This window comes from Lepisma saccharinum, chromosome 13 (genome assembly GCF_977018435.1).
Source record: "Lepisma saccharinum chromosome 13, izLepSacc3.1, whole genome shotgun sequence".
Lineage (NCBI taxonomy): Eukaryota > Metazoa > Arthropoda > Insecta > Zygentoma > Lepismatidae > Lepisma > Lepisma saccharinum.
In genome coordinates, this window is record NC_139241.1 from 27,952,716 (window position 1) to 28,024,804 (window position 72,089).

The following is a 72,089-nucleotide window of genomic DNA, read 5'->3' on the forward strand; positions in this document are numbered from 1 at the left end:
TTTTTCACATCAGACAGACACTTGAAAAAAAGTGGGAATATAATCAAAATGTCCATCAGCTATTCATTGATTTCAAAAAAGCATATGATTCGGTCAAAAGAGATAAATTATATAATATATTAGTAGAGTTCGGAATACCTAAGAAGCTTGTTAGTATGATAAAAATATGCACCAGTGAAACAGAAAGTAAAATTCGTGTGGGTAATAATATGTCTGACAAATTTATAATTCACGATGGGTTAAAGCAAGGAGATGCATTATCTCCATTGCTCTTTAATTTTGCCTTAGAATATGCTGTAAGGAAGGTAAAAGAAACTAAAGAGGGACTAAAATTAAATGGTGTGACTCAGTTGTTAGCATATGCAGATGATGTAGACTTACTGGGGGATGATATAAATACGATTAAGAATAATGCTAAAATATTTTTCAAAACTGCTAAAGAGATAGGTTTGGAAGTTAACAAAGAGAAAACTAAATATATGCTTACAGGCCGAAACCAAGGGTTAGGTAATAATCAAAATCTAATTATTGATAACAACTCGTTTGAACCAGTTTCCAAATTCAAATACTTAGGAGTAATATTAACAAATGAAAATTATATTAAAGAGGAAATAAAAAGTAGGCTTAATTCAGGAAATGCATGTTACTTCTCTCTTCATAAACTTTTGTCTTCTCGTTTAATATCTAAGAAACTAAAAGTTAAAATATACAAAACCGTAATTTTGCCTGTAGTATTATATGGATGTGAAACTTGGTCCCTTACATTGAAAGAGGAACATAAATTGAGAGTATTTGAAAATAAGATCCTTAGGAAAATCTTTGGACCTAAAAGGGATGAGGAGACAGGTGAGTGGAGAAGGTTACATAATTTAGAACTACATAATTTGTATTCATGTCCAGATATTATTAGAATAATTAAATCAAGAAGACTTATTTGGGCAGGCCATGTGGCACGAATGGGAGAGGAAAGAGGAGTTTACAGGATTCTTGTTGGGAAACCAGATGGTAAGAGACCTGTAGGAAGGCCAAGACGAAGATGGAGGGCCAACATTGAGATGGACCTAAAGGAAATCGGTAGGGATGGAAAAGAGTATATAGATCTTGCTCAAGATAGGGACAGATGGAAGGCCTGTGTTGCTGCAGCCATGAACCTTCGGGTTTAAGAAGGCTAGAGAGTTAGTTAGTTAGTTAACCACTTTTAAGCTTCCTTTTGAAAGTTGCTCAAAGACAGTAATTTCGGGAGAGTTCTAGCCGCATCAGCTCCCCCATGTGTACACCTGTGCCTCGAGATGTAGTAGGAAAAATAGATCCATGCCACTTTTTTTGCGGCAATTTCGAAAATTGTGCACCTCTTAACTTGCACCCTGCATTCTCCCAAAACAACGTTGATGGTTTGTGCAAGTATCATGCACAAAGACACTGAAGTAGGTGTTCTCACACTTCGTTTATTTCTGTCTTGAGTTCGTGTTATCAGTAGGGAGCGGGTTTATAATAGCCACAAAGCATGCTAAATAGACAGGTAAATTGGCGCCAAAAATTACAAAATTTGACAACTTCAAAAAGCACAAAAAATAGGTAGTAAATATCAACTTGTTATTACCTTTCTTTTTCAGTTTCACACCTATTTTTTTTTTGATTGTTGACGATCATGAATGGCAATTAATGAAGGAAAACTCACAAATCGCCATCACAATTATGATATGTAATATGCAGAATATTATTGGCGACTCAAATGTTCTGTTTCTTGTTGTTGTTGTTTTTTAACATTCTTAACAATAAATTCATGTTTTTGCTTTATATTGCATATTTATTATCACGTTCACCACGGCGGACCTCCTCGGTGTGGTTTACCACGTTGCCTTGTAACCAAAGAGTGCCAGGTTCAAGTCCCGATGGAGACGCATTGCACAATGGGTCGGAGTCAAATTTAAATTATAAATCCAGTTCCAATTAATCTATTTGAGCATAAAATGGACTTTAAACTATTTTTGATTACGACGACAATGGGATCAGTTATTGTAATAGTGAAAGAAAATAATATCTCCTTCAGGATTCAAACCTCGGACTCAGTTTTACAGAAATTGTAATCTCTAGACCAGTGGTTCCCAAAGTGTGCCCTGGGGAGCCCTGGTAGGCGTACGGGGCCGCCGCAAGATATTTTCACTGAAATTCAGTCATTGATATGATTGTTCCAAATACATGTTCTTATTTAGAACATTTTACATAAAAAATGTTTCGGAATTTGAAAAATATGTTTATTTTTTAACTTAAGGAAAGCAACCTATGCACACTAACAGAGCGTTACAAGTGTTAGATAGGGCTTCCCCGGTGGCTTAGTGTTAGAGTCACCACCTTGTAATAAAGGGGTCACGGGTTCGTTACCCGGTGCAGGCACATAGTGGTTCGGATCCCACTTTAAACTGTAGGTCCAGTTCCGATTACCCTTATTGTGCATGAAATGGACTTAAAACATCAATTCAATCAATCAATCAATCAAAGCAAGTATTAGATAGGCCTACATTCTGATTTGGACGCCGTGAAAAAATCTTGAAACACTAATGGCACGGCGAAACGAAAAAGTTTGGAAATTCCTGCTCTACACCATAAAGATTAGCTTTGTTCCTTCGTTCGTCAGTGCTATATATATTTTTAAAACAATGCAAATATAGGTAAAGATTATTTCTCCGTTGTGTGAGGTATCAGTAGACCGTTAACATCTGCTAGCAATGCCAACAATGCATTAGTGTACATTGTTATTAGGTAGGCTTCCACTCACCCCGACATCCATTCTAAACAATGGCACTACTTATTTAATTTATTCCAGTGTTCGTGGCGGAGTGGTAAGCGTAAAGGGCTACGGAATCAGAGATCCCATGTTCAAACCTCCACCAGCCATTGGTGACTCATCCTGTTTGTCTATGCTCCCATCACCTTTCCATCCGTCCATCATTCATCCATTCACATCGACTTGTAAAAATTAACCTACGAGGTAGGAAAAAAGGTAAAATAGCCAAAATGAAAACCTATTGAATTCTAGCCGCCTCAGTGGCTGAGCACGTTAGCTACCGAATTACGATTTTGTCCCAAATTGATCTAAGTTCGAGTCCGTGAGTTTTTGTATTAAGTCCTCTTCATGCACAGATAGGCCAATCGGGACTGGACGTACAGTTTAAAGTTGGATCCAAACCACTATGTGCGTCCACTAGATATCGAACCCAGGCCAGGACCTCTTAATTATATGGTGACGACATTACCGCTACGCGATGTCCTCGGCTGGAGAGGCAGGCGCTTTTTTTGTTACTGTCCATGCGTTACTTTCTTGTATCACCGTTGCATATCTTTGACATTAGCTAGAAGTGTCAGTAAAGTAATGTAAAATCATGAAACGAAAATCAAAGTACATCCAGTGTTCAAATTGAAATTTTTAATTTAACTCCTGACCAGGTAAAGAATTTTCCTCTTAAATATTCTCGATCATATTTTGCTATTGCTAAGAATTTGACGTAATCATTTCTTTCAACTTCAAGTAAATATTACATTAATATCAGCATATAAATTGTCAGTTTCTGTACTGAATTTTACATTAAAATTAATACTGCTGTTGGTTTGCAAATTACAATATGTATTTGATGAGAAAATATTTCCTGATTAATTTGCCTTCCTCTAAGAAAAATAATTCTGATATGAAATAAAAGTCCACTGAGACGACATCTGTGATTACTGAACTCTTGTACATTAATTGGAAAATTTGTGTTATTTACTTTGAACCATCAGTCCGTATGTTTTAGGTACAAATCTCAAAATTTGAAAAGGGAAGCTGATATGACTTTTCTCCTCAGCATTTTTTTCAATTTGAACACTCGATATACAGACATATACATATTTCATTATTTAAGTTAAACTACGAACACACACACACACACACATAATTGTTTTACAAAACTGATTGGTACTCACTTTGTAATTCGCCCACAGTTCCATGTATTTTAGATGATAGGACGTTCCTCGTTTTTATTAATTTTTTCACATGGTTTCTTCCAGTTGCGAATCCCTATTTTCCTGAAACTTGATTCTGCATATCCTGAATCTGTGCCAAATTTACGGCATGGAAAACAAAAGCATGTGTCAAGTTCCACACTATATTCTAGCCACGGTGCAGATGAAAACCAGTGTTTTTGAAATGCCCGCTTTCGCTTTCCGAACGTAGTATTTGGATAGTTTTGCAAAAGTGGTTGCATAGGATTATCTACTCCAAGATCAGTAATTGTTTTCACATTAGTACATTCACTTGTTTTGTCTAACTTTGGAACGTCAGAACTTGGACCAACACCCTCTTCATTGCCGTCATCTTCCACATGTTTTGAGATAGTTTTAAAATATCCGGTTTTGATAAATTTATCCATTCAAGATGGAAATGCACAACAACGCTAGAACTCTTCCCACACACAAACAAATACACAGTGACCGTAGAAACCCGATAGCAGACCTTCCTCGCAAGCAAGAACACAAAGCTAATCTGTAGCTCTGAAGCTGAAGCATACAGCAATTTTAAATCTCAGAACAATGTCAGTACTGGAGAACTCTCTCCATAGCCTATGTCGCTCGACCACCTACTGTTGACCGCTCGGCCACGGCGGAGTCTTTGATTCCATCTGTATTGGAAGGGTCATTTGCAACAAAAGGGTCGGATCTCTGGTTTCCAGAAACTTAGGGCAAGGGTAATAACCTCTAAGCAGGCAGATTTTATGACCTTGGTTATAATCTGGTAAGCAAGGAAAGGGTGGAATTTTGCTGTCCTACATTTGCTTCCGAAGATTTTCTTCGGAACAGTGTTTCCAACTCTGCTACAAATTTACCAGAAAATAATATGTAGTATTAATTTAGGATAATTTTTAATCGATCAAAATTTTGTTTGCGGGGGCCAGAGTTACAACTGCCGGGGCCAAAGCCCCCCCAGGCCCACCCCTAACGACGTCCCTGCTTGCAAACGAAAAGCGTGAAAGAGAAGCAACCTTACAGAAAAAGCTTGGTACAGTGGACACGTTTTTAGGCGAAAGGAACAAGTGATTTCCGAAAGCAGTTCAAAAATTGAAGTGGAAGCGGCTACATCGAGTGAACTCTGTGAAACGCAAAATGTCGAAATTATTGTGGGTTTAGTGGAGGAAGAAAGTGCATCTGAGGTAGTGTCCCCTCAGTTCGTAGGAGTTCCTGATTGTGACAGTGAGAGTGCAAATTTCGTTACTGACGATCCTGCCGAGTGGTGTCTGAATGAGTCTACAATTGACATTCTTCTAAGACGTGGAATTAATCAGAATGATGAAAACGATTTTTCTAAATCGCAAAGACTCATAGCAGGTAAGACAAGATTTTTAAATAATAGTGGTTTTTTTTTCGTAAACTTGTAAATGGCGAATCAATTTTGCGGAATTATTTGGTATATTCGTGCAGCACTGGTGCCGTTTATTGTGCATCGTGCAGGTTGTTCGAGGGCAAGACAAACATCGCAACTCACGGCATTTCAGACTGGAAAAACATTTCAAATATTCTATATGGACACATTAACCTTGAAGAACTTATACACGAGTTTACAACAACCAAAGTGAGGCGGAAGCGGTTTCATTTATGACTGGTGAGTGGTGAATTTAATTTGTCAATACATTACATAATTTTAGGTATAGCACATACAGAAAATGAATTGTTTGTTATTGATTTTTATCCTTTGTTTTTTATTTCAGTATGTTCACTAATTTTTATATTAGCCTGTAAAATACTGCAAATAAGTTACTATTTTTCTTTTGAGAAGGGCGCACATTAAGTTTGTGCCTAGGGGCGGCGAGAAAGCTTAATCCGCCACTGAAAATCACAACAGAAATGTGTGTATGATAAACGTAAATATATTGTAAGCATGTTTATCTGGGACCTCTCAATATCTTCTTTTTTTAAAACATTTCTTGCCACTTCTACTGTTGCATCCGAATGCTGCGCACAGAGGCATAGCTTCTTGTTTATTATCTACTCGCAGTGTCACTGAAATGGACAGACAGTATGCACTATAAATGAACATTCCACACTCAAATCCCTACTTCCACCATTGTGTCAGCTGTAACTGTGGCACATCCAAAGATGGCGGTTTTACCTCACCCCCTTCCCCTCACGGCTTCATTCCCCTCGCCCAGAAAACATGCTTGGGCTCTCTATATTTCTTCTATACTCTAAGGAAGGATGAGGCTAAGCAGATAGGATGGGAGAAGAGAATGCTAGTGAGAAAATGGTATGAGGCCAAGGAAATAGAAAAGAAAGGGTAAGAAGACACAATGAACTGGAATGGGGAACTGAAGATAAACAAAGAATGAAAGAAGGTGTTAGAAAGACTGAAAATGACAAAAGCGAAGGAGGAGAAAAGAAGGAAGAAGAATCAAGAAAGAAAGAAAGAGGAAAAGGAGCATGGGATAAGGAGTCCAACCACTTTCCAGATGAAAGGAAATGTTTGTCTAAATTGCCTGTCAGGTGAAACAACAGTTGACAGGAGAAGGTCACCTGCTGGAACACCTGGAAATGAATGTTCCAGATATACAACTTTCTAATGTTCTTGTGTCTGGAGGGGAGTGATTTTCTTCCAGTTTGTACCTTATTTCATTTGTATTTGGTACAGAGTCTGAAGAAGACCTTGCTAGAACGTTGAAACGTAACGTATAGTTTATATTTTAAAATAAAATAAATTCTGCCTTGGTCAGCATATTGGATTTTTGGTACAGGTAAGTGTCATGCGGTTAGGTCATTAGCCAAGATGGCGCTGAATATGCAGTAGCAAGATACAGTTGCAGCATGGGCGATCGCTTATCAGAATAACCTTGAGAGCTGTCTACATAGCAATGGACTTAAACTAAACCACAATTTCATGTAAACAGTCATTATCTCTACTTTCCTACAGTCGACGGCAAGAATGTTAAGTTAAAACATGTCTCGCCATTCTGGTATGCAATCGCTTACTCTGCAACTGTCAGCTCATGTTCAGCACCATCTTGGTTACTTAATCTCGGCCGCTTGACTTTTGTCTGAAATGATGAAATGAAGTTTGAATTTTAATATCAAGGTACTATTAACCATTCTCTCTGCATTATACAGTAACACACTACATTTACTTCAAATGTGTAGCCATATTTCTGTATCACCATCTATGCACCAGTAGTGCAACCACAGGGGGGCATTGCCCCCCCAACCTTGGATTTAGGGGCATTGCCCCCCCAACCTTGGATTTACATGAGTTCTAGGGGGGCAAACATTGACGGCCAAGGGTACCTGCAGGGGGCAATTACCGCCACAAATTTCAAATTTTATGTATAATAAAAATTCATTTTGGAAAATTTTCTTGCTCTCTTCGCTCGCAATACCTCGTTTTCTTACTCATATCAAGTTCAGAGCCGTAGCTAGGGGGCGGCGGGAGTAGGCCCTGGGCGCCAAACGATCTAAATGAGAAAAGTTGGGAAAGAGAGAATCCCATGGCGCCCCGTTAAATTATTTGCGCCCTATTAAATCAATATTGATTTCAGTCAGCAAAAAAGATGGATCTAAAAATTTTCTTGCTCGCTTCGCTAGCAATATGCGGTTCTTTTCTGTACTATAATGTAATTTACCAGACAGAAAAGAAAGACTTCCCTTCATTGATTTTGTCTTAAATGCATAAACAATTGTCTTGAGGAAGGGGAGCGTGCACTTTTCAGAGACAATTTATATATTTTTTGCTGTTATTTTATTATGAGGTGGATGAATTGAATGCATAATGTATTTAAATAATATATGTTGTGTATATATGTATTAAAGAAACTTTGAATACATACATAATTTAGCGTTGGCACGTTGCATATGTATTTTTTAAATTTAATTTAATGTGTGAAACATATAACGGTCATGAATATTATACACGTTACAGTAAAAAAAATGAAATTCGGAATGAATTTATCATGCATTTTCTGTCTTTCAAAAATAGTTTGTGTGCTTGTTTCCCATTATTATGGTGAAATTGAATGTGTTGAACAAATAATTCAAATCGTTTGTTCGACCAGAAATTCTTTAGCACCGACTTCTACTCCTCTTTTGAGTAATTTACAGGGATAATAACATCATTGACACCATTACCGCTACTACTAAAGGTACTACTACTACTACTAATAAAGTTATAATAATACTAATACTAATAATAATACAAATATTTGTATTATTACTTATTATTATTTCGTTTATCCTGGCACTTGACCTTCCAGATAAAAATTTGTGGTTGCGCCTCTGCTATGCACACTACACACGTATTTGTAAATATATACGCACACACTAACACACACACACACATGAGGTGTGATTAAAAAACGGTACCCTTCTTACAAGTAAAAAAAACATTGTTGAGGTATAACACTTGCCCATTCACAATGTTTAATGTTGTCAGTGTGTGACAAGCTTGAAAAGACCAGGACGTCTTTTACTCGCGAATTTCGGTTCACCCATTTACAATTTATCTTTGCCTTATTGTTCGATTTTTACAAGCTATATTGATTCTACAGGTGTCTTGTACAGACATTCTGCAGGTTTCAGTACCGGGGCTGTTCGGTAGTCCTGGACAGCCTGGTTTACAATCCTATATCACAATAACTAAGTCTGTAACGATAGGTTAAATTTTTAGTAGGGTGGGTAGAAGTGTTAGTGAGGCAACTCTGGATCGTATATAAAATCATGTAGATGCATGAAGCAGGGATTGTATTCAGAAGACATAGAAATAAATAAACATTTTTGTATGAGTTAAAGTGCAGTGTAGTATTGTTTAAAAATAGATTTTATGTTACACAAAGTTATGTAGAAATGAAGGAAATATGTAACATTTGATTATGCACTTATTTATGATTATTGGGAGAGTGAGAGAGCAACTACAACGGGTTAGTTCGTTTAAGATATTGTAATTGCAATGGTAATGAGGATGGGAGTAAAATAGCTGTTTTTCATAAATAATTGAGGGGCTACAAAAATGTATGAACTTACGTTAATGAAACCAGGCCAGAACGATCGAGGAATGCAAACAGTTTGTGCATGAATGTTTTGTTATGCTGGGAGTTCACATCCCTGCCACTAGGCGACACTCAAATCACCCAAATCAATCACAGTGCTTTGTGCAATGTTTTGGTCCCCAAGATCAGCGGATCTTACACCATGTGACTTCTTTTTGTGGGGTTTCATCAAAGACAGGACATTCGTCTCACCGATGCCATGTGATATCGCAGCCCTAAGTAGAGTATCACCGCAGCGATAGACACTATCGACAGGCAGGCCCATGTTGATGCGAGTTTGGCAAGAACTAGACTATCGTGTCGATGTGTGCCGTGTCACCCGTGGTGCACACATTGAACATTTGTGGGTGTAAAAAAAGAAAACCTGAGTTCCTGGTTCGTTCTGTACTGGTTTCATTAACGAAAGTTCAATACTTTACTTGCAATAAATTTCCGTAACTCCTCAATTATTTATGAGACACCCAGTATGAGGGATAAGCTTAGTTTAAACTATTAAGGAAATGTGTAGAGTTTGGGTGTTATGTACTGGTACTTTGTTTTTTATTGGTTGAGAGGAAATTTTTAAAAAGAGTAAGACTTCAATAAGAAGAAACTATTCTGGAAGCTCCACGAAGGGTAGGTCATGGATGATTGATTGATTGATTGATTTATTAGCATCCATTCAACTTTACAAAAGTTTGGAATTGTCACATTGTACATGTACATTTAGAATACATCTATAAAATTATAGGCATAATATAATATAAAATACAATAGATAGTATGAGATACAAGATATCGTATAAATAAAACAAAATAAATGCATGCTCAATGTTATTTTCTTGAGACAAATTGGCTAAAAATTTGTTATCTATATTCAATGTTTGCTTCATCTGCTATGACATTATGTACACACACACACACACACATATATATACACACACACAAACATATATTGAGCATTACATAGTCACCTATACTTACATCTAGATAAATGGAATCAAACAGCAATGGAAAAAAAAAACTAATGATAGGGCAGTTCTACTTTGTTACATAATTTTTGTTATTCCTGCCACTTACGGTGTCAATGTACTCTTGCACTGTGTAAAAACAATGTACCTTTAGGAATCTTTTTAGATGTAACTTGTATACTGGCAATGACTTTATGTTTTTGAATGCATTTGGTAGCATGTTCAATAAGCGTATAGCATTATATGTTACCCCTTTTTGGTAGAATGTGGTATTGTGTAATTCCATATGTAAGTCATTCTTTCCCCTGGTGTTGTAGGTGTGGTAGTCCTTATTTGCTGCATGTGTATTTTGACAAATTTTCATGCCTGTTAGGATTTCGTATAGGTATATGCATGGAACTGGCAATATCTGTAATTCTTGAAATAATGGTTTGCATGGTGCATCTGTTGGAGCATTTGCCAGATTTCTAACAGCTCTTTTTTGTAGTCTGAATAATGTAATGCTTTTGTTCATGTTCCCCAGAAAATGATGCCGTACCGTAATACAGAGTGAATGATGCCATAGTATAGTGTTTTTACTGCTTCTATATTTACTACATTTCTTACTGTTCTTATTGCATAACAAAACCCACTAACCTTGTTTGCTGTAGCTTCAGTATGTAGATCCCACTCTAAATTTTCAGATAATTGTACGACAAGAAATTTTATGTTAGATACATATTCTATGCCCTGATCTTGAAAGTTAATTTCTGGAGTTTCACTGCTACAGCTGTTGATTTGAAATCTAATTGAATTTGTTTTTTAATGTTTACCACAAGACCATTTTTTTCTATCCACTCCGAGATGTGCATGATCGTATTCTTTATGTTGTGTTTTAACCGTTCTCTGTTTGTTCCTGGTATAAGAACAGTTGTATCATCCGCAAAGAGAGATGCGTTTGCATCTTTACAGTTCTGTGTGAGGCCATTGATGTAAATTAAAAAAAGCAACGGTCCTAAAATGGAACCTTGGGGTACACCATATGTAATATGTTGTTTCTTTGATCGATAATTTTCCTTGTTATTATTCTCATCGATATGAGTTATTTCTACTATCTGATTTCTGTCCGTTAGATATGATTTAAACCATTCCTTTAGATACTCCCCTGATCCCATACTGGTCCATTTTTTTCACCAAAAGTTTGTGGTTGACAGTGTCAAATACTTTTCTTAGATCAAGAAAGAGCCCTACACAGTGTTCTTCTTTATCCAAAATTTCTCCACTTGCTTCTGTGAATGTGTGTATAGCAGATTGTGTAGATTTTCCTTTGCAAAAGCCATGTTGTTGTTCTGAAATGATGGAAAATTTGTTGAAAAATGTACATAACCCTTTCTAGTATTTTTGAGATGACTGGAAGAAGAGAGATTGGTCTGTAATTACTCATTTCATTTTTTGATCCTTTCTTGTGCAGAGGTTTTATTATGGCAGTCTTTAGCTGTTCTGGATAGTTACCGGTAAGGAGACTTAGCTTAACTACATGACATATTGGGCCACATAGGTGTGCAGCACATTTTTTTATTACAATGTCAGGTATCTCATCTATGCCGGCAGAATAATTGTTTTTCAAGCAACTAATTAACCTAAATATTTCCTTCTCGTCTGCTGGGAGTAAGTATATACTAGAATCTACTTTAGTTATATTACTAGTTTTATGATTTTGTTTTTGGATGTTTTTTGTTATTTTTTCTAATATCCCAGTGAAGAATTTATTGAAAGTTGATGCTACATCTTGGGGATTGACCACGCTTTTGCCTTCACGTTTTAGTGATATGTTGTCTTTGTATTTTTCTTTCCCCACTATACCTAATTCGGTTTTTGCAATATGCCACAAGGTTTTTTGTTTGTTATTTGAGTCGAGGATCATATTGCTATTATAGTCCTTTTTTGCTTTCTTGACTGAGTTTTAAAATCTCCTTTCTTTTTTCCTTTAGATATGAATTGATTGATTCACTTTTGAACTGGTGTCTGCATTTATTCATTATGATGAAATCTTTCCAGTTTTCTTTGATGTCGGGTGTTATCGAATTTGATTTTGTTTCAATGAATATTTTTTTTATGTTATTTTGGGAAATGCTAAATTAAATGAGTATGAAATGGCAGACAGCAATGTCTCGTATGCTTCATTCACATCAGTTTGGTAGTATAGGCATCCCACGATTCTCTACTTATTAAGTAGTTAAAGTAACTAAAATTAGCTTTATTAAATTCTCTTTTTGTGGTATTTATGTGTCTATATGATGTGTGTGTTTGGTTTGTGTTTTGTGCTGCAGTAATTTTTATGCATTGTGCCTCATGGTCTGAAAAGCCAGTACTGATTGTATTGACACTGTATACAAATAAGTTGGTGTTTAAGAAAACCTGATCAATTGCTGTTTTTGAAGTTGATGTGATTCGTGTGGGTACTCTCACAACTGCTGTCAGATTGTGAGCTTTCATGAATATTTCTACCTCATTTCCTATATTTTGACTCAGGAAATCAATGTTAAAATCTCCTATTAGTATGGATTTGAATTTTTTTTTGGAATAAGCATCTAATATTACATCTACTACCTTGGTGACAATGAAGTTCGACCAGAAAGGAATACGTGATTAAATGCACAGAGGCATAGGTGGTGGAATGGGTGACCTGCAGAAGTGACGCATGTGTGTAAGAGGAGGCGTGTGAGCAGACAAGAATCGTGATCCCAGCATGTTGCACCCAAGGTCACGTAAAGAACGAAAACGGGGAACTATACGCGTGACATTGAACGTCGACCAGGCACCAGACGCATACGGATAATTCCAGATAGTGGCGCATTCGACGGAAGCATGACGTCACGGACACGATAAGGGAGTCCAACGTATATAAGCGCGTGCTGTGCACCGAGGAACCGCAGTGCATCATCACCATGGCCAGGGGCAAACCTATTGACAACACCGTGAGGAGAAGAGTGGTGGAGTTGCAACGGGATGGACTCAGTGAACGGGAAATAGGGCGCCAACTGAACTTACCCAAGTCAACCGTCCACTGCATCATCAAACACCACCAAAATACGGGTACTACAGAGCCAGGTAAGGCCCCCGGTCGAAAACGCCTGCTGAGCGTGCGTGAGCTACGGATATTTAGGCGCTATATCCAGACCAACAATCATGTTTCTGTGGCCGAATTACGACTGTGGACTCGAGAATGCTTTCACATTGAAGTGTCAACCAGAACTATTCGCCGTTACCTACAGCGATGCGGTTACCGAGTGTACAAGGCGAAACGTAAATCCTTCCTTTCCATGTTGAACAAAGGCAATTGACTACGGTGGGCACGAATGTACTGGGGATGGACATTTCGGCAGTGGAACAGGGTTTTGTGGACGGACGAATCCATTTTCAATGTTGTGTACGGGAAAATACGGAAAACAGTCATTTGTCGGAAGGAGGAACAGAATGAAGCAAAATGTTATGCACGTCGGGTACAGAAACCTGCGTCAGTGATGGTATGGGGATGCATGACGGCATCTGGGGTTGGCCCACTACACGTCTGTGAGGGCATTGTGAATGCACACGCCTATACACGCATACTGGAGCGGCATCTTCCCACAGTGCGAAGGCACCTGTTCCAAAGATGGCGTCACATCTTTCAACACGACAATGCCAGGCCTCATGCAGCGTGGCTGACAAGAGAATGGTTGACTCGCCATCACGTGCAAACTCTGCCATGGCCACCATCGAGTCCCGACCTCTCGCCCATTGAGAATGTGTGGCGTGTTCTTAAGCGACGTGTGCAACAGAGGGGACCCACGACAGTGGCTGTTCTTATCGCCTGCCTGCAGGAGGAATGGCACCGCATCGATGTGGAATACCTTGAACGACTCGTCCGCAGCATGCCCCGACGCATTGCCACAGTTATTCGCCGACGGGGCGGTGTCACACCATGGTAAACAGTGGGCAAACTTCAATGTCACGTGTAGATGGACGAAAATGTTTTATTTTGTATGGATACCATACATTGCTGCGTTGCAGCGGAAATTTATGTTTTCCTTTGTTCCATGTAGCCTGCTGAATAAAATATGCTCAGCATATGCATGTGTTCTCCTTCTTTCACAACGCACTCCTATATTTGTGACTGGTCGAACATCATTGTCACTAAGGTTGTAGTTTCCTAGTAAAGTTGTTGATATTACTGTTGGGTGTTCTGTATACACAAATTAATACTAGCCTAAGTGGTGGAAATTCAACTATGGAACTTTCAAATTATTTTTCCTCATTCAGGTAGTTGAATTGTTTGCTCTCTTTTGCCTTAATGCTATGTTTTACAAATATGCATGACACACCCCTGATTTTATTTTCTCTGCAGAAACTGGTTGCTAGGGTAAAATTTGGAAAGTTCATGTAGTTAAGATCATCTTTTCGCAGCCAGTGTTTTGTCAGACAAATTACATCAATGTTACATAATTCATTTTGCAAAAATGAATTGGTATGGTAAGGTGGGTTAAGGCATAGGTGGAAGAGAGTAATAATTGTTTGAGAATGTGTTGAAGTTGATAGTTAAATGTGCATATAATGTTGTGTTGTAACGATGTAAAGTTTAAGTTAATGGAGTGTTGATAATGTTTGCATGTGTTAGAATCATATGGGTCCCGAGTTTGAATCATCTTGAAATAGTCATTGCATGTTTCTCCTGTGACCCTCAGAGGTCTGGTAAGTCTTCTCATCGTCGACTCTTCCTTCTGTCTGTAGTTTCTCGTCTTCTCCTTCTTAGACTTCTACTGCTTCATCTTGACCTTGTTTCTTGGACTGTGTTTATGATAATACATAAAATAAGACCATGAGTATTTTATAAGGTTAACACCCATGATTAAGAGCTTTAAGTGACGCCAACGTAAAACAATAATTGTAAAGATGTAGGCATTTTTGACGTAAATATGCTTACATTATTCACTTTGATTTTTCTGGACTGTATATAATAATGTATCATTGTTACTGTTAGTAAATAATGACCGACAATAACTACAGAAAACCATGGTAACAATAGATAATTATATACCAAAGGATGATAGTTCTGTAAAAGTAAGTACAATCATAAATTATAGACTGGAAGCTGTGATTTATATTTAATGTTTTTGGACACAAAAGATTTCAAAGTCCATTCGGAGAACATTTTTTTCGATGTAAGTGTAATTATTATAAATCATCATTGGAGCATTTGAATATTAATTAAAGTTCAGATCGTTGTAAATATTTTCAAAATTATTCATTCGCAATCTGATGGGTCTTATGTCATCATTGGAAGAAATGGATATGAAAAGTGATACAGAAAAAGTGAATTCAAAAAATTTGTTTTTACAGACGACCGATTGAAAAAATTCAGAAACCCTTCCTTAAACAGGTATCAATAATGTGGAAAATTTTCATGCATTTTAAAAATAAATGTGGGCCAACAAAAATTCCTCATTATTTCTTCAGCAAATATATATTACAGATAAGATATTAATCTTTACTGTGAACAAAACACAATTCAAATTGTTTGTGACGTGGAAAGTTAAGTGTTAAGTAGCCAGAAGTGAATCAACTCAGATTCTTTGTTCACAGTAATTGAAATTACAAAGGCCCATCGGAGAGCCCTTACAATGTAGGGAACGTATTCCCAGTTGATGTCCACCAAAAGGAGAAGATCGATTCAGTGAAGCGATAAGAATTCAGAGCATTTCAATAACATTTTTTCCTGAGCTTGGGTCAATAAAGAAATGCCCCTGTAGCCACTCTGGCTTTTAATTAATATTGCACTAACTGCACCGAATAAACCTATTTTTCAACTAAAAAGTTGAAGGACAGCGTTAGTGATGGAAGAACGTAGGTTATTCATTTCAATAGTATTATATACTATTCTTTGGATAAAGTAGCCCCTCCACCCACTATCTCCATAGTATGGGAAATAACTGATTTGCAAATAGTGCACTCGTTTTCTCCAATGCTGAGGTAACTGAAACAAATATGGCTTACATAACGTTTGCAATTTTTTTGAAAAGGAAAGCAATGTATGGACGTTAAAACTAATCGCAAAATCTTTAAAAAAAATAACACTTGTAGACATTTACTGAAAATTGGAGCGAGTTCGAAATAATAGCATGAGTGCAGTGAAGATTTTGTTCAAAAGTAACGTTTACGCCACATTGAGTACAAATATGGGTATTTACCCAAAATGACCTAGATATCTTGTTCTATAACACATCACAAAATGTAACAGAATTTGGAGAGAAAGTACCGCAATGTTGCTTTCTAAGTAGATAAGAACATTTACACATATTTTAGCCTATTTACAGAATGACATATGAGATTACACAAAATAAAAGTTCGCAAACCAATGAACAAGGAAGTGACATGTCACGATTACTCACCAGAAGACCCTGGAATACACATCACAATCTGGGCAATTAGATATTCTTTATCATCCTTCGTGTAATTGATCAATATTTTTTCTCTTCCATCGTACGTGTCTTTAAGGATTATTTTTGTAAGTATGTTGATGAAAAGGCAGTCGCATACTTGCTTGGTATTTTGAGACTACAATTTGGTAAAGCAAAGAGTGTGAACATAGTTATGGACAATTTGCAGGTAACACTTATGCACTTTACCTTATGTAGGGTTTGCCACCTGGAAAGTGGTATATTAAGTAGATAGAGAAAACAAGAAGGGACAAAATAATGGTTATTATTTTCATAATACAATGTTTCATCTTGGAGCAATGAAAACGGCCCTAGCTCTCCACATGGGATAAATTGATGTTTCACTCGCTGACCTCATTTTAACTTTAACTTTAACTTTGTATGATGCGTATTCCAACTTGATTGATCTGAAAGGTTGCAGTGTAAGTAGGTAGACGTAGACAAACATCATCTCATGGGAAATTCTATTCTTCGGGCCGAATAAAGTCAGTCATTCAGCTCCCCTGTGGGGCCAACCCATCCGGTAACACTCAAATTCGAAATAATTAATTTTCTTTAGTTGTAGTCACGCCTGACAGGGTGAGTGGAATTTCTTAAGGCTCGACTGGGCCTTTGCCAGCTGTCAAAGTGAATATTTCTTTAAATCTCCTCTCCATCCGAAAAACCACTGTGATATTACAAAATCTGAAAAATTACATCAGCTTAGAATTCCTTCTAGAGCATTCACATGAAATTTCGTGTAGTTTGCTTTCACCATTCCTTAGATATTCTTAATAGCTTTGCAATTACATAAGTCTATTAAACAATTGATAATATCTAGATAACAGTGAAAGCAAACTACACGAAATTTCATGTCAATGCTCTAAAAGGAATTCTAAGTTAATGTAATTTTCGCAGATTTTGAAATATGAAAGCGGTTTTTCGAATAGAGAGGGAATTAAACCAAAAGACACCCTGACAGCTGACAAAGGTCCAATCGAGCCATTACATCTATCTGCATCTAAAGTCCAAGCTTTCGTATCCAGCGACGGCATTAGAACTATTAATTCTGCTTCAGTACAGAGCTTTTTGCTGGTTTCATAAAACACCGTGGCAGAGGTAAGTAGTTCTTCGTTGTCAACTTAATTCAGGTTTAAAATATTAAATGTAAGAGTAAACTTACTACTTTCTCATGTAAAGAAATTCGAATTCCGGCCGGGTTATGAATCTTCTTAGTAGGTGTATCTTTGTTAACTTCATAATATGATCACTAATCTTCATTCGATATTAACAAAAAATTGGCAGAATAGTGAATTAAAATAAACCGTATCAATCAACCTTGGAGCCATGTGTGCCGGTGAATAGTTCAAATCTCCCTGAGTTGCACTTTGAATCATTTCAGATTCAATTTGTTCTCGTATTATTGGGAATTTCTATTTTATTGACAACATATAAAACACAATTTATAATTAAATTTAAATTTCGCAATACCAAACCCTTTTTAATTTCTTGCCTCTTCAGCTGCAGACGTTCGCCACTGAGCTTAGAAGCAGGAAAACCCATTTGACTGTTTGCAGAATGATTCCACTGGATATGACCATTTTGCAGTCTGTAAGTATTAACCTATTCATGAATTAGCTTTCAGGGCTTCAATAACTATTAGTTCTATTTTCAGACATGTGATTTACTGTTCTCAATTACACACATGGTGGATAAAACAGCAAGAATAACAAGTACACAGTGCGTGTACTAAGTTTTAGGACTGGAATGAGAAACATACTTACAAGAAAGCAATCAAAACTTTTATTGTTTAGTCTTCAGTATACATCCCTCCTAAGTGGACACACGTGTTTGCACGATCGTACAGTCTCTGTATGCCGTGGTAGAAGTCACCTTCGGGAATCGAGTGTAAAACATGCATCACCCCCTTCTGAATATCACAGAGTCGAAAACATGACCTTTCAATGGGGGTTTTAATTTCGGGAACAGAAAATAGTCCGTAGGTGCTAGGTCCGGCAAATAAGGGTGGTGGTGTCACTGTCAGCTGTGGAAATCAAGTCTTCACAGACCGCAACTCTTCAACCTTTCTGTTCGTCAGTCAGGGAATGTGAAATGAACCGCGAACAAATCTTCCTTTTTCGCAAATCTTCCACAACAATCTTCCTCGCCGTGTCCTTGCTGATACTTAATTCGTCCGCTATCATTCTGAGCGACAGCTGGTGGTTCTCAAGAAGCAATTGTCGAACTGCATCGATGTTCTGTTCATTTCGACGCTCAACTGGACGGCCATTCCTGGGATCGTCTGCAATGTTGTCTCGTCCGTCACGAAAGCGTCCATACCAACGGAACACATTCGACCGGGATAATGCTTGATCCCTGTAAGCTGCATTTATCATCTGAAGGATTTCTGTCGCCGTTTTACCGGCTTTGAAACAGAACTTAATCGCTATTCATTGGTTTTCACTCGCATTCATGACGGGTAACTTTGACACAACTCTGTTCAATCGCACATGGCACAGACACTACCACACCTGCGTACACTAAACACTGCCTGCAATGACTCAACACCTATTGCTAACTGCTTCCGTACTTGGCTGGTAGATGGCTCGCCTGACAGTTGCACAGCGCCAACTGTCTTAAAACTTAATAGACGCACTGTGTATGTTCAATACACATTCATTACACACTCACAACACGCTCCTTACATTTTCTTGCTGAAGTATTCACAGATCAAAAGTGCAGATCTTGCACTCCGACACCTCGTGAGTCAGCTTAGTTCATTACATGAATTTGTTACGCTTCCTAAAATATTTTTCTATCTATAAATTTTGGTGAGAAATGATGAGGATGGAACATTTATGTGCATGCAAGACTGGAAATACTGTATAATGTAATTGAGATACAGCCATTATAAAATGTTCTCTGCAATATTATACCAGTGAGAATCAAGGAGAAAGTGTCCAAAAAGTTGCAGTTATTGTATCAACAATGCACATCAGACCAAACAGAAACCAACTTGCTGACAGTAGTATACCTAACCCACTGGAATATCTGTCTTTAATCTCCAATATCTATTTCCACTGATCATTCTATGATGTGTTCGCAAGAAGTCATGAGTATTCTCCGTCGCAGTTTTATTGACTGAACGCCCTATGGGAATATATAACGTCAAATATCTGCATCCTGCACTTTCAGTTTATGTGCGACATTTTGTGCGACCAGTCAAGCTGGATGAAGTTCCCCTATCTGCCTTTTTCACCACACTATCTGTTAGTTAATTAAAGATAAATAAGTAACAATTAATAGTAACCTGTGGTGCAATAACTCTTGGCCATTGAGGGTCAAGGCCTGCATACCGACTGCCAGCCTCACCCCCACTTTCCTCAGGGACGGTTCTAGAAATTTTTGATGAGATGGGTAGAAACTTAGCACTAATAGCCTACGCCACCACCAAAAATTACGGAGTTGTCAACTATCTTCTCATTTCTATTCTCTATCAATACACTGTGTCCCTTAACGACATCGCAGTGACGATAGTCGATAACCATTATGCTTACAAATCGTATATGGAAGCTCTAATCAACTACGGCAGCGATGCTGGAAACACTCATCCCATTAATGTACACTGCTATTTGGACACACCACGCCACTCTGATCAAATTACCTGAAGCAATAAAGGATTCCAAACACGTAAAAACTTTTTCCAGTGTGTCCCGAGGTTGGGAAATCCCACGGAAGTAACGATTAAAGTCGAACTTATCTGGAAATTACACCAAATTCAACCAAACCAAATATCTTCTCAACAGTGTGGACGTATGCATCGAGTCAGATCTCTCAACTCCTTCTACATGCTGGGAGATCAAGCAGCATATTCTGTAAATAACAAAATTTTGAAGACTGTTCTCGAGTCCAACCACGTCGTTCCCACACCCACCACAATCATAGCTGTAGATGGTGGACTCACTTTTGCTCATGCGCTTTCATTATCCATTCACAAAAAGTGCAATCATTGCGTATTCCTACACGACTGAGATGCAGCAAGTCTCTATCGATAAAGCATTCCAAGGATCTTTTCAGCCTAGTTGCAGTTTTCTGAGAGATGCAAACAAAAGTATTTTGACATCAAAAGTTACAATTTATCTTCTTTCCATCTTGTGAAAAATGGAGAAATCATTCCTTCAGAGCCTTTAGGTACCACAACCTGAAGATACTGCAGACTTGTAACACGTGCCTACCAGACATTTTTTGGCATGGGTATTAATCGCGACAATTACGGTCATCAGATCGCACGTAAGATGTTCAAAAATCGACATTTCTTTCTCATTTACAACTTAACACCTGATTTCTCGGTACACGATACCCTCAAGAAAAAGGCATCCTCGACATCAAAATGCAATTTTCTCCTCAACTATCAGAAAAAACATCACTTGCCTATTGTATGGTGAATTCGAAGCAGCCATAGATATAACAAAAGACATGCATTTTCTTTCTTAACCAGGACATAAAAACATGAACACATCTAAAATCAATCAACCTTTATCTCGCAATTATTTCAACAAAGAGATTATCTACAAAAATTTAACCTAAAGTATTTCCTACGCCTGCAGTGTAGCTCTGCATGGTGCAGATACCTGTACATTATGTAAATATAAAAATTGTATACATTAAAGTTCATGTTTTATTTTACAAGGTTGTAATCATGGTAAAAAATATACATTTTCCAGTCATAACTGCACATGTTTAGTCCACAGATTTGCCATGCTTGTTGAAAGAACCGTACTTCAATTTTCCTGATAAAACAATTCTTTCCACCAAAATAAAACAAAGTTTTATAATGGTCAATTGTGGACAATTCAGGTTCTCCCGGTTTCATATCCTCATATCCCCTTTGTCTTTCCCCCCTACAATCGTTTTAACTACACTATTTTATCTGACTCCATGACAAAAACTTTATGATGCAATACAAAATATTTATTTCCAATCCAATCCGTGTATATTTCTGATAAGCCAGTAAATTTAATTCTGTGAAAGTTTTCGCAAACATGACCCACTTTATATGGATGTTTTGGCCTACAGTAAATTACACGATCGAAAGGATATTTTAAAATCCTTAATTCCTTCTCCCTTCTCTCCACGTGAACACTGAAAGGTAAAAAAATACTTACATTGTTTTGTTTGGTCCACTATTCAACCAATTAACACTGTCAAATTTTCTTCGATGGTCTGTCGACTCAGGGCACACTTGCTCAATTTCACAGCATGCAGAATATGCTACCTAAAGTCTGCACCTCAGTATTACTGTGTTCCAAGTATTCTGAAAGCAAATTTTACACTACGTCACTGCATCCGTGCTCTCTGCAACCAGACTTACAACTCTCACTTCGTCACTTCCTCCTACAGTACCTGCAGTAGCTAGCTCGAAAATGGAATGCTGTCACATTTTGGATGAACGGATAAACAGGTATCAAATTGAGACGTTCCGCAATCAGACAATATTCCGCTTTAAAGTCACACAGTCTGTAAGTACAATGGAAACACTTCATCCTGTCGCCGTGACCCACGTAAAGGAAACCTGCAATCACTACTTCTTCCTGGGTCTGACGTAATCCTAGAGACCAATTTTTGAAGGTTCTCTATCTGAAATTCACTGATATACCTGGTGTCCGAAAAGTCTTTGTATGAAAACAAAAATTAACTGTATCCGCTATATGCAACATAGATATGACAAAATGGTAGCAAAATGTTCGGAAACCATTCAAGTTTTATTGGCAATAGGAAAGATATCAACAAATCTCCACGTGAGCACCCTTGGTAGAACGGAGTACATCTAGATGAAATTCAACTTCTCGCCATGCATTAGCCAACATCACAGGAGGGATTGATGTGATGACTTGGGTTATCTGTTGTTGCAGAGTTGCAAGATCGGATACAGGAGTTCTGTAGACATTGTCTTCCACATAACGCCATAGAAAAAATCTAAAGGGGTTATGTCTGGAGATCGTGCAGGCCATGCTGTCAGTCCATCTCGACCAATCCATTTCCAGGAAATGTCTGATCAAGGTAGAAACGAACCTCCAGACTCCAATGTGTCGGGGCACCATCTTGTTGAAAGATAACATCTGGGTGGTATTCTAGCAATTGAGGAACAGCAAACAATTGCAACAAGTTGAGATACACTCCAGATGTTATGGTGTCCTCACAGAAAAAGAATCTGTCCAATTATTGTCACGCAGCAGCGCGAACCAAACATTCACCTTCGGGTTGCCCATGGTCGACTTACTCACCTCATGAGGGAGCTCTTTACCCAAGATACGCACATTGTGTCTATTCACTAAACCACTGGCATGAAAGACCGCCTCGTCTGAAAAAGCAACACGTTCCAGTTAGCCATTATCAGCGTCAATACGTGATAACATTTTCACCCCAAAGTTATAACGACGTTTGCCGTCATTGGGCAAGAAAGCCTGCAGGATTTGCACTTTGTATGAACGAAACAGTAAACGTTTGTGTAACACACCATGAACAGAACTTTTTAGAATCTGTAATTCATGTGAGGCCGTATGCACGGATTTCTTAGGACTGCGCACAAAAGCCACTCTGACATCTTCCACCCTTTCGTCTGAGGTTGATGGTCCGCCACTTCTCGGTGCGTCAGCAACAGAACCCATGGTCTTGAATTTGTCATACCACAACTTAATGCTCCTACCATCAGGCGGCACCTTTCCGTACGATGTTTGAAATTGTCTCTGCGCTGTTTTTTGTGCCCTGTTCTCGTGAAACCACAGGACACACTTAGCTTTTTCCTGATTTGTGTACATTTTCGGTTTGCTGGACACTGGCACTGCTGCACTACTGCAACATTACAGAAACCTGAAACAAAAAAAAGAAACTTAAATAGTTTCCGAACATTTTGTACCATTTTGTCATGTCTATGTTGCATATAGCGGATACAGTTAATTTTTGTTTTTATGCAAAGACTTCTCGGACACCCGGTATAATATAGCACGTATAGTGGGACCATAAACCGTAGTGAGTGTTCACTCACAAGTAACAATCTGGTCGTTGTGTTGGATAGGACGACCCAGTGGTTCCTGATTGCGATAATGGAACTACAGGAACCTGGCAATGCACACCCTGCCAGATGGAGATGATGTAACTCACGTAGCATCGAGTGGTGACATTTGGAACACGTGTCGTTTTCCAGCAAATCAACCCAATCTTTCACACTTTTCTTCAATCGGCTAAATACCCCTCTTCGTCCTCTTTCCGATGGAGTTCGCACAGGTGAGATGGAAACATTGTTTTCTTCTCGACCTTCCTCTTCGTTTCCAAGATGTCCTGTAACGTCAAGCAATAACAAAAGATCCCTTGTCCTCTCTCGTTGAAAAAATAACAACCACACCATGGGGCCTCGCATCTATCCACGTACATAGAAGGAAAATGATTCAACACTTGTCGATCGCTGCTCGGTCATTCACTATGTTGACGCATGATGGGATCACTTCGCTAAATTCATCCTAACTTATTACGTAAGAATTCAGATAGTTTCCTGGCGAACTGATCGTACAGTATACCATGGTCATACACTCCGCTTGTTTCCTTTTTATGTCCTCCTTTATTTATTTCCCCATTTCCCTTCGAACTCGAACCCCTCTCTTTTCTAACTTGTCTCATCGTGTCTCTTTTCCCTGGAATTTAAATCTGCTGCAAGGTGCATGCCTTTGCTGGAAATCCACATCTGAAGTAAATCCGTAGCCATTTTTCAGCTTCACTTTTCTATCGTTTTTCCTTTTTTGTCCTTCTGCACCTCGCAAACCATTCCCTCTCACCGAATTCTAATTTATTCCGACTGCCATCTGTCGTTTACCTTCATTTCCGCCATCCAATTACCTCATGTCAAACAAAACTTAATGCCAATTATTTCTTCTCTTCTTTTTTCAAGAATCCATTACACCATGTCAATCTAACCAACGTGTATCCATTAGCCCCAGCTCTTTCCAAGATTATCCAATTAGCTTTTACCTTATTTATCCTCAAACTCATTATCCCTGTAATTGAATCCCAAAAATTCCGTGTATATATTAACAAACCTGGGTAATCCAACTCTTACCTTTCTCTACCCCACCTCTCCGGAAATTCCAGAGATGGACTACACGTGGGAATAAAAATACTTGCATCTTGCACGAGGTACTGGGATCTAAATGGGCGCAATGTATCAATATTATGGACATGATATCTGCAAGATACTTAAAGATTTTAATCAATAATTTATATATCTACCAGATATTTTGGATAACAGATCTTGATCGGTATAATTGTTTCAAATTGGCCAATAAATTACGCTGTAGGCATTTTATAATATCTTGATATTTTAGAATTAGACTATAATGAGATTAATTTAGTTCGTTTTTTTTTAGGAAAAATGATGTTAATTGTGTTTTATATTTTAATCCACTCTTTAGAAGAATATAAGGGCAAAGTTTTAAAATTTTTTCTCCTTACAAAATTCTGCAATTTCGATATTAAAACTAAGTTACCAAAGATAACTACCACTAGTAAATTGACTGACTGATTGAATAATTTGATTTATTTGGTTAATTTTACTTCGATTGTCTGTCACTTTTGGCTAATCCCAAAGTTGGGTATGAGTGATAATAATGGATCTGTTGAGGGGATATTCACAAAGCAAGTTCATGCCGGGATTCTAAACCGAGACACCTGATGTTGATGTAGCCTACTAACCACTTCGTTCACATATCTGTCGTCGTGATTCCACTTAGCTTTGTTCAAAATGCTTAATCACTGGGCTGTGAGAGGTAGTGCAGATTCATGTAAATATATGTAGTATAGGCCGCAACATTTAGGATGTTTTTCTGACAAGGGAAGAATGCTTATACACATTCGGACTGTATTCAAGGAACCAAAATGCCCTAATTAGACGAATCGTATGTGATCTACCTATTTTATTGCAAGTAGAAGCGCTGTAGATATTTAAATTACTATTGCTCGAACAAACAGAATTGTCGAACATGTGTTTCGTACTACTGTGTTATGTTAAAATCTACATTCGTTGTTTGCATGGCTGTGTTTATTTGTGTTTTTTTCAATGCCGTTATACACAATTACCATTTCCTAATACACCTGTCCGATAGCATAGTGGTAGTGTCGCCAGGTGGAGCACATACTGGTTCGTATTCAACTTCAAACTGTAGGTCCAGTCTCGATTAGTCTTGCTGTGCATAAAGTGGACTTAAAACACCAACTCAATTAATCCATCAATCAATCAATTTCCTAATATTGACATCTCATTTTCTTTCAGATTGCTGCCTCTGTGATGACATACCTTGTGATACTCCTGCAACTCATGACTCCATGAAAATGAATTAAATATGGATATCCGGATGGAAAGAGCTTGTTGTACATGGCACTTCGCTCTAAATTTTTATGCTACCATGAGAACCTGGATGATCACTTGTCCCGATATCTGAGGGATTACATACGTCAATTTGGTGTCTAAAGATCAGACTGCCAATCAAGTGTATCATAAGAAGGTTTTGGAGATCCTCAGTAAACGGGTGAGCAGAAGAAGACCTAGCATGTGGAAGAATGTCTCATGGATTCTTCATCAGAAAAACGTGCTATCTGTGAACACGTTTTGGGCGAAACACCAGATTCCAGCATTGAAACATCCTCAGTGCTCGCCAGACCTAGCCCAGAGGGAAATTTTTCTTTCCTAAAATTCAAGATTACTCTAAATTTAACCCAGAGAATGCAGTGAAAGCCAGGGGCAGCAACTCTTGCACAGCATATTAAGGGGATGACCCACAGCACTGCTTCTAATAGTGGTATAAACAAATGGAGATCGGGGAGGGGACTAACTACATTGTAGGAACAACATTTCAATTGTCTGATTATTTTCAATATAGAATTACGGCATGGGCTTTTTTTTTTTTGCCAGACTTCGCATACTAATTTCAGAAATCCACTACATTATCCATTTATAACTTCTTTTGTTTTAGTTCTATGTCCTATGATGTAATTACTGTCCATGCTCTTCATGCACATGTCAGATGGTATATTTACTATATAGTTTAAGAAATCTATTTCAACAATAAAGTGTTCAAAGTACAGCGCCTTGAATAACGTAGTGTGGAAAACGACCCAAGAAACTGGTTCCCCGAGATGATGACAAGTAGATGGCAGTGCGATCGACCCAGGTGCTAATTTTGTTATGAAAGTAATGCAGCTTAGTAAGTTTTTGGAATATATTGTGTAGATTTGTTTCTCTAGAAAGGCAGTAAGTGAATTGATGGAAACAGTTATATTTGTGGAGTGATTTGCAGTCACGAAATGGCATTAATTTGGAAGGAAAAGTAAAATAAAATTAATAAATAAATAGCATGCGTAACACAAGAAGAAACATCGCAATGTGATTCCGGACATCAGGTCGTGGACTGTGTATTAGAGTTTATTTTTCTATGTTATTAGAATACAAATAGTATCCTGAGAGATATTTCATACCGAGGCAACAAACCACAAATGTCGCTTGAAAGCGAGCAGTCGGAAATCAATGCAGCCTTTCGAACCGTATGGACACAAGCTCTGACTGCACCGTTTTCTCAAGGAGATTTTACACCAAAACGACACGCGACAAACGATACGAGGATTTCACACCAAAGCGACATGGGTCCTTCGGTCCAAGGCAACTTTCACACCGAAGCGACACATGTTGCTTGGAAACGAGCCAATCAAGAGCAACATCTCACATCGTAGCGGCATGACGGGAAGCACAAGCCAGCGTTCGGTTGGTGAAATCCTCAAGCGATAAGTGTCGCGTGCCGCTTGTCGCTTTGGTGCGCAATCTCACTAAAGCAAGACACTCATTGCATCGCTTATGCGCGAACAACAAACCACGGCAACATGTTGCAAGCTATTGAGGAAATGGCCCAGTTTGAGCGACGCAGAAGCGACAAAGCGACACGTGTTGCTTATCGTGTCGCCTAGATGTGTAGTTGTAATGTGCGGTTTATTGTGTCGCCTATCTGTTGTTCACAAGCAAAGCTTGCTAATAGACTGAAGGCACCATGTCGCTTGTCACTTAGTTGGGAACTCCCCCTGTAGCGCGTCTCTTCGGTCTCAGCACCCTTCCTTTAAGGAGCTTTCCGAACGAAGTAACAAGTAGCATGCGAATACGCCATATCATCATCGCCGCGATTAGTTTAAAGCGGAAGAAAAGAGACAGTAAATATCAAAAATACAAATGCTTCAGTGTGTATATCTTTAAAAGAAATGATGATGATAATAATAACGAACCTAATTCATACACAAAAATTTAGTTGCCAAGAGCATTCCACGCGTATTTTTTCTCCTGTATTATTAACGAAAGTATGACGATAACAGGACGTGGTCGACTGTCTAGAATGTTCGTTAATATCTTCGCGACCACTGTACCAAATATCATAGCAATTATCACATTCATAGAAATGCTTCATGTAAAAGAATCAGACGTTGCAGCGAAAACTCCATTTACTTCCATTATAAGCAGTCGAACACCAAGCACCGGGGTCAACACCAGCGACTCTAGCAGATCATTTTCGAGTGGATCCATCCAGAGAGCGCAGAAGCATGCCGTTTTCCACACTACGTTATTCTAGGCGCTGTAGTTCAAAGGAATATCAACAGGGTATTGTACAGAATATTTGCTTAAATTCAAGTGATCGCAAAATGTTTTCGTTCTGAAAGTTTTAAAGTTGTATCCGAGATGGTGGTTGTATGCCAAACGTATTGCCACTGTTTCAAGATACGAGAATGGAAGATTTATGATAGCATTCACATTGTAAGTCTTACGGAAGCTCCCAAACCAATGAAAATAATGGAAGCAGATATGTTGTTTAATGGGCTCCATTACTTTGTAACTCCATATTTTTGAAGCATCGAAATATCTTTTAGCAAATTTTACAATTTGCCGCTCTGGGGTTTCGACTTCCATGAACCGGAACAACAGCCAAAAGTGGGTGGTACATTGATTGATTGATTGATTTGGTGTTTTAAGTTCACTTTATGCACAGTAAGGCTAAATGGGACTGGACCTATAGTTTAAAGTGGGATCCAAACCACTTGTGCCTCAACAGGGAGTAGAATTGATTTCAGAGCATTGCAAATTTCTTTGTTCTCCCCTTCCCTATTGTTGTAAACAATTCCACGTGTTCACAAAAGTTATAAACAAGTTTGACAAGTTTTTCTTGTAGTGAATAGAAGTGTAGGGTGAATATATAATGTTCTTTTGTTAATAACAAAAGAACGAGAGGTTAAAAGTAAATGAAAATAATTTTTTTCTATATTTATACAAAAGGAAAGAAGGTTTATATTGTATAAGAAGTGTAGGGTGAATAAATAATGTTCTTTTGTTATTAACAAAAGTACGAGAGGGGAAAAGTACATGAAAAGAACCTCTTTGTATATTTATATAAAAGGAAACCGAATATTCAATTGCGGCCGCGTTTTTCACAATAGTTCAATACTGAGAGAAGAAGTGGAGGGTGAATATATGTAAAGCGAGATGATACCCGATAGAAAATAAGAAGTAATGAAAAGGCTTTTGTAACACGAAAGGTAAATAGCTCGCCTATGTAAACGATAATAGAAAATGAACATAGCAGATGTATTTTCGAATGTAAAAAAGAAATTTTAGTGAAAAGGATTTTCAAATGTGAAATAGAAAACGAGGTATTGTTTCTGTTTGAATAGCTTGCGTTCTTGTAACGCAAAATAGGGAGAGGCGATGAAAGACTTGTTATTTACGATGGAAGGTAAAATGACATTGAAAATGTTTTGTGCTTGAACAGAAAAAAGGAAAGAGCAGAAAAAAGAGAGACAGCGTGAAGACCCCAGGTAAGAAATAAAAAGACAAAGGACGACGGTGCACAAGGGTAGGAAAAATGAACTTAAAAGTGTTTTGTGTGTATAGAACAGGAAAGAGTCTATATTTGCAGCACGGAAAAATTAGGGAAAAAGAAGTAAGGATGCAACACTTGATTTTTTCGAACTTATAAAGAAACCGTAGCAAGAAATGGGTAAAACAAGTTTAAATTGTTTTATGAGAATCAAGTCCGAAGATGTTTTGAGTGTCCTTCTAGATCGACTCAAAGTGAAAATGGAGGCTATGCTAAACCCTGTAAGTACCTGCAAATGTTTATATGTGTAAAATGTTTTAAATTCTGTAATATGGTGACTGTTTGACCAAAACCTTCACTATTATGTAACAACAAGTATAACTTCTATATTTCCCCAAAAGGATCTAAGTTGATTCTTTGCTTTATTATTTTCCAACACTTTTGGCTAATCGTGACGATGATGATGAAAAATGTTATACACCTATTCTCAGACAAGGATTCAAACCTGTAATCTACCACTGTTATTTTTATATTCAACACTGCTTAGATTATTGAAAGTCAAGGGCTACGCCAAACCAATTTGTGTTAAATAACTTGTGCTATATACATTTGCTGTTAACTGACATATTATTTGCCATAACTTTATGTGAATCAAAAAACAACACTATGAGGGCAACGTAAACTAGTAAATGATATTTTTCATAAATAAAAAAATATTTTTTTTAACTATGTACAAGTTTATTTTTTTTTAAATTATACTACTACACAGAGAACACAGACTCAGTGTTACCTTAACACCTTTGTCAAGGGACATTATTGTTATTACATTTATACACAAATAGTGCAAATCTAGCTTTATTTTAATGCTTTTATATCAATTACTTTTAAATGCACAAGTTGTGCAAACCAAGCATTGATTAAACACTTTTATGTCAAAAGACATTATTGTTATTATTTTTAAAACACACGAAGTGTGTTTCTTCAACTTTTATCTTATTATTTTACAAGTTTATGTAACTTTTTTACTCAAATGATAGTACTTTTTATTCAGTTCAGGAAAGATTTTTTTTTCACTTTGGACACACGAAGAGTTTTCTTTCAACTTTTAACTTATTTCTTTACAACTTTATGTATACTCAAGTTAAACAATTTAATCTGTTCAGGAAATAATATTTATTCCATGTTGGACACACGAAGTGTGTTCTTCAACTTTAACTTATTATTTACAAGTTTATGTAACTTTTTTTTACTAAAATTATGCATTTTTTTCTGTTCAGGAAAGATTTTTATTTCACTTTGGACTCACAAAATGTATTTCTTCAACTTCTACCTTAATACTTTAGAACTATTTGAAAATTTTTATTCAAATTATACATTTTATTCTGTTCAGGAAAGATTTTTTTTATTACACTTTGGACACACGAAGTGTGTTTCTCATCTTTTGCTTTATTACTTTACAAGCTTATGTAAATTTTTTACTCAAATATCACAATTTTTTCTGTTCAGGAAAGATTTTTCATTTCACTTTGGACTTACGAAGTGTGTTTCTTCAACTATTAACTCATTACTTTACAACTTTATGCAAATTTTTACTCAAATAACAAAATTTATTCTGTTCAGGAAAGACTTTTTACTTCATTTCGGATACACTAAGTGTGTTTTTCAACTTTATGTAACATTCTTACTCAAATAACACAATTTGATCTGTTCAGGAAAGATTTTTTATTGCACTTTGGACATGGAAAGTGTGTATCTTCAACTTTAACTTATTACGTAACAACTTTATTTAAATTTTTACGCAAATAACACAATTTATTCTGGTCAGGGAATTATTTTTTTTTGCATTTTGGACATGGAAAATGTGTTTCTTCAACTTTTAACTTATTAGTTTACAACTTTATGTAAAATGCTTACTGAAATTTTTCATTATATTCTGTTTAGGAAAGATCTCTTATTTCACACTGGACCCACGAGGTGTGTTTTTCAACTTTATTAACTTTCTTACTCAAATAATACAATTTAATCTGTTCAGGAAAGAATTTTTTATTTCACTTTGGACACAAGAAGTGTGTTCTTCAACTATAACTTATTACTTTACAAGTTTATGTAACTTTTTACTCAAATTATACATTTTATTCTGCTCAGGAAAGATTTTTCATTTCACTTTGGACTCACGAAGTGTGTATCTTCATTTTTTAACTTATTACTTTACAATTTTATGAAAATTGTTACACAAATAACAGAAACTTATTACACAAATAACACAATTTATTATGTTCAGGAAAAAAATTTCACTTCATTTTGCACACACGAAGTGTGTTTTTCAACTTTATGTGACTTTCTTACTCAAATAACACAATTTAATCTGTTCAGGAAAGAATTTTTATTACTGTTTCGACACAGGAAGTGTGTTTATTCAACTTTTAACTTATTACTTTACAACTTTATGTAAAATATTACTCAAATAACACAATTTATTCTGTTCACGAAAGATTTTTTGTTGCACTTTGGACACAAGAAGTGTGTTTCTAAAATTTTAAACTTATTACTTTACAACTTTATGTAAATTTTTACTCAAATAATGCAATGTATTCTGTTTAGGAAAGATTTTTATTTCACTTTGGACACACGAAGAGTGTTTTATCAACTTTTAACTCATTACTTTACAACTTCTTTACAAGTTTATGTAACTTTTTTTTACTCAAATAACGCAATCTATTCTGTTTAGAAAAGAAATTTTCTTTCACTCTGGACTCACAAAGTGTGTTTCTTCAACTTTTAACATATTACTTTATAATTTTATATAACATTTTTAATGAATTATACATTTCATTCTGTTTAGGAAAGAGCTTTTATTTCACATTGGACACATGAAGTGTGTTTTTCAACTTTATAAAACTTTCTTACTCAAACAACACAATTAAATCTGTTCAGGAAAGAATTTTTATTCCACTTTGGACACACTAAGTGTGTTCTTTACTATAACTTATTACTTTACAAGTTTGTGTAACTTTTTAACTTGCAATGTGATACATTATATTCAAAAGAACAGCATGAATGAAAATTTTGGTCTTGAATGTCAAGAAGAATTATGCATCTCAAAAGTGAAAAACACAAGGATCGTTCACATACCAAGACCCAAATGCATCTACTCAGGTGAAAATATCACTATATAGTTACGGATAAACCCAAAGAAAAGCACATTTATAAATGCACAGAAATATCAAAATGCCAAAATAATGTGCAATGTGGGAAGGGATTTGGCATTTTTATAACTGTTCATTCTATTGAAATATATGATGTCATCATGTAACACAAAAAGAAGCTGATAATTTCCAAGCATTTACCATGACTTAGAACATAAACTTTTTGTAATAAATGGATACATAATAGTGAAAAATAAGCTAACTGAACAGAAACATGATCATGAAAATTTAGTGCCGACAATGATGTTTCCCATTCGATGAAATGTTGCATTAGCTTACCTGCATATTTTCTTCCATGTCATTTCATCTTCAACTCTGTAGATACAAAGCACATTACCAGTTTGATATAGGCAAAACACATTTCACTCGCCCATTTTGTCATTTTTTACATTCGTACTTACCTATTATGCATTGCGAAACATTATTTAAGGTGGGATTTTGCTTTTTTCACTGAAATAATTGTAATTTTTCACATTACAAGCATTTATTGTTCATTGCTTTTTTGCTTCCGTTACACGCAATATGGTGGGCAAATCTTGACTAGAATTGTCTATCATCTGTGGGTATGCAGTGTTTCAAACCATCTTAACTGAAAAATTCCTACTTTCGTGTTACAGATTTTGTATTTTTTTTTCCGGGTTCCAAAACCCCACTAACCATGTATGAATAGCCCCATGAACCATGCACACATAGCCCCACACACCATTTACAGATAGCCCCACAAACCATTTGATTAGCCCCACGAACCATGCATGGATAGCCCCACAAATCATTCATAAATACACAAACCATTCATAAATAGCCCCATGAACCATTCATGGCAAGGTTAGGTTAGGTTCTGTTAATTTAGACAAACATAGCTAAAATTGTCATGTTCTGGGAAAACAATGGCGTCATTGGAAACACTGACCGGGGGTTACATCATCGAATGCACGGAACATTTGGTTCACATAGTCGAAGGTAATGAAGGCAAGAGCTTTTGTGCATCGCAGAGACATTAATGTCGAAAAATACATGTTTTACCGGCCGAATAAATTGAACGAGGGGAGAAAACACTTCCACGACCTTTCAAAAGTCTACAGAAACTCAGTTCCATAAGTACTTTCTCCTGTAAAATTGAAGAAATGTGTTTTGCCTATATCAAACTGTTACCCAAAACACAGTCTGGAAGTACTAGTCATTAATATTCACTCATCACCTGTTACACTTTAATTGTGTGCACGTAATAAGAATTTGAATCACTAATGGCGAGGAGTGTAAGAGTAGCACTTAGAATCAAGTATAGCCATAGTAACACAAACAATTACTTCCTAAGTATAAATACTGCAACAATGAAATCTGAAGTTAATCGTTTTTCATAACTTTCCTAATAATATACACAGATTACTTTGATGCAGGTAATAGGGTATATGGGGTAAGAGTGCACACATAGTTTTTGATTCCATTTATCCAAGCTACCAAAGCAGTTACAATCTTAAAATGTACACCTAACAAACCTCAAACATTCTTATGTTAGTTTCCCTAGATCTCTGATTAACATTTTGATTATATATGTTGTAATGTATGTTTTTGTAAAGAATGTCATTAGTCTTACATAATCAGTACCACAAAGATTTGCCGTGAGCTACTGATGAAATTTGACAGCATGTAAAGGATATCAAGAAAAAAGTGATGTTTTGAATGGAAATTGATAAGTGGAGAATGTTATTTGAGCCTTGGGGATACCTGGAAGAATGATTGGCATAAAATCTCTTCTTTGGGGAGGAAGGGGTGGAGGACAACATCCCCTCACATGCCTCCACTAAGGGCAATGGTAAAGATTTCTAAGAAACATCCAAACAGTCGTGTGTCACATGTTTACCATTTGCATTTTTTTCTGCTGGAAAAAAACAATGCTACAATCACAAAGGAAAAGATTACTCTTGGAAAGTGAATAACTCTGAGTTCAATTTAATTAATGTCTGTAATTGAAAGATGGAAATTTGATGGGAAACAAACACATGTTATGAGCGAATAGGATATCGAAAAATCACATTCTTATCGACAAAGTTTCAATATTTGTTATTGCATAGTATTTACTGAAGAGATAAATAAAATAAAGATAAAATAATCTAACTTCATATTTATCTCTCACTTTTTGTGCAGTAAAGTCATGAATTGCATCACCAAAGTGGACATGATTTTAACACGTCATCACTTTCTACGAATTATGTGACAAGGGAGGTGGAGGAAGGAATTTCAACTAACTGATCCTGAAGTATTTCAATATATCTATTACACACACACAGTCCTTCGAAAGAGCCAACATACTATAACCAGAGGAGTCTCCCTCCATCAATCTCCCCTTTAAATTCCACCCTGAGTGAGCATGCTTGTATTGTTTGTTACTCACAACTGTAAGCAGCATAATTATCTACTTCTTGTAAATGGTGAATATAATGCATGGATTGAAGCCACACATGCAATTGCTTCAAATCGTAATGACTTGAAACTTGTTAACAACATTGGCATAGTGGTAAACTGACAAAGTCTGCAATAGTTCTTCTCTGGATTTTGAGGACTTAAATAAAAGTATCTCCAGATCTTTGTTTCTACTTTAGCTTTGAATTTGTTTCATACAAAAGGGAATGTGGCACCTCTGTGGTGGACTGATTAGTGCAGTGTGCTAAAATGCCAGTGCTCTTGGGTTTGAATTCAGATCTTGGAAGGAGTGTTCTTTGTGAGTGTTCCTTCATCAGTTTTGTCAGTCATATCATTACTCATCCTCACCACTGTGATTAGTCAAAAGTTGTAGGAAAGTGACGCTAAATAACAAAAATGAAATGACATCAAACAATAGGAAATATCCTGAGAAGGGCAAGGTTCTCTGTCACAGTCTACCCCCTTCCTGTCATCTTCCAACTAAGCTAAATCATAAAATCCAAGAGCACATGATTTGGCATGCCATAAAGTTTGGTGACTCTCTGGTTGAGGCTCGACTGGACTTTGACAGCTGTGAGGGTGATTTTTTAAAAATTTTCTTCTCCATTCGAGGAACTGCTGTGATATTCCCAATTCTGAAAAATTACATCAGCTTAGAACTTCTTCTAGAGCATTGATGTGAATTTTCGTGAGTTTGATTTCACTGTTATTTAGATATTTTCAAGAGTTTCATAGACTTATATAATTGCAAAACTATTGAGAACATTTTAATTAAAATGTGGTTTCAAGAGCAACTTTAGAATGTTTTTCTTTATATTCTCCAACCATGAAATTTTGCAAACTTTAAACTTTGTTACTAACTAACTAACTAACTCTCTAGCCTTCTTAAACCCGAAGGTTCATGGCTGCAGCAACACAGGCCTTCCATCTGTCCCTATCTTGAGCAAGATCTATATACTCTTTTCCATCCCTACCGATTTCCTTTAGGTCCATCTCAACGTAGTCCCTCCATCTTCGTCTTGGCCTTCCTACAGGTCTCTTACCATCTGGTTTCCCAACAAGAATCCTGTAAACTCCTCTTTCCTCTCCCATTCGTGCCACATGGCCTGCCCACCTAAGTCTTCTTGATTTAATTATTCTAATAATATCTGGACATGAATACAAATTATGTAGTTCTAAATTATGTAACCTTCTCCACTCACCTGTCTCCTCATCCCTTTTAGGTCCAAAGATTTTCCTAAGGATCTTATTTTCAAATACTCTCAATTTATGTTAATCTTTCAATGTAAGGGACCAAGTTTCACACCCATATAATACTACAGGCAAAATTACTGTTTTGTATATTTTAACTTTTAGTTTCTTAGATATTAAACGAGAAGACAAAAGTTTATGAAGAGAGAAGTAACATGCATTACCTGTATTAAGCCTACTTTTTATTTCCTCTTTAATATAATTTTCATTTGTTAATATTACTCCTAAGTATTTGAATTTGGAAACTGGTTCAAACGAGTTGTTATCAATAATTAGATTTTGATTATTACCTAACACTTGGTTTTGGCCTGTAAGCATATATTTAGTTTTCTCTTTGTTAACTTCCAAACCTATCTCTTTAGCAGTTTTGAAAAATATTTTAGCATTATTCTTAATTGTATTCACATCATCCCCCAGTAAGTCTACATCATCTGCATATGCTAACAACTGAGTCACACCATTTAATTTTACTCCTTCTTTAGTTTCTTTTACCTTCCTAACAGCATATTCCAAGGCAAAATTAAAGAGTAATGGAGATAATGCATCTCCTTGTTTTAACCCATCATGAATTGTAAATTTGTCAGACATATTAATACCCACACGAATTTTACTTTCTGTTTCACTGGTGCATACCTTTATCATACTAACAAGCTTCTTAGGTATTCCAAACTCTACTAATATATTATACAATTTATCTCTTTTGACCGAATCATATGCTTTTTTGAAATCAATGAATAGCTGATGGACATTTTGATTATATTCCCACTTTTTTTCAAGTGTCTGTCTGATCTGTAGTTGATCTGTTACGTTTAAATCCACATTGATAATCACCTATAATTTCATTAGCATATGGGGTTAGTCTTGTTAAAAGAATGTTAGATAATATTTTGAATGTTGTTGAGAGTAGAGAAATTCCACGGTAATTTTTGCAGTTCATTTTATCACCTTTTTTAAACACAGGAACAATTATGGATTCTTTCCACTGTTGAGGGATTTCTTCTTTATTCCATATTAAACAAATTAATTTATGAATTTGACATATTAATGAATTTCCACCATATTTAATTAACTCAGCTGGTATTAAATCAATGCCAGGTGCTTTGTTATTCTTTAGCCTTTTAATTGCATCTTTAACTTCAGTCAAGTTAGGTTCTGGAACTAAAGGTTCTGCTGTGTGTACTTCATTTACTTCTGATTTATCTCCTCCATGGACATTTAAAAGGTCATTAAAGTAGTTCTTCCATCTATTTAGAATATCGCTTGGGTCAGCTAGAAAATCACCGTCTTTATCTTTTATCAAGTTTACTTTAGGTTGCCACCCCTTTCTAAATTCATTTACACCTTTATATAAATCTCTGATGTTTTTATTTTTGCTGTTTGTTTCAATTTCGTTAATTTTGCTTTTCAAGTAATCTCTTTTTTTACTTCTAAACGTGCGGTTAACTTCTCGCTTTATTATATTATAATTGCTTAGATTTGTATCATCCGAGTTATTTAACCACCTAAGTCTAGCCTGATTTCTTATTTCTATTAGATTATGACATTCATTATCAAACCATGGCTTACTTTTTCTTGGTTTATGGTATCCTATACTTTCTTTAGCTGCTGATTCTATTGCATTACGTATGTGCTCCCAATTCTTATTTACGTCTGTTTCATTTATATTTTCATCATCATTTAAATCCTGCAAAACCTCAAATCTATTTGACAGTTTAATTTGGTAATCTTTCTTAATTCTTTCATCAGCAAACTTTCCTGTATCAAATTTTAGAACTTTTAGATTTTGTTGCTTATGATTTATCACTGAGAGTCTTTCTCTTAATTTAGCAATTACTAAATAATGGTCACTGGCACAGTCAGCACCTCTATGTGTACGAACGTCAATTATACTAGTATGCCTTCTCTTATCAATGAGAATATGATCTATCTGATTATGAGTTTTACCATCTGGAGAAGACCAGGTATATTTATGGATATCTTTATGTTTAAAAGTGGTACTTTTCACAATTAAATTCTTTGAGGTTGCAAAAGTAATCAATCTTATACCATTATCATTACTTAATTCATGAAGACTTTCTTTACCAATCGTGGGTTTAAATGTCTCTTCTTTGCCAATCTGTGCATTACAGTCACCTAACAGAATTTTCATATCATACTGAGAAAATTTATCAAAGACCTGTTCTAACTCTGTATAAAAATCATCTTTAGTATTATCATCTTTATCTTCCGTTGGTGCATGTATGTTTATTAAAATAATTTTACTCCACCTACCCTGTAAAACTGCATATGATATCCTATCATTAATAAATTCTACTGTTTTAAGAACCGAGATAATTCTATTATTTATGAAAAAGCCTGTTCCAAAATTATGATTTTCAGTACCACCATAGAAAAAAGTATAATTTTTAGTATTACAATTCCCTTCTCCTGGCCACCTAACTTCCTGGACAGCTACTACATCTAATTTATACTTCACTATCTCATTAACTGTACACTGAAATGCCCCAGGCCGGTGAAGGCTCAGAACATTCCAGGTGCCTAATTTAATATCCTTATTCCTAACGTAGATCTTACCCTTAGTCCAGGGACCTCCCAAAGTAGTCCCCACCTGGAGATCCGAACGGGGGACTATTTTACCTCCGGAATATTTTACCTTGGGAACATCCATGGCCTTATATTTCTGTTTCTTGACATGTCTTTTTACAGTGCAGAGTTGTCAGCTCTACGCCTAACCCCCAATATGAATGGAGGAACTACTACACAAGACAAACACAAACATATTAGACAGCACAATTACTACACAAGATGAACACAAACACATTAGACAGCATAACTACTACACAAGACACACACAAACACATCGTAACTACTACACAAGACACACACAAACACATCACAACTATAACACAATATAAACACACACACACCACAACTACTACACAATATAAAAACAAACAAACAAACACAAACACACACACACACACACCCACACACAGACTCAGTTATCGCATTTTTTAAAAGAAATACCACATAATGTTGGTACCTGCAGGGATGTGGAAAGACTTGTGCGAGGCGTTTGTTAAGTTCATATTGTTGTTCTGACACGGTGATTCAATTTGCATTTATGTGTGTATTTATGAGGTATATATTGAGTAATTTCTTTAAGGAATAAAAAAGGCAAATAGGCAAATTTCCGCACCCCAGTCATTAGTATTAATTAAGCGCTGAGACTGCTGGAACGCATGTAGTCTGTGCAGTTCCTTTTCGGTTGATTGATTTGGTTTATTTTACTTCGCTTTTCTGTAACTTTTGGCTAATCGCGAAGATGAGTATGAGCGATGATATGATGGACACACATGTCCAGGCCGGGATTCGAAACCGAGCCCTCTGGAGTTGTGGCGCAGTGTGCTAACCACTCCAACACAGAGGTCGGCCAGTTCCTTTTCGAGATATACATATGCGATACAGAAATGCGTAGCGAGAATTTTGATTATTAAGTAATATTTACTTTCATGAAATAACGAAGCGAAAGAAAATATCCAGTTTTAAAGGATGGAAGAAACGAATATGGGGTAAAGTGTAAGGTTGTTGCCACTTTCCCCTGCTGTTGAAAGACTGGCATTGAAATCATATTTCTCTACCCAATCCAAACTACCTAAAATTTTAATTTGGCTTTTCGAAATAAGTTAAGCGAATCTTACTTGTAACATTTGCATTCACTTGTGGAGATATTTCAGTCTAATATCCAAAAATTAGAAAAAGAGTAAAATTCTGTGCTTCAAATTATAGATATTCTTTGTACAGTCAACTCTCGATTCTACGACCCCGGGTATAACGACCCTTTTTCCGGGAACCGTGAAAAGTTTAGAAAAATTTGGAAAAAAAGTTGAAAAATTGAAGGAAATCGGCCAAAAAATGCAGTTTTTTCCTCCACAATTGGGTCTGAACTAAAAATAGACACCACCACACCATGCTTGAGTGATATCCAATAGCACCTGACCTCTACCCTCCCCTCCCTCAAGCGCACCAATGTTAGCCCGCACCCGACGGCCGCTTACCAACGTGCCAGGATTGTTTTGCCACGCTTGCTCTTGGATACGCGAGAAGAGAAGATCGAATGTGCTTGGATGTTATTTTAAATGGACTTGACTTGTTTCCTTGTCCTAAGAGTTGCTGAAAAAACCCGAGGAGGAGCAAACCGAAATGACTGCTGGACTTGCAGTCTTTGCCAATGTGTATGGCAGGTCAAGCTCTTTCATCGATGAATACACCACCTTGAGAGATAGGATCGCAGGAATGTTCGCAAATACAGATGCGTGGCGCCTGGAAGTCTGGCCCATCTGTCCAGCTCTGACCTAGAGTTTAACAGGCTCCCGTGAGTGAGCAACTCTCCGCCTTGTAGCCGACAACTTCCGGTAACCGCTTTCATTCAAAGCATGTTCTTTGTTCCCTGCAACACTTCATAAAAAAAGCGAAACTGTTAGAGATAATCAAAACCACATAGGCGAACTAAAGATCGTCAACCCACTTAATGCGTTGTCATCCAGGTTTCCACAAAAGTTTACTTTGATCTTACATGCATCATAACTCCCGTTTCCCACTTCATACGTATTCCTAATTGTGTCGATGTCGTAATATCTGCCAAAAAAGTGTTCCGTTGGCTGACTTCTCCCTCTTTTCCTGTCAGCAAACGTGGGGGGTGGGGGGAGGTGATGCCGATTGTTTCAGCCACGATTTTCTTGCTCGTATGTGCACACGGGCTGATTACAGGTAAGGGTGGATAAGGACCCACCCCTCTTCCTTTCCATTGACGTCTAAAATGGAGCAACCAGTTCTGGATATATTCTTGAAAACTAAAACTTTGTTACTGCATTTTTCAATCCAATTGAATCAAATAATTGAAATTTTGTTATTTAATGTAGTCACTTTTGGTTAATTGTGATATGAGGATGAGTGATGATTAGCTGGAATATATGAAGGGACAATCACAAGGAACATCCATGCCCAGGTTGGGACTCAAATCCAGAAACTTTGGTTATGAGATCAAAACCAACCAACTACTGCACTCGCACACTAAGTCAGCCACAATGTGTGTAGGAGTTAACATGCTGCATGCAGAGGGAACGTTACCTTTGACCTAACCTAATATAGAATGTTTATTTGTGGCAGTCTATATATATAGTTTTCCTTAGCTTCATTTTGCAGCAAAATTTCTTATAGTTAGTTTTTGCATTATTTAGGATGACACGAATTTGCAGTTGCATCTATATATAGATGACTTTTTTGTCGTACTTCCCTTCAAAGTATGGATTAACCATATGATTTGATTTGTGCTTCCTATTATGTTTTCCCATTTCTTATGTTGATCTATAGAATCCATTGATCTTGCAAGAAGAAGTGGAACAAAACAGTGCTTCAGATCTTGAAGTAAATAAACAGTTATCTTGTATCCACTGAGCAAAGATGGGAAGAAGAACATATTAAGGTAAGAAATGTCCATTACTCTCTCTTTCCTATCTTCCCCTTCACTTTTCTTTAGTGAAATATGCTTTCTCCTCTCCTCATACCTTCTCCTTGATGGATTTATTTTATTTCATTCCTCTTCCTCAACTCCCTTCCTCATATCTCCCCCTACCATTGGTTGATACTTTTCCTACAGTCTCCTTCCATTCTCATTGGAGGCCTCAGTACAACAAATGAAAGAGAAGGAAAATTAATCATCTTCAAAATCTTCTCCCTCAGTGAATTAATATCCTTCCACTGCTAGATCACTGACTGAGTACATTAAGTATTAGATTTACGATTTTGACCCTTAATCAATTAAATCTCATTATGATTACATTTCTGCTATCTCCTTTCCATTTCCTGGGAGGATTCAGTTCTTCATATCTTCCATTCTTTCCTATGGTGGATTCCCTTCCATCCTCTTCCAGGATTTAGTTCTTCCCATTTACCTTTTCCTCCTGTTGGATTCCTACCTCCTCTCACCTTCCATACCCCTTGTAGAACTCAGTTCTTCCCATATCCATCTCTCATCCTTGGTGGATTTATTTTATGCTATCTCCCTCCCTCCTCCTTGATGGCCTCAATACGTCTTGTATCCTCCCCTTTCGTGAGGACGATTCCTTTCTTTCAGTCACATTTTATTCTACTTGCAGGACCACAGTATTTACTATCTGATTTCTTCCACTTAAGGGATTACTTTCCTTTTCTAACCTTCCATTCTTCCTGGAGACCTCAGATCTTCCTCACTTCCTCCAACACACTTGGTGCATTTACTTCATTCCATCTCTCCCCATCTCAATGCAGGACTCACATCTTCCACTTTGTGGATACTGATCCTTCTCTCACTTTCCATTCTCCCTGGAGGACTCAGTTCTTATTATCGCCATTCTTTTATTCGATTTATTCCTGTCTCTTTCCCTTCACTCTTCTTGGTGGACTTCTTTCATAGTTGTCTCCATTAACATGACCTGATTAAATTGAATTATTTCAGTTTGTTTATTATGATTTATGTTTTAGCTAACACTCTCCACACAACACAGTTCTTCATAACACACCTCTCCCTCATAATGGATTCCTTTCCTCATATCAACTTCAATCCTGCACAAAGAACTTAGTTCTTTACATATCCTTTCTTCCACTTCGTGAATTCCTTTTCTCCTCTCACCTTCTATTGCCCATGGAGGACTAGGTTCTCTCAATCTATCTAGAAATGCAAATAAAATAAATGGAATATTCATTCATTCTTCCAATCTAGCCTGTGCAGCTTGGTCTTTTCTGTTGCACCCCTCATCTGCCTTCTTGTATTTACTTCTACCCATACCGTCTGCTTCTCCTTGAAGAACCTACTGCTTTCATCTCTTTATCCACCTCTTTGTGCATTTAATTTCTCATATTTACTTACATTCTCCTGGAAGGGTCCAGTTCTCCCTATCTCTGCCTCTTCTTTTTGCCATCATCATATTTCATTCTATTGAAATCTTGGAAATCAGTTTTTATTATCTACTCACCATCCATTAGTGGAGATTACTTTCTTCCATCCCCTTATCCTGAAGTGGAAGAGGGTGGATACGAAGAAATGTGTCATCCATGGGGAATGGCAGATAAAAGAAAGATGAAACCCAACCACCTAGCCGAGGCTCCTCTCTCCAGAGAACTGTAAACAATTAAGAGTTATCAGAAGCAAGGACTTTAACATAAGACAGAAAATTACAAACTGTTTGAAAAAAAACATTCTATATTCCATTTATGACATAAGTGTGAAGCAATAAATAACATAATATCCAATGGGGACAAAATAATATAACCAGTAATTGAAAAAATACTCCTGTTTGATTTCTTATATTTAGCATAGCTTTCTTATACTTTTGGCTAATCACGACGATGAGAGTGAGTGATGATATAATGAAATTGATGTAGGGACATTCACAAAGAACACCCATACCAAGGCTGGGATTCAAACCTGGTATTTCTGACTTCATAATGCGGTACGCTAGCCACGGAAGTCGGCCAAAATTCGTCATTTAAACTCACATTACTAGTAGAAATTTGATTGATTGATTTGCTTTATTTTACTTCACTTCTTGTGTCAGTTTTGGCAAATTTGCGAAGATGGGGATGAGTGATGATATGATTAAATAGATGAATGGACACTCACAAAACATCCATACCAAGGCCAGGATTCGAACCCTGAACCCCTAGCATTCTAGCGCGATGTCCTAACCACTCCACCACGGGGGCCAGCTACTACTGTAGTAGCTAAAATTTGTGATCTAATGCCCCTCCACTTTGGTTCACCACGAGCCACCACTCCACAGGAATAAACTTAATACTCTGATAACTACATAAATGTGCTATTAGACATGAAAGGTTTCTTTTGTGTAATAAGTGTAGTTTCAAAAATCAAATTTAGGATTTTATTCACAATTTTAACACTGAAATGCCATTTTATATACTGCTTTTGATTCTACTCGGTAGGGCGTCTCTGACTGCCACACAGGAAAGCAGTAAAGCAGTGTTCAATTTCCTGGGTGGGTGATCTAAGGTTGGAATTTTTACGGACTTGTCCCTGCAATAAGAGGTTCGGGGGGGGGGGTTTACCCAGTCTCAAATAAATGGGTACCTAGAGGAAATGGGAGGGGTTAGAGGCGACCAGAGCATAGTTCTGATCGCATCACCTCCAATATTGGCTAAGATCGAGAATATGTGGGCCCTACATTCCCTAAAAGTGATTTCATGGCATGGTGCTATATACCCGGGGAACGTTACCCTTCATAATAAACCAACAAATACGTATGTGTGTACCAGCCGACCCTCCCTCCCCCCCACACACACACACAGACACATACAACATAATTTACCTTCATTTCTTGCTGTTAAACTTTAGAAAGATGTACTTGGTTTACAAGCCCCCTGATAACTTGCGAGCCCCCCTTGAGATCAATTCTATCTATGGGCCTGAGTTGAGAGATAAGAATAGGAGGTGGATCACTCATGGACATTTTGCATCTTGTGGAGGTGTTTATCATGCCTCTCTGGAGAAGTTTGTTCATGAAAAAAATCTCTGGTTATTTTATTATTATTATTATTTACTTCTTTGGGGGTCATTATGGTGGTTTAGGTATGACCTTCTTTGGACGATGGAATGGCACGTGTTGAAGTGCAGGTACTGAAGGTGATTAGTAGTTAATGTGAATGTATGTCTTTAAGGATGTCAACCTTTATGTTCTTTAAGCACAGAGCGATTGGTGACTGTGATGGTTGAGTACAAAAGTTGCTGCTTGCTCTGTTCCCTATGACGATCTTGTGAATGGTACTCTTAAAACCATAGATTGTTACATTTAAAAATTTAGAAACTCAGATTGGTGTTGAAAGAAGTTCAGGGTTTTGGGGGCTCGAAGTTGATGATTCATTCAGAAAATAGTTCTAAACTTGCATCTACCCTCAGTACCAATTAATAACCAACCAGTTTTTAAGAGAAATGAGAAGCGACATGCGATTAGCAAGAATGCATAGATTTCACCACATTAGAGTAACAACAGATTAGTTATTTATCATCATCGAGATAAAGAAAGATACTATGAACTTTATATCAATATTTATCAACTATAAGCAGGCATTTGAAGGCCTAGACAGCAAAGAGCTAAATAAATCTATTTGAAATATAGACAAGAAACAGGAAGTTGGAAGAATATTAATGATGATAAGAAATGCCACAAAGGTAAGTATTTGAATTCAACAGAGGAGTGGAACAAGGTGATGTATTATCAACATACTTAGCCTTGTTTCACACATTGTTCTAAACATTATACATCAAAGAACACAATTTTCGATAAAACATGTCATATATGTACATATACTGATAATATGATCCACAAAAAGAGGAATACATAATTATAAGGAAACAGAGGAAAATCAGAAGGAATGCCAGTAATTCTAAATGAGCAGAAAACTAATCATATGACTATGACCATATCAAAAAATAGAAAACAGCCACAGAATTTCAAGAAATGGGGAAAACCTTAGAAGTGTAAACAGTTTTAAAATTTGGAATATAGGAATGTGTGTGTGTGTGTGTGTGTGTGTGTGTGCTTGTTGTGTATGTGTGTGTGTGTGTGTGTGTTTGTGGATGGGGGATTCAATACTGAAATAAAATTAATTTAAATTTTAAAAAATACATCTCTCCAAATTCACACATTTATTCATATGTTACAGAACCAACCATTTCATTCTATGCCAGCAACGTAATTATCAACATGTCTGCAATATAAAAAATTTCCACATATTTCTTCTATTATCTGCTTGTCGAAAAAGTCTTTGCTAAAATTTGTGATGGAAGATTACTCATTGACAGTCCTTTGAACAGAATTTCAAAGGTCAATGGTATTAATATATTTAAAAACATATAAAAAATATTAAGAAGTAATATTATATTTATGGAATGTTGCAATTAAATAAATTTATTTGCTATACACAGATTATTAATAATGATAACAACAATTGAAACATTGACATGGTTGCACCATTGAGTGACAATTCTGTAACTATGAAACATGACTCTTGCACTCACAAAACTGCTAATGACTGGCAGAGAGAACAAATCAAAGATTGATATAAATTGGCAATGGCTATAAGAAAACATGTATATTCAAATGGTGGTGGAGAAAATTCATCTGCCAAGGAATGGATAATAAATTTTAGGCGAGTACAAAACAGACTACATTTAAATATATTTTTAGAATTATGAACTTTATAAGTTATTTTCTTTTGCAGAATTACAAAACAAGGAAGTAAAATTTGTCATCATTAATATTCTGTAGCCAGAAATAATTTCATTTTTGAATATTTCATAATAAAGTCTTCTCCTTCAATTATTTGCAACTTTTTCTTATTTTTTGACAGACAAAGCTTTAGTGGGTTTCATGATTTTCTTTTTAATATAAATATATAATAATCTGGGAAAATACCAAAATTACATTACTTTGTAGTCTGAAAGTTCAAAAGCTAAAAGCTTGTTTCTTAACATTTCAGAAAATATTTACATAATTTATACTGCTTTCCTAAGCTTCATTGTTGTTAGTGTTAAAGTGGAAATTTCAAAACCCTAAGTTGAAATATGTGTGGACTAGCAATAATCATTGTTTACATCAATAGAAACGTCTGCTTACTTGCACAGTCATACCTGCACACCATAATAAAGCTATGAACCAATTAATTGTTAATGTACTGTTTCATTGAGAGCCATCTTCTTCAAAATATCAAATATTCCCATGTCACTTCACATTCCATTTTCTTCCATGATTCACCAGCTTTTCTATCTGTTGTTACTCTCTTGCAGTGACAGAGGGCCCAGGACTCCCTAGAACACATTTGGTGAGCAACTATCCCCTAACAGGCACTGATACTAACATTGTTGCCTTCAACTTTATACAGGGTAAATATATATGTATAATAAGTGTGAATAAATAAATGAAGCACTTGTTCATTATGCTTACATACAAAACACGAGACAATATTCCATTCCTTGACACATTCGAGTCTGTTGAATCTGGCACACATGAGCAAAATAGGAGTGGAAAGAGAAATATGTGACTGATTACTTTGGTTTGCAAGTTTACTTGGTTCTTTCTCATTTTGGTAGAGCTTATCTTCCTCATTTCACACTGTTTGAAGTATGGCAGCATCACAAAAACTCAGGAACACCAGGTATTTTGTCTTGAATGAAAAAGATAAGGACATTGCTCGTAGAGTGGAATTAAGAGGAGGGGAAAACAACTGACAGTGAGACTGGCGTTGAAAATTTACAACATGCCTTGATAAAAGTTAAAAGAGGGAAGAAACAATCTTTACATGATGAAAGTTTTCTAAAATGGGAAATATGATCGTAATTGTGAAAGCCTTATGTTCTTATGTCTGTCAAACTATTGCATGATTTTGCAAATCTGAATGAACAAAGGAAATTTTGCTTTTTAATATTTGAGACAGTGTAAAGTTCTGTAAGTTATGATGATCATGGGATGTAATGTATTATCAAGGTATTAATTTGTTTTACTGAGATTTATTGTACAAAATTAACTTGCATAGTGAGCTTACAACATTGAACATCTTGTGAGTAATCACAAGTAGTTTAAAACTCACTTTTAATATTAAACAATGTTCATAGATTAGATCTTATGTAATATGTATATATTTCCTTACATATAGAAGAAAGTGTTATTTAAATGAATTCCAATATTTTGAGGAAGAAAATAATTATGTAAAATTCCTTGGAGGCTGTTCCTTCTACAGTACTCCTTTATCTGTTTATTACCGAAAATTAATTTTTGAAGGAGATTGAGAATGATGTATTGTATTGTGTCATTCTAGTACATAAAACAAGATACAAAGTTTCCTGTTGATACATTTACAAATCATACCTTCCACCACACTCAAAAATGAAAATGTTCTTGTTAAGCCTGTAACATTTGAATTGTTGATATAATTACCAACATAGGTATTCGGAACTAGGTATTAGTAATTGGATTCGAGGCTGTGATAAACACTTATAGACTCAGACCACTATTCGCCACTGGTTTACATGGTCTCAAAATTAAAAGAGCAATTTGCAAAACCTGTGTGTACAGGAGTTGATGATTCTGTGTTAGTTTTATCCTTATAACTCACTTCTACTTCTGTGGATTAATTGTGATGATATGGATGAAAGATGTGTGAATGAAATTGGTGAAGTGATAATGACAAGGAAGCTGACATTGGCTGACGTTGGCTGAACCTCGCCCGCTGAATAAAGAAAATGTATTATTATATTATTATTATTATTATTATTAAACCAAAAGGTCTTCTTAGGTTTGAATGTTGTGTAAGGCATGGATGTATCATTGTATATTGTATATGTCATCTTCATCATCACAATTATCCCAGACATGCAGAAAAGTAATGTAAAATAAACCAAATAGGAAATGAGAAACAACTAGAAATACAAGAATGAGTTATAAATTTGTATCATTTTACAGAACAGAGGCCAATGGTCCTCTAAAAAGGTGTTAAATATGAAGTTGGGTGGAGTGGATATGATGCTGGTCATGATCTGGTCACACCCATAGGCTTAGCAATTGTGATTAGGATGTTTGACCTTGAATGGTTTGCCAGGATCTCAGATCAACCTCAGCAAGTTGCCACCCTTTTCTTCGAAATTTCTGCTTATGTCACACTATATATGTGGACTTGTCCCAAATGATAAGAAGCATGTATTTCTTTGTTATCACAAGACTGGAAACCAAGGCTTCTGTATTCAATGTTCAAGTGGTGCTTCAAAGAGGGCATTTCAGAAGAAGCCAAAGCCAAATCATAAACCACAACCTATTTTTGACCCAATGTGTGTGCACATTGCAACTCAACCTAAGCTGAAACACTGGAAACAAAAAAAATGTCTGCATATGCATTTAAAACATGCACTGATGACTCAAGATTTTCTTGGTTGGTTGAAAGAATTTTGAGGCAGGAATTTATTTTTCTTTCTTTTATAATATCTAATGATATCCTAAACTTTGTCACCTTTTTATATACTCAAAATTATTTCTTAGCATGGATGTAATTTTCTGAAGGGTTTTGCCAAGAATTCATCTTATCAACAAGATGCAGTAGTGTCACTAGATCTACATTCTCATATATAGAAAAATTTGACCATCAAACGACATTATATGGAAAATTCTGTTCATCCATTCATTTAATATATATGTTCAAAAATAAATGAGATTGGTTATTATATTTAACCAGGTGGTACCACTTGTGCTTTTAACTTGGTTATATTTTGCAAGATTCTACACTTTTCATTAAGTTCTGTTTCACTTTTCTTTATCTTTAGTCAGTTTATTATTATCCTTGATTTTCTGAATTACTGTTATATAAATAATGAGATTGATTGTTGCAGATAGTGAGGGTACTATGGAGATGGACAGAAACACAAATATCTGTCTTTGAGGATGAAATATGAGTTCAACAAAATCATCAGATTCCTCAGTTTACACTGTACAATTGTGATATACAGACAACTTGAGCCAATTGTGGAGCACTCTGTATCCACATTTGAGAAAGAAAAATATTTTGTCTTTGGTTAGCTTTTGTAAAATCTCAGAGACTTTGCCTGTAATTTATCCATATTTGCTACTAATAGCACTTTTCCTACTTGCAGGAGAATTCACATTAGAACAGAAAAAGTAAAGACAAAAGAAAATAAAGGGACTGTAGGTAATGTTGCATGGCTAATCTGTGATCTTGCTCTATCAGTAGGGACATTGAATTTTCGCGATGCACGAAATCACAAAATGTGAAAAAAAGGTGCAATTTTGAACATTCTGCACATAACTACACCCCCAATGATGAAATATGCATGAGTTTTATTCGCGAAGTAATGCGAAATGTCTGCTTTTCCACGAAATGAACGCTTTTTCGGGAAATAACTGTGAAATATCATCAAATTAAGTAGAAAACACGCAAAAACCGGCAATCGAGGTTGTGCGCGCGAACTGTCGATTTGTAACGTTTGTAAAGTTTCCTACCACTTGCAGCTGAAGAACGTTTTATCTTCGATCACATCAGGAAGTTGCAAATTAGGATTTTCCAAGCACATAATCTCATTTCGAAAACTTAGCTCCCTGTTGAGCTGCATTCCTTTCTTCCCCCGAATGTCTACTCAACTTCCAGTTTCATTGAACTTACTAGCTGTAGCAGCGATAAAATTAGTCTGTTCCCGCACATCAAGGTAAACAATGGTGTCATTTGTGTTCAGTCATGAATGAATTTTGTTGATCATCATGTGATTTTCAACATGTGTTTTTGTATGTGCAGTAGTGATTATTTATTTGTTGGACAGCAAGGATATCCTTTAAATACATACAATGAATAAATCACTTGAGATATGCAATTTAGAAATGAAGTGATTTTGTGTTGATGTTTTCTTTTTGGTTGGACAGCTAAGTACTTGTGTATGTGTACAGTATATAAAAATGAAGTAGTTTTTCAATTTATAGCTCTTTTGTATGTTGTTACCTCTCATGATGAAAAAGTGTGTGCCAATTTTTTTTTCCACTGCTGGTATATACCGCTGATCTAACATTTTATTTACCGCTCTCCTCAGTTTTTATTTACCATAAATTTGTCTCCCTATCTATCAGTAACAAGAAACATGTCAGGTTTCAGGTCTGCTTCTCAGTCTGGGCATGCATGCATCTCCATGTGATTTATCTAATCACCATTCTTTCTCATAAATATGATTAGATTAAAGAGGCACAAATAGAAGTACGAAACTCTCAAAAAATGCAATAATAGAAATATGCACTCACAATTGCAGACACTAACACAACCACAAACCTTTCTAAAATGTTCAGATATAAGTTTATAATGTGGAATTTTACTTTATATTTCAGTGTACTTCTCAATGGTTATATATAGTACATTTAGTATGTGTCCAGAGGCAGCCTGGATCATGGCTTGAGCTTTTCTGTACATTACAATATATTTCATTTATGTCTTAAATCTAGTTATTAAACGTGTTTTTCAAAATTGAGGAAGAGTAGGGAATAATGTAAAGACAACAGTGAAAGGTTTGGAATATATATTTGGCTACTTAATAAAGTAACATCTCTTCTAGATCTGGTATGATGATGTGTGAGTTTGAAAAATGGAAAATTTGGCAAATTGTTTAAATACTACTACTACTACTAATAATAATAATAATAGGGCTTACTTGATGATAGAAACAAAGATAATGGATAGGACATATGTAGAGGGAGATAAACATAGAATACTGGGAATGATATAATGATATATAGAAGGAAAAGGAAAGAGGAGAAGGAAGAAGAGAAATGCCTATTGAATGATATGACGGGAAAAAAATGATTCAGTAAACTGAATGTGTAGACTGAGGACTGCAAAAGCATGCTTATGAGTAGAATAGCAGAAGATGACTTTAAAGTGTAATCACTAAGGGCAGATTCCATTTATATTTCATCCATTCACAGCTAAAGTTTTATACCCACAAGAAACTTTCTAAAATGTCATAAATGTTTTAAGAAAGCCTCCAACATAAATATTTAGTAATATAATTCCTGTGATGACTACAGATAATGAAACATATGGTTTTATCAATCCTTTCGGATAATGATACTAAAATAGTTACTCTGATCAGAGTGTAGTAAATATTAAGTATATTATATGCTACGTGCGTAGTAGTAGTATGTAGTATGTATAGTGTTTAATATATATGTAGTAAACATATTAAATTTTGATACACTGATCTGTAGTGAAAATAAGTAGAAAATGCAAACTTGAGCAGGACTCAAATTTGAGTAAATGCATTATATGCTATAAACAAATTGAAGTTATGAATTTTTAACTTGGCACCTGGGATGTAAATTTTTCAATTATCACCCTCCCTCTTTCCTCTCTATCCCTCTTCTCCTATCTCTCTCTCTCTCTCTCTCTCTCTCTCTCTCTCTCTCTCTCTCTCTCTCTCTCTCTCTGTCTGTCTTATGTTACTCTGAGCATATGTGTTTGCAGTTTGTCAATTTCAATCCCAATCTTATATATTAATAACATAATTTTTATACAAAATATTGATATATGATGAAGTGATACTGATGTAGGGACTATCAAAAGAAATACACCCTGTTTGATTTTGTGGTCATTTTTTGTATAGAACTCTTTGTGAACATAAGGCTATTCAATTTAAAGTGGGATCTGAACCACTATGTGACATTCAATATTTGAGAGAGACATGGCGATGATAAGGCTCAAAATGTAAAAGCATGTTATACACAGTCCGTCCAGTGGGAAAGGTGACTAATGAGAAATGAAAGACAAGACATTGTGGACTTGTAGTTTACAATAATGTTTATTCAAAATAGACACCTTGTGAGTCAATACATGCACTGAAACGGTTGTAGAACTTTGTGAAGCAGTCTTGGTACTCCTGTTTCAGAATTGCCTCCAAAATCGCAGTCGAAGCCTTTTGGATGTCTGGAATGGTGTCGAAATGCCTTCCTTTCAATGCCAATTTCAGTTTCGGAAAGAGCCAGAAGTCGCATGGAACTAAATCTGGAGAATATGGGGGTGTTTGAGCTCTACTATTCCTTTTTTGGCCAAAAACTTGTGTACCAACCTGCTCTTGTGTACGGGTGCATTGTCATGCAACAGAGACCGTGATCTCTGTTCCCGATATTCAGGCCGAACTCTACGATTCTTGGCCAATAGACAATGCAAAATACCCACGTAATACTCAGCATTCACAGTGTGACCGTCTGGAGTGAATTCCTTGTGGATGATGCCTTTGGAATCGAAGAAAACCATGAGCAGGGTTTTGATTCGGCTCTTCTGCATACACACTTTCTTCAGGTTTGGGGAGCCTGGACCCTGGACCATCATGAAATCTTGCATACCACTTAAACACATTGTTACGGCTCAATTCCTCACTACCATAAACAGTTTGAATCATTTGAAACGTCTCTGTTGCACATTTACCCAATTTGAAACAGAATTTAATGTTGCCACATTGCTTCATTTCTGACCGACGTTCAGCAGGTACTGTCAGTCACAAGATCCATATGTGTCGACCTTCGACACTAGTGCTTTGCAACTTTGCTGGACGAAAGTCGAACTGTGTCACTAGATAGTACATATACTTCTCCATAGATGGCACTGGTGGTTCCATGGCAAAAGATCAGTCACCTTTCCTAATGGACGGACTGTGTATTTTCAATAGAAATAATATATTTCAAGTATTATAATAATACAGTGGAAGCTTAATTTTATTTCCCAGATTTTACATTTTTTCACACTATACTCAATGCCCATGGTCCCAATAGAGCAAAATATTACAAAATGCTGCTGGATTTTACATTTCACAGTGTTTTAAGTTTTCAACTTGATTGCCTGAAAAACATAAAATCAAGGTTTCAATGTATAAATTGGTCAATAACACAAGGTTGACATCAGGGTTTATGTTACATTCTATTGTTATCATTTTATTGTTTTCAAAAGAGAAATACTTTCTAGGATATACAGTATTTTCCCTCATTTTAATTTCAAAATTTCATCTTTCAAGTCATTGGTATTTTTAAAATCTAACCAGCACAGAAGCCAAGAGAATTTGATGGTAAACAAATGATCCAACAAAGGACTTTGGAAAGGGAAGTTGAACAGGTCCGTTAACCCCCAATAGAATTTGACATCCTTCATTTCAAGTTACAAACCAACAGAAAATTTATTATTTTTATTGTTAATAACAAAACCAAAGTGCAATTACTGAGTATTTGAACCAAATTGAAAACTCAGTTGTATCAAATATTCAGTGTAAAATACAGGAACAAGGTTATATTTTCAAAATCTACAATTCAATGCAAAGAATAAATAGTTCTGGAATCCCAAAAATTAGAGTTTCATGTAAGAGGACAAACAACATAAGCCTAAATGTTTGGAAAAATCCAGTAACTTCTAAAGCTTTTTCTTGGACAAGATGTGCAAATGTCAATAACAAAGCAGAAGTACACATTTCAGTACAGCAACTGGAAAAAAAAAACCTATATTAGAAAATAGTCACTTAACTAGGGTGACCAGATATTTGTTGACCAAAAAGAGTATAGTGTATAGGTTGAAGGTGCACATGCACAAAACATAAAATGAAAACGAAAATACGGGTGGTTATTTGTTATTGCTTCTATTATAGCCCCTATAAAATAGGCCTACACTCTACAGATTCAAATTACTTATGGGTCTAATGTAATTAGCTAATTACAAATACTTACTCACCAATGGGCACCATCATTCATACTTCTGGGATGATTTTGCTTTCTCGAGTATGTTTAATTAGTCCAATATTCTTCTTCTTCTTCTTGAGGCGCTACAACTTCATGTATTGAAAGTTTTGGCCTTCTCAACAACATCTCTCATTTTTTTCCTATCCTGGATGCTCTTCTTCCAATTCTTTACTTTCATGTCTTTCAGATCTTGAATTATTTTATCTTCCCACCGTTTCTTTGGCCTGCCTATGGCTCGTATCCCAAGTGGTTTTCATTTATATATTTCTCTTACTAATCTTTCATCAGACATTTTATTTATACAGTATTCTATAGTGGTGCAAGAGATAAAAGAGGACTGGCTGGTGCAGGTTTTATTGTACAAAAAAGAATACAAAATCACATAATAGGATTTGTGCCTTACAACGAAAGAATATGTAAACTGAGAATTAAGGGCAAGTATAACAATATAACCCTAATCAACACATATGCACCAACTGAAGATAAAGAAGATGAAATAAAAGAAAATTTTTATGAAAATATTCAAAATATGATAGACAGTGTTCCAAAAAGTGATATAATGATTATATTAGGAGATTTTAATGCAAAGTTGGGAAAAGAACAAATATATAGTAAAATATCAGGTAGGCACACATTACATGATGTAACAAGTAAGAATGGTGAAATATTATGTGAATTTGCAGCTGCAAATAACCTGATGGTTATGAGCACCCAATTCCAGCATAAACGAATACATAAAGGAACGTGGATATCACCTGACCAAAGTACTATTAATCAGATAGACCATGTCCTGATTAACAGCAGCGAAAAGGATTTGATAAATGATGTAAGATCTTTAAGAGGCCCAAATTGACTCTGACCACATATTGGTGCGAGTAATCCTAAAACAGACTATCCCTGCAATGTATAAGATAAAATCTTCGCCAAAAAGCAAATGGAATAAATCAAACCTACAAAACCCGAAAAAAATGAAGGAATATCGAGCAGTATTACATGAAAAATTGAAAAATTGAAAAATCTCCAGGGAAGCAAAGGTGTTAACGAAGATTGGGGTAACATGCAGACTGCGATAAATGAGGCAGCTAAAGAAGTTATACAAAAAGAAAGAAATATCCCCAAAAATGAATGATGGGATGAAGATTGCAGAAGGATTATTCAAGAAAAGAACAAAGCAAGAAGGAGAGCAATGCAAATAAAGACCAGGGCCAGCCAAGAAATATACAATATAAAAAGGAAAGAAGCTAATAAAATGTGTAGAGAGAAGAAGAAGAAATGGTTGAATGATAAAATAAGGCAAATTGAAATTAACTATAAGAAAAATGAGACAAGAAAATTTTTCAAAGAGATACAATCCTTTAAACAACAGCAAACAGTATCGCCAATGATGTGTAAAGATACAGAAGGTAACATCATCTCAGAAAAAGCACTAGTCCTAAATAGATGGAAGGAATACTTTAAAAATATTCTTAATAATAATGTAACAACAAGTATGCAGGCACCAATAGAACAGAATGACAATAATCAACAAGAACTACATCCTCCATCGTGGAACGAAATAACTCACGTAATACAAAATCTAAAAACAAATAAAGCTGCAGGATCAGACAACATCCCTCCAGAATTAATCAAAAATGGAGGGAGAACATTGAAACAGAAGTTGCACAAGCTGATATTAAGTGTATGGAATGATGAAAAGTTACCAACTCAATGGAATGAAGGTATAGTGTGCCCAATTTTCAAAAAGGGAGATAGATTAAATTGTGATAATTACAGGCCAATTACACTCCTAAACATTGCATATAAAAGACTTGCTATAATACTAAATAAAAGGCTATTAGAATGCACTGAATACAAACTTGACGAATATCAAATGGGATTCCAAGCCAACAGATCAACTATAGATAATATATTCATAGTAAGACAGATTTTTGAAAAAAGCTATGAATTTAATATTGGACTCTACAACTTGTTTATAGATTTTACCCAGGCATTTGACTCAGTGCACAGGAACAAAGTAATAGATGTTTTAAAATCATATGAAGTACCATCTAAACTAATCAGACTTATTATGTTAACCTTAACCAACAATAAAGGAAGAGTCAAAATTAACAGGGAACTGAGTGAAGAATTCGAAATAGAAGGTGGAGTCAAGCAAGGTGATCCCTTATCTGCAACTCTGTTTAGTATAGTGATAGACTCTGTATTGAAACAGATGAAATTGAGAGGAAACATATCAACAAGATTAAAACAATGTATTGCATATGCCGATGACATCCTTATAACAGCAAGGACAAAAAAGACATTAATAGAAACATTTGAAGAACTAAAAAGTGAAGCTTTGAACATGGGGCTCGTCACTAATATGCAGAAAACTAAATATCTCAGATGTGTAAACGGTAAAAGCAGATTACAAGACCTAATTATAAACGCCGAGAGAATAGAAGAAGTGAGATCTTTCAAATATCTTGGATCAGTTGTAAATGGCGACAACACAATTGAAGAAGAAATTAGAGAGAGAATTATTCTAGGTAATAAAGCATATTTCGCCACCTTAGGCCTATTTAAGAGCAAACTAATATCTAAATCTGCGAAACTAAGACTTTATTATAGCATAATAAGACCCATAACCACATATGCATGTGAAACTTGGACCCTCAAAGACTCCTGTAAACAGAAACTCTCAATATTTGAAAGGAAAATCTTAAGAAGAATTTATGGCCCTCTGAAAGAACCTGATGGAAATTGGAGAATACAAACCAATGAAGAACTCAACAAGTTAATCAGGAATGAAAATATCATAAATTTCATAAAATCACAACGACTAAGATGGTTTGGGCACGTAAATAGAAAAAAATAGAATTCGTCCATTATTGTCTGACTACCATGCTAAAGGTCCCGGGTTCGATCCCCGGCCGGTTCAAATCCGGGAACTTTTCTAACGATGGAAGCGGCCCCGGCGCCCACCCAGCGTCGAATAACATGGGTACCTGGGGGAAACCCTGGGGGGTAAAGGCGGTCAGGGGCGTGATGCTGATCACATCACCCCCACTCACGACCGGATCAAGAAAGTGTGGGGCGTTACCCCCACACCCCCTATACGCCTTCATGGCATGGTGCTATGCACAGGAGAGCACTTGCCTTTTTACCTTTACCATTATTGCCAGTCTAAACTCTTCACAGGTCATGTCCACATTGAATTTCACTTTCATTACTTGTTCGAGTGTTGACACCAGGAGTGTACTTTTTTCCTCTCGCCAGTAAGTTTTAATAACACTGAAGAGTCTTTCAAAATCAACATTTGTACCAGGCAGAGTAAAGAAGAATTTTATAAGACACACAATCACTTTTAAATTTGACCCAGCCTGTACTGACCTCCACTTACCCATCATTGTTTCTTTTCTTTACCCCCAATCTTAAAAATGTTTTTCAATGGCTTTTGAAATTGCACAGTAAGTGTCAAAAATATCATTATCATTAAATTCCAATGAATTTGAAATATGTTTTGATTGTTGATGGAATATGAAAATGACTTGAAATTGTTCATAGGAAATTCTTGAGTCAAGGAGTAAATACCTCAGTTTGTTGGCATCTTGACATTTTCCGTTCTGTGGATATTTACGCGTAAAATAATGAATGAAATTAAATAGGAAGGAAAAGAGTATATTTGGGGATTTTTGCAAATTGAAAAGAGTATAGAGTATATGAACCTCTAAAAGAGTATAATACTCTTAAAAAGAGTATGTCTGGTCACCCTAACTTAACAGTGAGTGTGGATTTCCCGAATAATGATAATAATAATAATAATGATAGAATTTAGACTAAACTTGGTTTATTTTTATTACTATATAATAGTTATTATTGTATAATAACAATTCTCTTTATTATTATTATTATGAAGTTTATTAATGAGCTGACCCCTCCTACAAAAATTTCTGGCTACACTCATAAATGTTGCCACCAAAAATCCCTGGTTTGGTACCTAGCAAGGACATTGGTATTTCCTTCTAGGAGTCCCTTCATCAATATAATTTATTCACAATTCCTTGCCTCAAGGGGACATAGAATAAGAAAAATGTAAATTACTAATATCAATTTCAGCAAATTTGATAATTCACTGATTGTTTTGTCCAAATCTTTTTGGAAAGGAAATCTAGTTAATTCTTAGCTTCTGACATTGTATTTAGGGAAAATTCATGGGAGATTTTATCTTTATCAAAGTATTTGTAAATTGTGCACACTTTCTTAATTTATCTTACCTACATATCTTGAAATGCACTGTAGAAACAGTAATTTGGATTGAACAAATACATTACAAAAGTAAAAAAATCTTTTGGTTTTATTTATTTTTTAGTTTTTACTTGTGCTTTCACTGAATGTCAAATTCCTTTTCTCTGGCAAATTACCTGAGAGTCATACAACCGAAATGTTGGGGTGCCTTTGCTCCACCCTTCTTTCTTTTTTATCCAAAATTTGGATGAAAATTGGCAATGAAGGGTGTGACCACTAGTCACTTCTTCCACTACACTTTCACTAGTTGCTTCTGTTTTCTAGTAACAACAAGTAGCCTGTAGTACCATGATATGAAAAGCTCATCTGTGGAATTGAGAGTGTATTTTGTTGTTTCTAGAGGAGGCCTGCAAAAAAAATTTGTGCTGCATTTGGTACTCTAGCATTCTTTCTTGAAGTACATCACAATGTCATCAACTGAAGCATTATATCAAGAAAAATGTTTTCTTGCTCATAACAACTGCAAATTAAAAGATAATTTCTGCAATTCAAGGAACACCTGCAAACATACAAGATTAAAAACAATACTTATTGTTATGATTTACAAAGAATTTATACTAGTCATGTTTCTCCGGTTTAATAATTTTTGATATTTAGCATCAAGTATGAAATTATGGAATTGTAAATTCTGATCACTTTTAATGAATTATTAATTGAGAATTTTCTTTTAGAATGAATATTACTTACACTTACTTTATGATATAATTTGTTTATGGACACACATCAATCACAAACTGATTTCTATTTTATTTAATCTAACATCACATTTATTGTGCCTTTCATGATGTGTCCATAATATCAAAATCAATTAATTAAATTTTATTGTAGAGAATCCATTGGTTTCATGAAGAGAAGAAAGAGGAATGTAAGTAAGATAAAATTTACTTGCCACAATACAAACAGACACACGTTAGCCATAATAGATGCCCTACTTCAACTTGACCAGGAAGTGAAGAACAACCTATTAAGGTAAGTAATTGAGTTTAATTGAAGGGCTTGGATGTAAAACATGGGAAGTGACATTTTGGTCATATCTGAGTTCATTAAGAAAATAGGTTATTAGAAGCTATACTGTACATAAATTGCTTTCGTTTTGTTTACCAATTTCAGAAGGGTTCACTGAGTCCAATGCAAATTGTATGACATGGCAACTTCACTCGAAAATTGAGGGATGACACATTTTACTTTGTAACTCAAAAATTACCAAAATGTCACTTACCATGTTTTACACCCAATCCTTCAATTCTCTCTTTTTTTATTTTTCCTTCTCCTTAGTGGATTCTTCCTCTTGCCTCTTTTCCTTCTCCTTGGTGCATTCAGTTCTTCCTATCATCTCTTTCCCATGGTGGATTATCTTCCTTTAATTTTCCTCTCTTCTCTCTGGAGGACTCCATTCTTCTTGTCTGCCTACTCCTCCTTGGTGGATTGATTTCTTTCTCTTTCCATTCACTCTTCATAGATAACTTGTTTCTCTATGTTTCCTTCCACCTGGTTGTAATTAATTATTCTCCTGCTCTTCTCTTTTGACAATATGCTTCTCAGTACCTTACCTTATGTATTAAGCCTGCTCAGTGGCCGAGTGTATTTAGTAGTTGACTTTCTATCTCACCACGAAAGATGCAAGTCCCAGCCTGGGTATGGCTGTTCTTTATGAGTGTATACCTAGGTATTTATTTATTTCATCAAGTTACCACTCATCATCTTCATTGTGATTTGAAAGGTGACATAAAAGTGATCTCCTCTTATTGCATTGTTCCTCCTTTTGAGACATGTCCCTCACTATCTCCCATTCTATTCCTTTTATCTGTTATCTTCTTCTTAGTAAATTTACAGTTCCCTGTCTTCACCCCTTCTCCTTCGAGGATATCTTTAATTCTAATAATAATAATAATAATAGAATTTTAAATAAACTTGGTTTATTTTTATTACTTTATGATAGTTATTATTGTATAGTATCAATTATTATTTTTATTAATTTATTTCTACTATTCAAGTTTTATTAATGAGCTGACCCTTGCAACAAACATTTTTGGCTATACTCATGAATCCTGTTACCAAAAATTCCTGGTTTGGTACCTGACAAGGACATGAGTGGGGTCTTACCTTGTGAGAGTCCCATCAGCAATATCACTCAAGGAGCAAAAATGCAACATAAAATAAGGAAAATCTGAATTATTAATATTAATTTTAGCAATGATGCTTCTGTGTTTTATTGATCTGTGAGAAACAATGCAGAATTTTTTTGCCCCTGGAAATGGATGTTGCTAGGGACCTGTTGTAATCTGTGAGTCATGTATGCTTGTTGGCTCAGGATTGATTTGCTTTATTTTACTTCACTTTTCTGCCACTTTTGGTTAATTGCAAAGATGGGGATGAGTGATGATATGATGAAATTGATGCATTTTTATTTATTTCCCTTTCTATTCATTTTATCTTCTTTCTTCTTCTTAGTGAATTTACAGTTTCCTGTTTTCAGCCCCTCTCCTTCAAGGATATGTTTCATTCCATCAGCTTACAATCTCTCTGCTTTCTTAGAGAACTTGATTCGTTCTACTCCCACCCATACTCTTTGTGGAACTTTACTTCTGCTGACTTTTCTTTTCTCCTTAGAGGAATTGCCACTTACTATATTCCTCCATTCCCCTACTTTCTCACCTCATTCTTTGAGAACTTGCCTCCTCATATCTCCTTCCATTGACCTTGGAGAATGTGCCTCCTTCTATCTCCTTCCTTTCTACTAATAGGAAGTATTCCTTATTTTTACCCTTGCTTTGTACTTGGAACACTTTACTGGATTCACTTGTTCCTATGTTCCTTCAATCTCCATTGAGGACTTGTTTCTTCCTATCTTGCTCTGTTCTCATCTTTCTTGATCTTACCTTCATCCATTGTTCTTGTGAAATTTTCTTCCTCTTATCTCTCTCCATTTTGTCTCTGGATTGCCATATAGTATTTTCCTCTGTCCTCTATGACTAACTGGATTCATTCTATTTTTCTGTTTTCTTGGTTTAGTGCCTCATCTCATCATGTTTCTTTCTCATTGGAGAACTTGAATCTTTTCTTTCCCTTCTCCTTGAGTGTATATTTCTCCTCATTTGTCTCCCGTTTTCTTGAAGGACTTGCATCCTGATCATATTTCTCTTCCTTTCACTTTGAGGATATATTTCTCCTTAGCTCATCTTCTTCTCCTGCTTGTAGAATATCATCCTCCCCTTTCTCTGTCTGTCTGTCTGTCTCTCTTTCTCTCTCTCTTCATTCCTTCGTAGGAGGAACTACTCCAACTTATAGTCAAGCCTTCTTCTTGGATAACTTGCCCCCTTCATATCATGAAAGGAACCTATGAGGTTTAAGAGCAGAGATAGCAAGAAATGAGTCATGTAAGGAGAATGGAAGGAGAGATTTGGAGAACCGAGCCCTCCATTCAACAATGAGGAGAAAATAAATCTAGCAAATGGAAGAAGGAGGACAGGAAAACCTGAGTTGTCCAAGGAGTATGGAAGGTGAAAGGAGTAAATGTTCCAACAAAGTGAAAAAGGATATATAGGAAGAACTGAGTCCTCCTTGGGGAATGCAAGGTGGGAAGATGAAAGGAATCCATCATGTGTGATGAGGTGGGATAACAAGAACTGAGTCCAGGAAGGAGAATGGAATTCACCAAGTTGAAGAGGGAAGGAGGGAAGCTAACTATGTCCTGCATGGAGTAATGAATGTGATAGAAGGAAACGAATCCACCAAGATGGGGGGATACTGGAAGAACTGAGTCCTCCATGGAGAATAACATATGAGAGGAGGAACAGAATCGGAAGAAGGGAAAACAGGAGGAGCTGAATCCTATCTGAAGGTCAGAGATGAAACTGAATCCACTGTGTGGAATGTGAGAGATGTGATGAGCTGAGTCTTCTTCTTCATTTATTCTATTCGTTACACATCGTATCACATATCTTCTTTCTCCTTCAAGAACTAAGGATTTCTGTCTCTTCTTCTTCCACTTGGTGGATCACAGTCCACCTTTCTTCTTCTATTCTCCTTGCATTATCTAGTTCTTATATTTTCTTCATATTTTCAATTTACCAAGTGGAAGACAAACTATAGGAAGAACTGAACCCTCCATTCTTGGAGGGCTTGGTTCTCCTCAACTTTCCCTAAGTATAATTCCCTCCTCACATTTCATCCTCATCTTCATGAAGGATTCCCTTCTACCTATATCATATTCTTGTCCTTTATGTGTTTACCACTTTCCTTCCTTCTGGGAGGACACACCTTCACTACTTGAAGTGTATTTTCCCCTATCTCTGCCTCATCTTGTTGGTAAAACCCTCATGTGTCCTTCTGCTGTGATCTGCAGACTAACTTCCTCCTATATCCTCTCCTAGTTTCTCGTTCAATTTTCTATCCCCTCCCTACTTGATAATAATAATAATAATAATAATAATAAATTTTCTTTATTCAGTGGGCGAGGTTCAGCCAAGGGCTGCTCTGCCACTTCTGGAAGGACTATGTTTCCCTTTCATTGTAATATCTGGTTATACTTCATTTATTTGATTTTTTTTAATATCTCCTTGTATTGTCCTTGTAAAGTTCAAACACCAATCCTTTGTTATTGATGGTTTATTTCATGCCATTTCTCTCTTTCTTTCTCTTTCCAGTGCTAAATTCTAGTCATTCTATTACCTTTCAATTTCCATGGAGGACTTAGTTCCTGTTATATGCTTTGACTGTCCATCATAAATTTACTTCCTTCTTTCTTCTTTCTTATGATTTCTCTCCTTGATGAAATCTTTGCCTTCCATCACCTCCCCTTCCTCTAATTAAAGTATTAGGTTCTTCCTCTATTCACCTCTTTTTATAGTCATACCTTCTGCTTGGGGGTCACCTTTCTACCTTTCTTTTTGGTTTCCTCTGCCACTTATTTCTCTGCATTTTTCTAGCTTATTCTTCCATTTGATAGATTTTATTTCTTCTACAACCTTCCATTCTCCACGAAGGTTCCATTTCTTTGTCTCCCCTCTTCTACTCTTCTCCCTCTTCTACTTCTACTTTCCCTTTCACATTCCCACTCCATTCTTCAACTAAATGGATCTCATTCATCGTCTAATGTCTATTCTTCGTGAGGGGTTCAATTATTCTTATATCATTGCTTCAACTTGGTATTATTGGTACTTCTACTTCTTTCCTTTCTCCATGCAGAGGTTTATTTCTCGTATCTATTTTTTTCCACTTGGTGGATTCCTTTCATCTTATAACCTTCCAATCTCTATGGGCGTCTTGGTTTTACCTATATACCCATTTTCACTTGGTGGATTCCCTCTCCCTCCAATCTTCATTTATCCATGTAGTTCAACTCAGATTGTTCTACATTTTGTGCGTTTATTAATAATTCCTTTAATTACCTTCCACTCTCCATGAATCGCTCAGATCATCCCCTTCAAATTAACACTGTGCAGTGGTCAGCTCAATGCACTATACTACCAATGGGGGTGTAAGGGATGACCTTCCACTTAGGCGCCCAAGAGTCAACCTCACTTCCACGTAGTGCACCCTGGACTAAAGACTAACGAGGCTCTGGCGACTGGCACTATGGCCAGTATAATTTTGTGTGTGTTGTCCTGTTTGTTGTCCTTGTGTGTGCTGAGTGCCCGTTTACGGCCTCAGCTTTTAACAGAAGTCAGAACATTTTAACATTTTTAGTTATGCAACGCTAGAGTTGTTATTTGTAATGATAAGGGGCTGGCCCCCGTATAATGTGACAGGAGCAAAATAGCCTAAGTGCTGACGCTCCCAACATTTTAAATTCAAAATCAAAAATATACTACCAATGGTTCATGGTTCGAATTGCAGTCAGGGCATAAACGTTCTTTGTATGATTCCCTTCATCAAATTTCATTAATATCATCGCTCATCCTCATTATCACAAGTACAAAGTTGCAAAATAGCAACATAACATGACATAACTAAAGTCAATTCTTTCAAGTGGATTTCAATTTACCTCAAAGCTTCCCCTCTCCACAGAGGACTGAGTTCTTCCCATCTATCCTCTCCCTCCAGTGGAGTTCTTTCCTCTTCTCACCTTCAATTCCATATGAAGAACTCAGTTCTTCCCATATCCTTTACTTTAGTTGATGGATTACCCTTCTTCTATCATACCTCACAAAACTGGCATAATTATGTACATTAATCTCAACATCTTTGCTTGAATCTCCTGCTCAGAAATGTTCAGTGTGTGTGTGTGTGTGTGTGTGTGTGTGAATGTGTTTCATTTTTCTTTTTAAGTGTTTTCTTGATTTTTTAAAAATTGTTTTTGTTCTTTTCTTTGTAACCATTTTTCTTCTTTTTTATTATTATGATTTTGTTTATGTACAACAGGTAAATGTATAAACAGGGTTAGGTGGGAGTACAGCCACAGGCTGAACCTCACCCTTCAATAAAGAAAATTTGAATTTGAATTATATCACTTTTCTTTATCTTTCAAGGATTAGTTCTTCCAATCTCCTCCTTCAACTGGGTGAATTCATTCCCTTCCCTCATCTTCCATTTTCTGTGGAGAAATCAGTTCTTCCAGCTCCTCTCTTTCACACTATGCATTTCTTTCCTCATCTCACATTTCATTCTCCATGAAGGACACAGATATTTCAAACTGGTCTTAAAAACTTGGCGGATTCTGTTCCAACTCTCAGCTTTCATTCTCCACGGAAGTTCAATTCTGTTAATCTCCAATGCTCAACTTCATCTGTTGAAGAATGTGGAAGAGATGAAGTACTGTGTCCTTCCCATAGAAGAAAGGAAATAGATGGAAGTAAATCAACCAAGGACAAGGCAAGGCTTTAAAATGAACTGTGTTCTGCAAAGAGAATAAGTAGAGAAAGGAAGAATTAATTCCACCAAAATGGAAGGAAGACAGACTGGAATAACTGATACTTTCAATGAGAAAGTAAGAGGAAGGAGGAATGATTTCAGGAAAGGGGAGGGGGAAATAGGAAGAACTAAGTCCTGCAAAAAGAATGCAGAGAAATAAGTGTCATAGGAAACCAAAAAGAAAGGAAGGATTGAGTTCTCCAAGGAGACTGAAAGAGGATAGGAGGAAATCGTCTACCAACGAGAAGAGAGGACAGAGGACGAGCTGATTCATCCATGAAGAATAGAAGTCGAGAGGAGGAAGGGAATCCACCAAGTTGAAAAGAGAAATGGGAAGAACCGAGTTTTCAATGCAGAATGTAAAGTAAGAATGGGTAATGGAATATACCAAGTAGAATAAGGGAGATAAGAAGAATTAGGTTAAAAATTAAAGGTGAAAGGAATAGAGGAATGCACCAAGTGGAAGATAGGAGATAGGAAAAAGTGAGTCCTGAAAAGTGAAGAGGTAAGACGGAGTGAAGTAATTCCACCAAGAATGTTGAGTGAAGTGAGTACTCCAAGGAAAATGTAAGGTGAGAGGAGAAACGGAATCTAGTAGAGGAAAGAGGAGAATAATTGAAGAACTGTGGTCCCTACAGATAAGGGTGAGAGAGATAGCATGTTATAAATGAACAATGGATAAGGGCTGGATGAATGAATAAGATGAATTCACAAAAGGAAAAAGGGGATACAGGATGAACATATTAAAGGCAGAGAGAGCAGAAAGTAAAATCATCAAATGAAATAGTCAGTTATAGGAATGACTTAGTCCTTCAAGGAGAATGAAAGAGATTGAAGGAAGGAAATATACTGCTGGGAAATGGGGATAATAAAATAAATTAGGCTCATAAGGAGGAGGGAGGGAGATAGCATTAAATACATCACCAACGATAAGGAAAATGTAAAAGAAAAACAGTTCTACAAGGAGTATGGAAGGTGAAAGGAGGAAGGGAATTCACCAAGAGGATAATGAGAAAGAATGAAAGAGTCCTGCAAGGAGAAAGAAGGATATCTACAATGGGGAAAGAGTTGGAGATGTAAAGAACTGTATCATCCAAAAAAACAGAAAGAGGAAATTTGGAAAGAAATTGTAAATAAATTACTTACCTCAATGTGTTCTTCTTCTCATCTCAGCTGTCGGGAGGGAGGGTAATTGTTCAGTTACTCCAAGATTTGATGCACGGTGATTCTTCCACCTCTTCCAAGGACAATGGAAGAGTCTAGAACAAAGAAAGGAATGATGCAGAAGCATAATAGAAAGCACAAATTAATATCATCATGCAGAATACATACTTTAAATATATTTTACTTTCAGTTTTAATTCATTGCTCTCTGAAATCTTCAGAACCTTCTCAGGTAACTAACTGTCAATTAGGTATGTGAGTTATGAGTGCCACCCATGAATATTTATTTTGAAATTACAACATAGTGTACTCTACTGTACATGAGTGCTTGTGTGTAGCTGAATATTATTTCCTTGTCTTTGTTCTAAACTCAGATGTGCTGTCCTGTTGCTCCTCTAGATAGCATAACATTGTAAAGCTAATGTCATTTGCATGCTTGGTTCACAAATGTGACACGTAGGAATGCATTAGTGATGAAAATGAAAGCTGACATGAATAAACATGACACTGCTTTGTATGTTACATATTTTAGGCACATGGTGGACAAGTGTCCTCCAAGCATGTGACTGATGTTAACTTTGTATGATTATGTCACTTGAAAGTGCAGGAGAAAATTGCAGTTGATCTTAGAAGTAAGAGAATGAAAGAACATTCAGTATGCAGGCACAGTGTATTCCATGGTGGATTTTGTACCTTAAAGATAGTTAAAGGTTAGGGTGACAGGTGTACCCCATGCTCCTAAGCATGTTGCAGAAAATGATATACCTAATGGACACTGACCAAAAGTTGGTCAGACATTGAAAACCTACTCTTAGTGATCGCAATTTTGAGTGTTTCTGTTCCTCTTTACACTTCATATATATTCCGCATAATCTTATCCATGCATAAAATTTACTTGAAACAGGCTTTTTGAAACTACATTTTTCTAAATCTACAGAAAACATTTATTAAGGAAATGTCTTCATAACAGCAGGTTTCTTAAAGTGGAAGAGTCGTTATTGCTTGAACTTATTTGTATAGGATTGTTGGTTCAAACAAGTTATTGTAACCAACTTTCGGCCATGAATTTAAGGGAGATTTCCATCTTTCAGCATTGAATTTATGGGACATTCTGGGAGATGTTTTCACAACAAATTTTGACCATCTTTAGTTGCAGAGCATCACTTCAGCAAATATTTATGTAATGATTGTTTGTTTTTTGAAACATTTTACATTTTGTATAATATACAGATCAAAATAGACAAAAGAAGAATTATAATGTCAATCCAGGAGCCAGGATGATCAAAAAAGTTAGCTCTAACATGAGGGATCCAGGAAATACAGGAGATTTGGCCACCCTACAACAAACACTAGGTTTAACTAACAATCAAATTGTTTTAATCTACAGTAAATTTTGTCACATCAAACAATGGAGTACATCAAAGTTCTTCTCTCTCACTTAAAGAACTGTACTGTTAAAAAGAGCATCTTATATTCAAGAGCTCTTATTCAGCTAAATTGTCAGCACTTTCACCTTTCATGTGAGCTATTATTATAAGTTCGATCCCTGTTAGAAGCAACAGTATCTCAGTGTATAAAATACAATGTTGAAACTACTGGAAAGGAAGTAGTAGTAGTAGACTTCAGTCCAGAAAGTCAGAAAACAACAGTGATGGAACTTATTGTGGCTATAACTCGATAACCAATAATAAACTAGTTCTAAAACATTTAGATTTTGATACTCAAGTATACCATTATAACTTTGATGTTTTTGTACTTCCCAATTTTTTCCCAGTGCTTGGTCAACACTAAAACAATTGAGCCCTTCACAGAGATTGAATCTGGAACATAGTGAATACATACATTAATATTACAAACATAGTCCATAGTTTTTGAACATTAAGGAAGATTCACTCCCACTCACGACCGGATCAAGAAAGTGTGCGGCGTTACCCCCACACCCCCTATACGCCTTCATGGCATGGTGCTATGCACAGGGGAGAACTTTACTTTACTTTTTACTTGTACTCTTGACTATAGCATATATATACTCTTATTTAATTGAAATACAGTTAATTTACTGATTCATGGGAAAATTAATTACAAAATTTGAGTGGAAATAATAATGCATTTCATGAGGAGACTTGTCTTTCACTACACTCTACATGAATACGAAGATGAACAGAATTATCTTTTGTCTGTTTCTCATAAATTCTGATGTTTGGATAGTCATTAACCTTCATCATGAAGTGGTTATATCATGGTCTGGTTGTAATTTCAGTTCTTCACAGTTGTTCGTATATCTTTCAGTGATGCATCATACGTCTATATCATTTGCAATTAACCAGTTCACAGAAGTAGAGAAGGGATGTGAAACAATAAAAATAAAATAAAATAGCATAATGGAAATAATGTCTGCTCCTACCTTAAGCAGTCGACCTTTGATCTCATCACCAAAATTTCCTTGTTTTAGTCCCAGTCTGGGAATGCATGTTCCTTGTGAGTGTCCCTTCATATATTTCATCTAATCATTGCTCATCCATATATCGCAATTAGCCACAAGTGGCAGAAAAACGACCTCAAAATGACAAAGTTACAATTGTAACAGATTTGAATGCAAAGTTTGCCAAATTTCGTGATTGGGGAAAATAAATAGTTTTGAATTTGCTCTTGAAACCACTTTTTTATTAAAAATACCCCAAGATACCACATGTTCCAAATATGTTCTCAATATCTAATCCTGATGATGGTATTGGATAATTTTGAAAACATTTGAGACAATTATGTAATATATACATCGTGGAATTTTTTGATGGAAACCTTCCAATTCAATAGGTATGGTCTGCTATTTATAGAAGACTACTAAAGTATACATGTCAGTGTAGGAACAGATCACTTCGATGTTTCTCGGAATTTTGAGGGAGCAGTATTTTCACCCCTTGCAGGTTATCAACAGGCAGGGTTTGGTGTGGCCTTGGCATCCAAACAATGCTTCCAGCTTGGGTAGTTTGTGATCAGATTGAAGAATGACTGCTTGTGCAGTGGTAAACCACATATATGCAAACAGTTACAAGTTGTCCCGAACAGAACGCAATACAAGCTAAAATAAGTATAATTGTGGCAGAATGCCTATACAGATTATAATATCTCCAGGTAAGTACTATTATTTGTACCAAATTACTATTAAACAGCCCAAAACACACAAGGCATTAAAAGTAATTATCTTCACAAACTGTACGATTTCTTGAGCCTCATATTATTTTTCTCAATTTCGTGAAAACCGATTTTGTGATTCCTCCTGAACAAACGTTTCGAAGAATGGAAAAAATTTAAACCAGTAAATACGTTTTTGTCATTTTGAGGTAAATTAATTTTTTGGTTCATATGAATCTGCCTCGCTAGTGTTGTTGCCTTGTAATCAAGGGGTCCCTGGTTTGATACAGAATGGAATCACATGGCACAGTGGTTCGGACCCCACTTTAAACTGTAGGTCCAGTCCCAATTAGCCTTACTGTGCATTAAGTTGACTTAAAAGTCCAAATCAATCAATCAATCAATGAATCTGCATCGCACAATAAGTTTATTTTATTTAGTCAAGAACAATTGCCAACTCTTGCAATAAGTCACTGGAAAGTCATACATGTGTGGTTGCACGTATATTAAAGCATCTAAAGAATAATTATATTCTTGTGGTAAAGAGTTGTTGTCATTTAACAAACTTTATTTATTTATTCCATCAGCATTATTAAAAATATAGTGTCATGCTGAACATACCAACTTAACATAAGCTAATTTATTGCTTAATGAGACATTTTTCTTGTGTTACAGGGCAGGTTCAGTCTTTAGAGTATTACAATGCTTTACACAGTCCGTTCAAAGAATTTTGAGAACATTGATGTTTTATCAGAGGGACCACTCAGGAATATCTGTGGATGTTCTACAGGTTTCATTGTATTTAAGATGGTAACTTCCCGGTGCAACTTTCCTCCATACAACATGTCTGTTGCCACTCAGGCTGATAAGCCTGATGATGCTGACAAAGTTCCGATTCATAGGTGGCAACACTTACAGGCAGAAAGACCTTGGCAGGAAGGAACTCTGATTGGCACCATGTTGACAACTGACTCAAGAAGACCTGCAACTGACATAACTCGAAGTGCTCGGATCCTACATTGACATACACCTTAGGATTATATTTTGTACTTTTACTTTAAAACATGTATTATAATTTCTAAAAATATTTCTACTGTGAATGAAGTTTGAGGGTGTTAAATACAATGTTACATCAACCTTTAAATAATCAAGTGCTGTCTCTATTCTACTTCTGATGGCAATACATGCTCTCATCATTACAATTAGGTTGTCTGCATTCCTAGTATCTCATCATAGAAGAACTAGGTGGAAGTGGCAGAACTCTCACAATTTCATTGCTTTCATTAATATGACTGGGAGTTGTGTCTCCATAGTATCCCTATCATACACAACAGTGAAACTTGCTACTAACTAACAATTCACCCCTCTGATCAAAAATGACAATTAAGTTTAGTCAGCGACATTGTCATGGTTATGCAACGTGTAATACCATGCAGTACTTCACACTTCAGAAATGTTTACATAATATTATTGAATCTTTTATTCACATTCATTTCTTCTGCCAAGCAATCATATGACATTCACAGAAAAAAAGTAAACCTATCTTAGTGATAGAGTTCCATTTATAATCAGGAAACTATTACAGAAAAGAAAACCAAAGTTTCAAATTCAAGTCTGCCTTGAAAACAAAATTTGTGCCATAACATAGTTGCATCTCTTTTTGTGATCCTAACATTCTACTGATTTCCTGTCTTCAACTGTATTGTTTGAGAGAGCACAAGCACCATTATGGTTCTATGTGCTGAACCAGAAAGACACGAGATTCTTGAGTGTACCACCTCCCACATTTTTGGCTTTTACAATTTAGCTAAATTGAAAGACGGACGACAAGATGGGAGGAGACTATGACAAGCATGACCTTTTGAGCATATTCCCTCTTCCTTGGTTTGATTTCATGTTTTAGCATCGCTTTGCTACCACTTTATGCTAATCGCAATGATGAAGATGAGTAATGATATGATGAAATTGATGAGTCAACATTTACAAATATCACCCATGCCCTTATATGGATTAAAATCTGGGATCTCTGGCATCATAGCACAGTGTGATAACCACTCCAACATGGAAGTTGGTATATTCCTTTCTGTGTGAAACAAATTCAAAACTAAAGTACAAAAATATATCTGGAGATACTTTA